This window comes from Dysidea avara, chromosome 6 (genome assembly GCF_963678975.1).
Source record: "Dysidea avara chromosome 6, odDysAvar1.4, whole genome shotgun sequence".
Classification (NCBI taxonomy): domain Eukaryota; kingdom Metazoa; phylum Porifera; class Demospongiae; order Dictyoceratida; family Dysideidae; genus Dysidea; species Dysidea avara.
The window spans coordinates 37,399,122-37,471,210 of record NC_089277.1 but is presented as its reverse complement, the minus strand read 5'-3'; the positions used below and the strand labels follow the sequence as shown (position 1 = coordinate 37,471,210).

Here is a 72,089-nt window from a genome sequence, read left to right as displayed (position 1 = left end):
TGAAGGTCTACAACAACATGTGCTGCAGCCTTAGGATTACCTAACCTAGTTTCAAGGACTTAGACTTAATGACTTATACAGTAGCTGGAAAGGTGTAACAGAAAAGGGGCCAAAGTAAGGAAAAAAATCCCTCCAACCCCAGGAATCGAACTGCAGGTCACCCAATGTCTAGTCGGGGCCACACTCAGTCTTCCTCCAGGAGGGATGGATTTTCTTCCTTAATCCTAAGGTATTTATTATTAACACTTTACAGTGACCAGCACTGAAGGTCTACAACAACATGTGCTGCAGCCTTAGGATTACCTAACCTAGTTTCAACTTTCAAGGACTTAGACTTAATGACTTTCATTACTATATAAACTTCTTGTTGTTTATAGCTGAGGTTGTAGTGTTTTGCATGCACAGAGGACCTTCATTGTTCTTACCATTGTAATTAAAAGATGACTGTTCAATGAGACTATTTCCAGTGTAGTGTAAGATATAGTGAGATAAAGTAGTTAAACAAGTGATTTACTCTATAGCAGATACTTAGTTGGTATTATCTTTAAGTCTCAACTTTCAAGTATACCTGAATAAGCAGCATTTGTCATTTACAAAAAAAATTAATATTAGTTAAAGTGACAAAAAGTTTTGGTTATCTCCAGCGGTATGTTAGTTGTAGAGTTCATACTCTGTCATTTTCATCTCTTTATTCGTCACAACATTTGGTAGTGCTCAAAATGAAACTTTACTGTATTGCCTATTTGGAGTGAGATATACCTTGTGATATGACCTGAGGAATGTGATATACATGGCTTAAAATGCACACCCCATGCAGTTAATATTTTAGGGTGAATTTGGCAGGATTGTGTAGCCGACATGCAAAATGAGCATGTGGTTGTTCAAAACACATGCTTACTTTTATATATATGATATTACAGAATTTCATAGTAATAGTAGCTTGTTGGACATCTAAACACTCTAATAGAACATACAGTAAAACACCACTCTGTTGGCAGCTTCTTATGCATGTAACAGAATACTGTTCAAACACCATGGACAAGTGCCCTAATTAGTATTGACAAGGTATCATTGGCTAAATACACTCAAAATACTCCTGGTGACATGCTTGATGATTTAACAGTCAAACTAGCTATCGTATGTGAGACTAAAAATTAATCACTTAATTGTTTCATAGTTGAATTAGGACTTTGCAGAAGATACAAAGCTTCAAAAAAATAGAAGAAGGCTTGGGTGAGGACTTCTATCAGGATCCAGCACTAAATTTAAATGATTATCAACATGGATAGAGTATCTCAATATTCATGCAGATGTACGTGATAAATTGCTCTGGCTCAACTTTCAAATGCAATCCTGTAATGCTAGAACATGTTGTATTACAAGTTTTGCTAGCATTTTTATGATAATGTAATGGGATAATGACAATTATTGGCATAAGTGGGACCTACGCCGATTGATACTAAATACATAATTATGGCTACAAAATCAGCTCTGATTCAATGAATACACGATATTGTATTGCAGCATTTGTTTGATATTACTCTAATAGAGCATACATTTTTTTGAAGACTTCTAATAGAACACAAATAGAAGAATGTTATGCTAGATCTATGAAATTATGGACTTTTAATATTGAGTTGATTTGAAGTACATCTAGAGTTACATCATTAATCAGCTGGTACTGGCACATGGTTCAGTGGCTAAGAGTTTGGGACTACGTCTGGAGGTCCTAGATTGAACCCTGGACAACCTTTTTGCCAACATTTTTGTGCACTTACACATTGAAAAAATTAATTACCTTGGTGGGAAAATCCCAAATTTACAAGTTGCTACCGTTACTAAATTTGTTACATACGTATCATTCTGTGCATGCAGTGAAGGATGCTTAATAATACTCCAACTATACTAATCGCTAAACAGGTTAGTTTACAGAGAAAACTTGCTGAACCATGTGTTTTATTGTGCATTCTGAACATGTACGATACAACTAGTTCCTTTCTGGCTCTCCCTTAATTGCTACACAAATTATACTTATACATCAATCAAATAACTTTTCGAGGAACCTGATGAACCATACCTCATGTCCATTAACCAAAGTATGCAGAAATTACAATGCCTTGTTTGAAAACAGCAAGGAAGACCATGTTGTTGATATGAAATGGGCAAAATCAAGAACACTTTACAAACGTTTTGATATGGAGAAGCTGCCAATGTTACAATGGAATAGTAGAAATTGTCCACATGCAAAGAAAACAATAACATCACTATAAGGCCAGGCAAAGTTGATTTATAGTTTCTCATCACCCACCCACATCATCATCATCATCCACCCTGCCACCTCTAAATTGATTACCTGCACCAGCATTTCAATGTTTAGACAAACTAGCCATTATTTTTAGCTACAGAATTAGTTTCTTCCTGCTTCAGCGGAAAGGTGCTAAAATATTGAGGAAGTGGCTGATGAAAAACTACCAATCCACTTTGCCTGGCCTAACATGCACTACAGAAAGCTCCATGCATATAAGGCCACTCAATAGAAATTCGGCTTGCTGTCTTACCCCCTGGCATTTTCTGATTTAGCTATTAGTAAAGTTTCCAAAATATCTTCACATAATGAGTGTGTAAAACCATAAAAACTAAACACAACATAAGCTATCAGGTGAACCAGCATAGATATAGTCTAGCTTAGCCACTATTTCTTTGTGCGGTTCCGGTAGAAAAAAATTGCTATGCAACTGAGACTAGCTTAGGCCAAGCAAACCTGATTAATTGTTTTTCATCCCCGCCCACATTCCTTTTTATCCCACCGCCTCTCATTTCACTATTGCTGTTATCAATCACATGCACACGTATTTTGATGCTAAGAAGGCTGGTTATCATTTTACAGTACAGCAAATGTCACTTGCACCTCAGAAATGGTGGTAAAATGTAAGCACTAGTTCTTAAAAGTCTTTAGCTAACCTTATAGTAACAGACAGCTTGATTTGGAGTATTTTCTTTAATAATGAATAAAGAAAAATGACCTCCCACCCGCATGGAAATTTGATTCTTTGTGGATGAGAAACAAGTAATAAAGTTTTCCTGGCCTTAGGCCTCTCCAAGAAAATTCATTGTTTCCCATTTCCCACCCACATGCAAATTCTCTTCTTATTCATTATGCTGTAAACTGAACATTTTATTTATCACATGAAAGTGTAGCAGTTGTACACAGGCACTAAATCTAGCAATAACCTTATTCAGAGTCATAACCCATGGAGCTTTTATACCATACTTCATGCCCTTAGTTTGGCTCTAATAGTAGGCATTCCAGTATCCGAGATTTCTTAATAAAAAATTTCTCCGTATATTCCCCAATAAAACCCTGGCACAAAACAACAACTTGCGTTTAACTTGGGATTGTTCCGTAGTCCGAGTTCCAATGAGGATGGAAATCGCTATGGGGTTTGTCCACATGCTGATCATCATGAAAATCTTAGTTTTGTCATGCGCGTTACATATAAGTAAGTTTTGTGTTGTTTTGTAATCTTTTTAAGCCTTGTAATGTATGTAGAATACTTTAAAACTTTAAAAAACGTAGTGTCGGGTGGAAGGTAGTCACTGGTGCTTACTTTAAAGTGCGTAGTTACTTTGCTTGGGTTAGAGATTTTCAGCTCCAGAGCAATTTTCTGATGGCTGTGTCATCAGCTCAAAAATACAAACCACTTCAAAGCCAGCATAATAATGCCGTAATTGAAAACACAACTCAACCTTAGGTATTGTTGCATCATTGTGGCACCTCCACTTTAGTTGTTTACCTCTATAAGTTGTTAACTTGATGTTTTTACTTACTTGAGATAGCCTCTTGCCTGTGGGTATGCACCATTGTATTGAGAAGTGTGCAGTAGTGTTGTTTCAGTTAACTGTAACTAAAACTAAAAGTACTTTTAGTAAGGTGAATATGTTTAAGTTAACTAAAACTAAAACTATAACTAAAACAAACGTATATAATCACTAAAACTATAACTAAAACTAAAATCAAATCTATATTATTACTAAAACTAAAACTGCTTACAATATAGCAAGTTGATCTTATTACTGAAACTGTAACTGCTTGTTAAATGTATTTGATACTACTTCTAAAACTATATGCAACTAAAATATATCATATAGTTACGTACATACTATTAAATCTATAACTAATAAAAACTGTTTGACCAAAATTCACGAACTCAGTAATGTAGGTACTAGGTAGTAGTGATGGCCTATAGTATGCTAACCATTTTTGTTAATGGTCACTGTAATTTAATGCTTTTAGCTAATGGCTACATTTATGCATACCTGCATGCTTCAACAGCCCCTATTGAAAGAGTATTTGTCTACAAGTGGGGAATCGACATCTGGCAAACGCAACAGACTTACTAATAGTAACTTGGAAAGGGAAGTTCTGCTAAGAAAGAATAAGGAATACCTGTGACAGAGATTGCGTCAAATGCACTGTATTAAGTGTTGTATTAATCTATATTATAAAAAAATTGACAGGTCTTGTAATACAAAGATTTTGTATTACTAAGCTGGAAAAATGGTACTGAAATTATAACAAGAGTTTCATTCACATAAAATATAGCTTACTATTAAAGCTAAACAAGGTTTTCTTATGCACAACTAAAACTATAACTAAAAGGTTTTCAGATACATAACTAAATCTGTGTCTAAAACTAAAAGGTTTTCAAGTTTTTAACTAGAACTAGAACTAGAACTAAAACATTTTCATGTACATAACTAAAACTGTAACTAAAACTAAAAGGTTTTCATGTTTTTAACTATAACTATAACTAAAACTAAAAGGTTTTCATGTTTCTAACTATAACTAGAACTAGAACTAAAAGATTTCGATGTACATAACTAAAACTGTAACTAAAACTAAAAGGTTTTCATGTTTTTAACTGTAACTATAACTAAAACTAAAACATCAAAGAGTGAATAACCATAACTAAATCAATAACTAAAAAGAATTAAGAAAGATTACTATAACTAAAACTAAAACTAAAATTATTGATGAAACTAGCTACAACTATAACTAAAACTAAAACTAAAACTCCATACTAAAACAACACTAGTGTGCAGTAGGTGAAACATATTTGCTCACTACAAAGCATACAAAGATCAAACTTGCAGCTAGAAGCAACTGCAGTTTCAAGACAGTCCAGATTGCTAGATGGCTTCCTGATTCAATTGTGCTATTTTCTCCTTAAAATGTATGGGGAACCCTGGAGAAAAATGTATCTTTTTTCAGCACTGTGCATGCCAAAGTAGTTAATTCCAACCCAACAAACTATATATTTCTGAGATCGGCAATCAATACTCTATCTATTGAGCATAAAAAGTCCATTTTTCCGAAATTTAAAAATCGGGCTGGAATGCCTACTAATAGCTGTTGTGTGGGTCATGGAATTTAAAAATTAGTATCATAGCTATAATGAATAATGAACTGCCCTCCCCACGTAGTTTGAGATGGGAACAATGAATTTTCTTGGAGTGGCCAATTATCATTCCAATGAGTACCATTCAGGCCTACTGGCATGCCAGTTAGTAAATCTAATAAATTCCTCCACGTGCCGTTTAAAAAAAAAAAAAATTTTTTTAATTAATTTATTTTTATTTATTATTAGGCCAATGAAACTTGATTAGCAGTTTCGCGTCATCGCCCGCATGCTTTTGGTACACCCGCATGGAATTTCATTATTGGTATTTCAGATCGAAATACTCTAATAGAACAGTAACTTTTACTCTAATAGAGCAATCAGCTATAGGTCTACTCTAATGAAAAAATCACTTGTTATAGATTAGTAACGTACTTTAGCTATTTAATGCAAGAATAATCAGTGTAGATCTCACTGTTTTTTGACAGAAATCGTCATGTTTGGATGTATGTTGTGCTTTTGGAAAAATAATGAATAATGAATAATAACCGCCCGCTCGCATCAAATTTTCAAAAATCTGAGCGAGAAACTGGTAATCAAGTTTCATTGGCCTTACTGAGCAGGCAGCACTCAGTGCTGATTAGCTCAGGAAAAACTTAGCAATTACAAACATAGTTACAATGATTACATGCGTACAGAAGTTAGAACTTATAAATTTGCTGGATTTCATTAGTAAATTGGTCAATGTTATCATGATCAATTAATCTGGGTGGTGAAGCGTTCCAATCACGAATTGATCTGAAATAAAAACTATGCTGGAATATGTTGGTGGATGAAGTAGGAAGAATGTAACGTCTTTTAAAATGTTTTTTCGTTACACCTGTAGTACCGCGGGTATAGGTATTAGCTATATATGTAATATTGATGTAGGTTGTTTTTAATATAAAGGAATGAAACGAAGGTGGGAAATCAGCGAAGCGTCCAATCCTTTGCAAGTAAAGGAAACACCACACGATATGGTTGGGATAACAGCGACGGCTAAATCCTTGAACATACATACCAGGTGGTATATCCACGACAGGTAAAACCTTTGATAGTAAACGTAAAAGAAGCAGGTATAACCAGGGCCGCCCACAGGGGGGCAACTGGGGCATTTTTCCCCGGGCCCCAGCCTGAAAGGGGCCCCAGGAGGCCCCATGAAGGGGCCCCTGAATACCTGTTTAAAAGATCGATATACTCTAATAGAGCAGTCAGATCTAAATACTCTAATAGAGCAGTCACAGTATTCTTCAGAGGAGCAGTGTAGCAAGCTTATAGATAAGGAGGTATGGTTGGTGATGGGTAGTTATTGTCATTGCCAGCAGGTTGTGACCTTTTTTTTTTTTTTTTTTTTGGTCTTCTCCTTACAACTTGGGTGAAGGGCCCCACTTTAACTCTTTGTCCTGGGCCCCTTAATTTCTCTGGGCGGCCCTGGGTATAACAGCGATAGGCAAATCCTCAGTTTAGTATAAAACGTATAGGTGGTAGCAGTAATGCCAGCAACTGGTAAGACCTTTGACATAAAACGTAGGAACAGGTAGTGGATTTATCAGACACCATTGCTTAAAACCTTTAGTATCAAACATCAAAATGGCAGCAAGAATACCTACGAGTGATAAAAACCATTGATATCACACGTCGAAAAAGAAGGGGGAAATGTTGCTCCCTTAAAACCTTTAACACATTGGCGTACCTTAGATTGCGGTATATCCAACGAAGTTAATATGTTTCTGTACGGAACCATGTTAATGCTGTGAGTAAATCAGCTGCAACTCCGTGATTTTGTTCAAAACGTAATATTTAGCATTCATTTGGGGGTTTTACCTCAGGTTTTATTCTTTCGCACGTGCAGTTTTCGCGCGCATTCCTTTGGACCATGCCACCAAACTGGTAAGTGAAATGTGAAACTTTGTTACTGTACTGTGATAATACCAACATTATAGATTTCATTGTGGGTATCTACTTCAGCATCTGATTTATAGAGAATTCTTACGCTTGTTCTGACGGCCGGCATAAACGGCAATTCGAGGTACGGTATGCTTACAGAGATTGGGTAGTATTGCTGTGGAGCACCACTAGTGATGATCACTTTTCTCCCCTTAGCAATGGAGCCACCAAAGAAGTGACCCAGAAGGATCAATGTGACTCTGCCATCACACACGTCATTTGTGTGGGAAAGCCCATATAATATGGAGGGAAATATAACTGTATCACTAACGAATGAGGTAGGAGATGGTGCAAGCAGTAGAGTGTACGTAGGTACAATGAATTGTAGAGAATTTGTTGTTAAGAAGTTGAAGGGTTATTCTTATAGCCAAGCTAGTTCACTTGTAAAGTCATACGAGCAATATTTGCTCATGCATGATCATCCTAAAGTAGCCAACATATATGGTCTCTGCCCCCAGTCTGGCTATGTAACTATGGAGCTTTGTGAAAAGAAACTAGGAGATTAGGTTGTGCATTCACTTGAAGACTTAATGGTTATTTATGGATATGAGATGCCTCTTGATTTATCAATTATTGCGCTGACTGACATCAGTGAGGGGGTTGGCTTTCTCCACAGTAATGGCATAATACATGGAGATATTAAGCCATCAAATGTTTTGGTAAATGGGTTACATCGTGATGAGTTTTTTTAAAGCTTACTGACTATGCTAATGTTCCAACAGCCCCACAACGTTCTTCTCATTCTACTATGATGAAGCAATTAATGACACCTGGTTACATGTCACCAGAATTGCTTTCAAATGGTGCATTTCCACTGAGACCTACCAAGGCTTCTGACATAATTATATGTGTTTTCCATACTTGCCTATGAGCTAGTATGCTTCAAGCCTGCGTGGTGCAATGTTTCTATGGCATTAATTGACAATGTTCGGCATGGGTTACGGCCTGTGTTTCCCACAAATGTAGACACAACACTTTCTGGCTTAATCAAAGAGTGTTGGTTGCAGGATCCAGAAGCAAGGCCTAATGCACTAGCAGTATTGAAAGTTTTAGAAGACTTCTTTGATGCGAGGCAAGAGAATGGTGGGCATGATTGCCCTGATAGTGATAACTAGCCAGATGCGGATATTACTGATTTTGGTGCTAGTACTTATCAGTCTCAACAGTCACATGAAGCACCAAGCAATTCTATCTCTCCTCACAGCTCACAACCATCATTGGCTCCTTGCGTTATAACAGAATTAGAATCACTAAAATCTAAACTGAAGGTGGCACAATACAAAAATTTTCAAGTAGCTGCTATTGAAGCATTGCAGGGTGGAAAAGATGTCATTGTTGTGCAGCCGACAGGTTCTGGTAATTAAATCTCTCTGTTACGTTGCATCAGCCCTTATGAACCCTGGTAAAATAACATTAGTTATTGAGCCAATGATAGCAGTTATTACAAACCAAATTCAAAATTTGAAATTAAAGGGTATAGATGCATTTGCACTTGGCGGTGCTGCAGGAAAAAACAGCCAAATGAATTTTCGCAAAGTGTTAAGGAACCCATGTGATAGTGAGAGGCCTCTCATTGCATTTTGCACCCCTGAATATTTATTTGGGACACCAGCAAATGGACGCTACCAGGCAACCATCGGTCAGTTTAGTGCATTAAAAGACAAAGTAGATGATTTGCATCTCATAGTGTTGGACGAAGCCCACAAGATTTTAGATAGATTGCCATCATATCGACCAGCATTTGATGGCATTAAAAGGTTGAGACAATTGGAGTGTAAGCTCCTTGCAATGTCTGCTACTCTGACGGAAGATCAAATACAAATTCTTCAAGCAGATTTTTTACACAGCGATAACTGTGTTGTACTAACTGAAGGTGTACATCGGAAAAACCTCATGTTGCATTTAAGACGATACAAAAGACAAAAGCCTCTTGCATTAGATGATGATGCCGAGATAGATTCAGTAGATGATGCTGAAAGGGATAATAGTGATTCACTATCAATCGAGTCATCATCTTGGTCAAGAACTGCACAAGACATCGTAGAAGTTCTAGATTCGAATGTTACTGTAGTGTACCTAGACTTTGTAAGTGATGTTGAACAGATGACTGAATTGCTGAAAAAGAATAAGACTACTGCATTGAAGTACACAGGTAATGTGCGATTTGAAGAAAGAGTTTCAGTAGAGGAAAGACTCTTAAAGGGGGATGCTTCTGTGCTGGTGGCAACTGAGTCTTACGAATTGGGCGTTGATAATCCTAGAAATACTCAAGTTATCAGAATTGGTTGTCCAAGGAATCTAGGTGTTCTTTTACAGGAGTTTGGCCATGCTGGCAGAAAAGATGGCATGGTAGCAAATGCTTTTCTTTACTTCAATGAATGTGTTGATGACAAACGTTTAGGTTTGTGGATCAAGGAAGCACTTGACCGTGCAATAGATGGGGATGACAAGGAGACACATGAAGATAAGAAGCGTGAGATGATTCGTAATTATGTTGAAGCTTGGCGATTTATTTACAGTGTTTATCACGGTAAATGTTTGTCTTGGGCTCTCTCATTTTATTATGGAGGTGCAGGTGATACAGAACCTCCCACCTGCTTTGTATCGAATAGTCCTCTATGCATGATATGTAAGGCATCAGATATGCTTTGTGAAGAGTGCTGTGATATTAAGGACTACCTGTGCACACTACTGTCTGCTGTGCAACAGCTTCACAATGCAGGGTTGAGCACTGTAACTAAAACTTTGTTAGTAGGTGTTTTGATGAAATCAACAAGTCCATATATATGTAAGTGCCTGGAGTCTATAGATAATGAACTCGTACCTTGGGGTTGTGGTATGGTGATAACAGATACTCCAATATCAAGCTTTTCATGGTGCAAAGTATTATACGTTGCTGTTCATCTCTGCCTACTAGATCTTTCTTTCACATTTTGACCTTTTGAAAACCATTATGAAGTACATAGTCGATACATGGTTTCCCCTAAAGGAGAAGACCATTTAGAAAGGCCTACACAAGTGATGTCATTGAATCCATCTTGTACTGTGATCGAAAAGATACTGGCCAGTTCACAGGATATCACAATTAGTCCAACAAAGAGCTCGCAAGCAAGAAGAATGCAGGTGAAGCCTAGGTTGATGAACATTTTTGAAAAGTAGATGTGGCAACCAGGTGACGCAGACCAGTTAAAATTCCTTGGGTTTGGTACAGCATCAACAGAGAGTGAGATTTGTTTGTACTTCCCTGAAGTGTAGAATTCCCCACATGCCACCTCTGATCCTCACTATCTGCTTCATTGCCTTCAGCTGTCTCGAAGCCAGGCAACAGTTAAGGAATTAGAAGTAAATCTGGATGGAATAAGCAAAACTCTTTTGATGAACAGATCCTACTGTTCTGGGGTCAAAATATGTGCAGGAGAAGGATGCAATTATATTGTTTCAACCAAACAAAAGATAAACCGTTGTGAGGAGCATCCTACCATGGCTCTCCAACCAAGTGGTTCATGTTGCTGCCACATTGTATACATTTACCCAAAACAACTGGATGGAGATGGTAGACGGTGGTTTGTTGCTATGAATACAGGAACTAGCAACACCATGCATAACCACGCTGCACCTTCAGTATGGAAAATTTCCCCTAGAGTATTAGCAGATATTTCTAATGCTGTTTCTCACAATCTATCAGTCACACCCAAAGAATTACAAAAAGGGGTTGGAATGCCATATCGTCCAAAGGAAGCATCTTTGCCTGCAATAAATTTAGATAGAATGAGAGCAGCTGTGAAAAAAGTAAGGAAGGAAGTAGAGAAAATAAATAATGATAAAGTCAACCCATTTAAGATTATTGCATCATTCCCTGCCATAAAAGCAGGAATAGATAAACAGTGCACAGTCTTGGAAAGCAGAAGCAAAGAAATTGATGAACTGATTGGAGCATACCAACTTGATGGAAACAATGCATATCAATTTACAAGAGACAAGAGATATGCTTTCTTTCAGTCACCCTTTCAATTGTATCATTGGTACAAGGCAGATGCCTTGTTCGTTGATGTTGATTATACTGGGAATCATCATTTCCCTTACCTTTTTAATGTTGTATGTTTTAACAAAAATACAAAGGATTATATGGCATGTGGCAGGGTGCTGATGAATCACCAAGATGGCGAGTCTATAGAAAAAGCTTTGTCAGTGCTGTCTGCTAATATTAAGCAAGCTTTTTCAAGGTATGAAATGACAAGTGCTCATAAGGAAATCCTTTTAGATTTTGCAGAGGGAGAGGCTAATGCCTTTCGAGAATCCGTTGGTATGGAAATCAACAATATACTGCGTGGTTGTTCAGTACACTTCATAAGATCTGCTATGAGAATAGCAAAAATTGTCAACCCTTCTACACATTCATTGGGGTATCAAATTTTCATGTCAGTTGTAAAACTAATACCTGATAATCCATCAAAGGATAAAGTACAATTAGCCTTCAATGTTCTATCAGGATCTGAACTGTTCACAAAATTGTCAGAACGTTTACCACCACCCTTATGTAATGTTTCTTCAGGAGAAGTAGACACAGTAAGATGGAGTAGGGTACAGACATGGACTGACTGGTGGACACGTCCTGCAGTCTTGCAGAAATTGAGCAAAGTCTTCAGTTCTATAAACGATGATGAATGGGATGACCTACCTGGCACTAACAATCCTGTTGAGTCAATTAACAGGCAAAGTACACCAGACAACTTGAAATCTGTTTCGCTTAAACCGTTAGTTGAACACTTATACCTAGAAGATTGTCGTCAGGCAGTATTGCAAATTGCTTCAGAGGTTGGAATTACTATTTCATATAGAAAAAGAGAAATCGTCGACCTCCCAAAGCCCCAGAAAGCAGAACTGCATTGGGAGTTCTTTCAGGCAAGAAAGCTGTTGGTCTCCGAGTAGCTGTAGAGTACTATAACTCAGATGATCAACAAACAACGAGATGGTACAAGGGAACAGTCATTTCTTATTCATCTAGAGGATATGTAATCACCTTCGATGGTTGTGGGCCAGATGAAAATGAAACAATTCGCTCTTTAAAACAGGGTGTGGATAAGGGCGAAATAAAGCTGCTATGACACTGCAACTTTTACAGCATTAATTTTGATTATTTAGTTTTAGTTGTTTACTTGTAAACTGATAATTCAAACAGCTGCTTTGTAGGCAATAAATTAATAGATATGTAGCCATTTTACTGCTTTATGTTATGTAAAAATTGAATCACTATTATAATCACTACTCTAATGCATGCAGGATTAGATGTTTGTGTCCCTTTTATAGATCATTTATATATATCGTTTGATCTGTTTGTTACTTGTCACTAAATCTCCATCTTTTGCTAATCAACTTCCCTCTTTTGTCTAGTTGCTCTCTGTCAAATGAATTTTGTTTATAATATCATCTCCTGAAACTCAACTTTGGCGTTGCAATGCATGAGAAAATCCATGTGGGTGGCATGACCAACAGTTTGAGGGTCAGGTATATTAATTATGATTAATACAAAAGATATTTGCTAAGTAATTATTTCAATTTTAACCATTAATTATAGTAACTGCTTCATTCACCTATTTTCTTGTGGCACTTGTAACTTTTTTTCTCTATGACAGACACTTTGGAACCCAGAATTATAGGCACCAGGAGGTAACACCCCATGCACATAAGGTATAGTATAACTACCAGTATATGTGTGTAAGGTTATTACTAGGGTATTATAGCCTTACACCCAGACCTAGCGTGGCATTTATATAATACTGTAACAGATTTTAATGTAAGCACAGGGTGTATTAACTAGCAATGTAATTTATTTGTTGCTCGCAACTAACTACTTAATTAACCACTCAGTCAAATAATGATTGACAAGCTGTTGCTAAAACAGTACAAACCAGTGAATCACTGGTATAGTTTCAGTACAAAATCACTGCTAATAATGAATGAAACAAACTGCTTTTTTAAAAATTTATATTTACAGGGATGACAAGGCTGTTCTTCAGCTGTGCCCTGAATTGCTCAATATGTTCCTGGTTTACAGCTGGGTGGCTGGAGCAATAGGGGTAAAGTTTCTTACTGAAGGTAACAGCAGTAGTAACACCCTACTCAAGCATCGAACCTGGGACCTCTTGATCACCAGGTCGATGCCCTACCGCCTGGGCTACTGCTGCTGCTGCTGCTGCTAAAACAGCAAAAAGCATACATAACTCTATACCCATACTGGTTTAGTGTTGGTCACAGTTTCTACAAAATCACATGCCATTCACTTTATTGTCACTAGGTATATGCCAGCACAACTATATATAGTGATGCCATTTATGACAACCTCAACACTGCACCATCTGTCTCCACAGTTTGGCAGTTGGCAAACACAATAAATTTGGTAATTTTCTCTCAAATGTGAAGCCAAAGGTCTAGACAAATCATGGCTCCCAAGACTTTAGATTTTTATGAAGCTTCTGGTTCAAGCTATACTCCATTGCATGATGTATAGGCATATGCCAATGAAAACAATCCACAGTCACATGAACTATCTTGTTGAGTTGCACTAGGGAACCGAATACCAATTGAATGGAGTGGTGTGACATAATATGTAAATGTCACTGTAAAGTGCTAATAACAATAAATACTTAGGTTTAAAGGAAGCCTCCTGGAGGAGACTGAGTGTGGCACTTGACTAGACTTGGGTGGCCTGCAGTTCTAATCCTGGGGTAGGAGGGATTTTTTTCCTTTCTTTGGTCCTTTTCTGTTTCACCTTATTGTTAGCTAGGTTACGTAATCATTTGAAATCTGAACAAACTCGCAGGCTTCTTTTTCAAAACATAGTGTCTTGTTTTCTTACATCTTGTGAGTCTCCAACATTTGGAAAATGTAATCATAATAGTCTCTGATTAATGATGATTAAATTTAAACCATGCATTTCTTCTTGTGTATGTATGACTGTCAGTTTGCAAGTTCATGTTCATCGGAAGGTGGGAGTCCCTTTTAATCATGGCTAACCTTTCAATTTCTCAGAAAGTTTGGGTTTTCACATTTTGGACACTGCATCAACTGTTGGTTGTGAGACTTTGACACCCAAAACTTGACAAAATTCTTTACATGAGATTTCAACTTCAACTTGTCACACAGAACACCCTGCACAGTCAATTGATTGTCCTGGAAACATATTGCAGTACCACATTAGTAGCTACTTCTGACATAGCTAAATTACTACTTAGAGTAGATGTACCCACTTACTAAACCTTTTGAGGAGCCAGAGGAAGGTATTATCAGTACCTATGGCAAATTTTTGTATGGACAGTCCTATATGTAGTTCTTTGCTATGTAAAAATATATACCGTGAAAGTTGTCCTCCAGAAATTTAGGCTATAACTATGTTATGTACATGTTAGCCAATAACACACCGAATGTTGTCACACATGCTTAACAAAATGCAATATACTATAAACCATTGTAATTTGGTAAACCTTGTAAATTTTCAAATTTAATGTACATTATATAAACTGTATGCATATAAAATGGCCCCCTGTCATTCTTAATTCACATTAATGACCTTCCTCTCTATCTTCAAAGTTCTAAATGTTTCTTATTTGTCGACAACACCAAAGTTTTCAAGAGAATTAATCAACAGGAAGATACTATTCACTTACAGTTAGATCTTGACTTTCTTTCACTGTGGAGTCATGATACAGATTTAATCTTTAACACCATAAAAGTAACTACTTGAGTTTAAATGTAAGATTCATGCTCAGTATCACCTAGATGGTTCTGATATTCCTATAAAGCAATTACAAAAGGACCTAGGAGTCTTTATATCTTCAGACCAGACATGGACCTCTCACATTTCTTACATAATTGCTAAAGCATACAAAATTTTGTGTTTACTTCGATGGACCTTTGGTAGTTTGCATAACCCTATGGCTAAGAAAAAGCTCTATTTAACCTTGGTCAGGTCACAGGTATCTTATTGTTCACCAGTTTGGAGGCCTCACCTATCAAAAGACATACTTTTATTAGAACAGGTTCAAAGAAGATCTACAAAATTTATATTAAATGATTATCACTTTTTCTTTCGATCGCCTAGTAAACTCCAAATACTGCCACTGATGTACACCTTAGAGCTTTTAGATGTTATATTTTGCTTGAAATCTTTGAAGTCACCATCTACACATTTTAATACGTATTCACAACTATATATCACATTTGCTACAGGTCCTATTTGGTCATCAACATTCAACAAGTTAGAACACAAACTTGCCTTAAACAATGTTACCCGCCATTCATACCTTTACAGACTAACTCGGCTCTGGAACTCCCTACCCCCAATTGATTGCACCCTTTCTGTTTCAACAAACAAGCAAATAATTTTCTTTTTTCCACTTTTTTCTGTAAGTAAAGCTTTGTTTTCTGTTTTGTAAGTATAGTTAAGTAATTAATTGTTATTAATCTTATGGCTGGTAGCACAGGTTGCTACCAGACCATCAGCATACACCCTTTTCTTTTTGTACCTCCTTCCTTGTGTCACTTCGCCCTTGTATATGCTGTAAAGTCTAATAATAATAATAATGACACAAAATTATTTTTGCATTATTTTTGATCCCCAGCAATGTGTAGGCATGACAAAGGGACCACATTCAACCTGTATGCTCATCCAAACCCCTTGGGACCAGGGGTGGTCCTAAGTCTGAAAGTTTTAAAATTTCAGTATTATCAACTATACCTAGCTATAGTCTCTACTCTAATAGAGCAGTCATTTCTGTAGTTCGGTTGACTGAGAATCCGGATAAGAGGGGTCCGGAGTTCCACACAAGGTAGCATCTCACGTGACTAGGGATCACGGTGACAGGAGTTATCCTTTGAATGCGAAGGATGTAGTAGTCGCCAGCTGATTTGTTGGCTTAGCTTGTAAAGGTTAGAGGAGTATTGTGAATCCATGATCTGTAGCTATATTGTATTGTATTATTGTATTAATGCTTTACAGTGACCAGCACTGAAGGTCTGCAGCAACATGTGCTGCAGCCTTAGGATTACCTAACCTAATTTCAAGGACTATATCTTTTGAATAAAAGCACAGTTGTGTCGCAGTTAATACCGCAACTTTATACGTTTGTATTAAAAGGCAAATAATGCAGCAAGAATGACCAGTGTGGTGTGTCTCACGTGACTAGGGATAAAGGCGACGGACGAAAACCTTTGAGTGGAAAGGAAATTAGGTAGCTGCTATTCCCACAAGTCTTATTATCTTTATGAAGGAAGGTATGGCCTGTTGCAGATTTTACAGCTGGTTTATTATGCTTTTGTTAGAAAGAGATCATGGCGACCTATGGATCCTTTACATGGAAAGCCACAAACGTCGAACGATGTGTCTAGAGCTCCGGCAGCCGGAGGTGGTTTGCCAATGCTACAGCTCCGTCAGTTCATCACGTGCCATAGATATTAAGCGGGGCGCCGTATCAGTAGCCTTAGCACCAATAGTGCTGCGTACTTTCAGTTGAAGACCACCAATATTTCGTACTTGAGGCCAGCTTGATCCACTGAAGTGGAAGAAAGTACCGGAATAAAGCGGAGGACTGAAAAGTGACTGGTTTTCTACAGGGGAGCCGGAAAGTGTCCACTGGATTTTTAAGTCCGTGTTTTAAGTGTTATAGGTACTCCTCATGAACAATGAAGTGTGGTGATCCACTTCAAATTAGCTACTGATCGTCATCATTAGTAACTACTCATGCAGTGCAAGTTGAAAAGTCTGGTTAACAAATCTTTTATTATTTTATTTATTATTAACACTTTACAGTGACCAGCACTGAAGGTCTACAGCAACATGTTCCTCTGAATGTAGAGGGAGCTTGCATGGTTAAATAGCTTCCAGACTAATTATCAAGCTAGGCTGAGTCGTGATCATTGGGTGAAGCCAGATTATAGTATACTACAGTAACTAGAGTTTGATGTATCAGTGTTGCTGCTATAAGACCATTCTCAAAACAAGGAGAATTTTAAGCCTTTCAAGATTAAATTTGAGGGTACTTTTGCTGGTTGAGCATGCTATTTTAAAGGTCAACCTGCCTTAGAGACTTTTAAAGCTTGAAATTGAATTTAAGGACAAGTGAAAGTTAATGTGTTACTCTAAAAACAGGCATAATTTAAGACACTTGGGCTCTTGGATATCAAACTTAATAGTCAGTTCAGCACTACAAGTGTGAAAGTTAATGTGTTCGGTGCATGCAGTTTTAACCTGGGAAATATTTACATATTAGCTAGACTGTCTCCAGATCGAACTGATCTACATACAGTGTAATTGTCACTCACAATTTAAGGGGTGTATCTGAGATTTTGGGAAGGGTATTACATCTACATATTATAACATCAAGTTGCAGCTCTCCAACATGGAACAATTTCAAGTACTGCTCAAGTTCCCCTGTAGTCAAAAGATCAATATTTGAAATAGTGAAACCAACTTTTTAACAAATTCTCCACATCAAGAAAAATGGAGTCAACAGATCCGACTCCAAAGTTTTACATCCCGATTCTGTAAAGTGTCCACAAGTTCCATTGTATACACACATATCTACTGTATGCACACACCATGTCATTCTGTATATTGTCTATATACCAGGAAAGTGATTATTATTTTTAGTTGTCATTTACTGGCTGCACCTTTTATAGTACAGAATTGATCATTTGAACTATAACAGTACAGCAAAGAAGAAATTTCTTAAATTAATTAATGTTTGACTACTTCATGAAATAATCTTGGGCTACCTATTGGTCAGCAGATTCTTCAAAGCATGAGCGGCATATCCATACTCTCCTCTTCGGTGATCTTTTGAGACCAACACAATTAAAGTGGTACCATACTAAGCAGCTTTCACAAACAATTGAATTCTGTTCATCGTCAATTATCTCCCTTGTGCATCTTCCACAATACCATGTGGGATTGGCTTGAATTATAGATACTACACTGTTAATAGCTGCCCATGCTTCCCGGGTGCAATACTTCCTGCACATATCTAAGCAGACATTTTCATCAGTGCATGATGATGAAACCATCTCAGGTCTCATTTCTACATCATCCTCTTCTATAATTCGGCTCCCATCTATGGCGTCCTTTGCAATTTGTAGATCAACAAACCAGGTTAAAATCACTAAAAATGAAAACATCTTCCAAGATCCACACAGGTTATTTAACATACATACCAAGTTCCTTTTGCTTAGCACCTTTGTATAGGAATGACACAGGCCTGCTTCCTCTGGACTTCTTTCTAGGGAGACCAATAACAGTCTTGTCAGCTCCTTTAGGTCTTCCTCTCTTTCGCATTTTACTAGGTAACCTAATACTTTGTAACTCTGTGGATGCAATCAGATTGTGATAAATGTTTTGCAAGTTTGTACCACAGTTCTAATACCACCCCTGGTAATTTACTGATTGCACTATTTCACACACACACACAATACACATACTATATACAAACATGCACACACACAACACATACTGTATTACCATAAAACAGGAAAAGTTTGTCATCAAAAGATTTTCATCGCTGGCTGTATCGATGAAAATTAAAACGACAAATTATTGTTAACTATTATATGGATAATTTGTGTATACAAATATTAACGTATAGCTAGCTATTCCATCAAAAGTGACAAAAATATGTAGCATCAAAATTTTAATAGACGAAAATTTTCTGCATTGAAATTTTCCTGATTTACGGTATATGTACACTTGCACAAAGCAAATGCAAGAATCAAACCCTTCAACTACCATACTACACACATCAAAATTACCTAGTGGACACTGGGAGTTGTAACATCAAATGGCTACCATCAAACCCTTCAACTACCATACTACACACATCAAAATTACCTAGTGGACACTGGGAGTTGTAACATCAAATGGCTACCATCAAACCCTTCAACTACCATACTACACACATCAAAATTACCTAGTGGACACTGGGAGTTGTAACATCAAATGGCTACCATCAAACCCTTCAACTACCATACTACACACATCAAAATTACCTAGTGGACACTGGGAGTTGTAACATCAAATGGCTACCATCAAACCCTTCAACTACCATACTACACACATCAAAATTACCTAGTGGACACTGGGAGTTGTAACATCAAATGGCTACCATCAAACCCTTCAACTACCATACTACACACATCAAAATTACCTAGTGGACACTGGGAGTTGTAACATCAAATGGCTACCATCAAACCCTTCAACTACCATACTACACACATCAAAATTACCTAGTGGACACTGGGAGTTGTAACATCAAATGGCTACCATCAAACCCTTCAACTACCATATTACGTACATCAAAATTACCTAGTGGACACTGGGAGTTGTAACATCAAATGGCTACCAGGTGTTAACTCAGGAAGCAAATGCCAACTATTCCTGCCGGGTGAAGGTTGGCTAACAATACCTTCAAGTGTGAGACATGATACAACCTCTTGTATTTTATTAGTCTTGCCCAAATAGGATTTGACTTTTAGCACCTGAGTAATGCAAAGTCATCAGGTCCCCATGAGCAGCTAAGTAATGTGAAGAAAATTTCTTGCTCAAGGAAACAACAGTAACTGCATAACCAGGTACTGAACCTAGAATGTTTTGACTATCAGACAGGTGTTCTAGCCACTTGGCTCACGCACGCACGCACGCACGCACGCACGCACGCACGCACGCACGCACGCACGCACGCACGCACGCACGCACGCACGCACGCACACACACACACACACACACCATTTACATCATTGCTTCTAGTTTGCACTGTGTCTACCAATGGTACAGGTGGCTGATATCCTATGCAAAATTTGAGTAAGTAGTCATTAAACTACAAAGTACCTTGATCATGATGATCATTCTTTTCAAGTAGGTGATTTTCTGTAGTGTTTACTTCACTATTTCTTGTACCATCACTTTCATTATCACCATGGCTGGTACTTGATCCACTACTATTACTACAAACAGCATTAGATTGTGTCGTACATGTACCTATCAAAAGAGTTCATTGCATAAGTGCTGAAAATGTTTGTCAGTCCACACTCACCAGCATTCTCAACAGCTTGACTGCCTTCATTCCTAGCATTCTGATTAGCACTGTGACCTTCACTGACACAACCAACAAGGGATTGACTTGCAGTAACAGCAACAGTTCCTCTTTGGTCACTGCAGTGCTGATCTTGAGCTGCATAAATGTCATAAAAATATTAACAAATACGGGTGATTACATACCTGCACAAAGAATTGCATCCCTTCCAGATGCCCATATATCTCTCAAGGTCTGTAGCAAAGTGTACCTTCTTGTGAATTCAGTCATGCCAACCTCGGAAGAAAGAGAAGCTAACTCCACAGCAACAATATGGCTTTTATGGTATTTCTGGTGCTGTGTTAAACATGACCGTTGTGGTCCATGCCCAATACTTGAAATCTGTACATACAATTATAGCGAATTTTATAGCTGTATAATCATATACTACTCACACTGCTTGAAGCCTCAACTGTTAATTCTGATTTTTTTATAGTAAGCATCTCTCATATAATCCTTTGTCCAACGTTCCGCAAGAAGTAAGGGAGTAAATAAAGGGTGTTTCTTTCTTTCTCGCACAGCAAAAATATGACGACAAGGGAGGTTGGTGGTGTTCCAAAATGCACAGTGGCATCCGTTGACTGTCACCTTCAAAATCCCTTCCGATGATGTAATATGGCATTCTCGATCATGTTCTGAGACTATGGTGACCTTCCTCCGCAATGAAAGCTGCTTGGATACATAATTTAATGCATAAGGTGTGAGAACTGAGGAGTATTCAATTTCTACAGGATCTTTCATATCAATCCTTTTCTTCACCATAGCCATCAATGTGCAGTGATCCCTCTCATTCCGTAAAGTTGACAGCAGGGCACAAAAGTGTTCAAAAAAATGCATGAGTGTGCTGTACCTGTACAATGATTTATAATTTAAATTAGGATATTACATAAAATATACATATATAATTTTGTATTCATCTATCCATGAGCAGAACACAAGAGGTATATATTAAGGATGTGCTGGTTGAGGCATGCAAACTGAGTAATTAAACAGTATAAGAATAGGTATAAGTGATCATGGTACATACATTGATGAGAAATGTTGAAATCATTGCAATCATACTACCGTGCAACGATTTGCACTAGTACAGTATACAGTACATGGTAATAAGCAAGTACACTTATATAATATTTCTTAGTTATCATTCTTTCCCTAACTTGGATAATAATTACAACAGAGTGAAACCGTCTAGAAAAGTCCCTATAACATGGTGAGCCATGGTAGTTACTCATACAGTAAATGATCCACACGTATAATCACAATAGATATGTTTTAATGTTTATTCCTTGAATATGAATTGTGTATCATACATTATGCGGTATACTGTAAATCCTATAATAACAACACCATGAAGTCACATAACATACCTACATGCATAATACACATGATACAATAGTGTTATGAACCTCTTCGAAATTTGACTGATTTAAAATTAGTCAACCCATTTTGAAATGCGCCACCCAGATTTAATACTACAAATTTAGATAGGCCCATTTTGAAATAAGTTAGCCTAACCCTTTTTAAAACTCGCTTATAGGTGAGTTGTACATGTGTAGTTAACTAGCTCTTTTTATCTAGCTGGAACCCTTTTAAGCCAACTATTAAGCAGATACTTATTGTCTTCTCTTAATTGCCGTAGAAATCAAGAAATGGTAACCACGCCTCTTAATAAGCTATTGTGTAGCTCACTCAGTATAAGTAGCCAGATGATATTTAATAAAGCATTCACAAATCAGTGAAAAATGTCATAAACTGAAATGCGTAATACATCACTAGATTTGCCTTTTCATGGAGAATATCCTTGCTTCATTTTTGTACCACAAAGAAAACGTAAGTTATGTTGTAAAATGTAAGTTTATCGTACCTTGATGAATACCTCAATTCACGGCAATGTTGCAAATTTTGCTTTCTAGTGCTGTAACTCCAAAAGTACATAGTACTGACCAGAAAAGACTGCAACTTTAACACCCCATTGTTTATTCTCTCTAAACAACAAAGTAGTTGTAAAATCAAGCAAGTCGGGTTTTCACTCAGCAGGTCACATATACATGATTGAGCCATGTGTACAGTGAGTATGGTTTTAATACAGATGCATGACTACAATAAGCACATCAGCTATTTACACTGATGAAGTGGTAACAACTTATGCATCACACATTCTTGCTTACTTCATAGTGCTGATTGTAGTCTGACTCAGACCTAGAATATGCAAGTTTTAACAAAATTTCCAAAGCATGATCTCTTTCTCCAGCTCTGATTCCCATTTTGTCACAAGTAATCTCTCGTCTAAAACTTCGTAACACATGAAATAAACAAAGCTGTAAACAAATACCAGGAAACTCTTTTGCAAAAACAGCTCTCTCACTGCAATCTTTGTCTGAGATTAAAACTCTTGAGGAGGCCCAAGCTGGATTGTGAGACTTGAAAACTTGTATCATTTTTCCCATTGACTCCTCAGTTTCCAAAACTGTAACAAAGGCACACACAATTTCACTTTGACCATTTCCGTCAACCACCATCATCAAGTACACGGGCATCCTCAATTCTGTTAATTTATATGTTGCATCCACCAGTAAAACTTCTGGGAAAGCAGAAAAGGTTGATTTCATAATGCCGTCTTGAAAAACAATACCAACAAGATTCTTGTCTTCATCACACAGAAATTCAACTGTTGATCCTGGAAGCTCTAAAGAGCACTTCAAGTATGTACACGGGTACATATGTTCTACATATTAGGGTTGAAACTGATCTTGATGACCCACTGACCCCTATAGTAATTTTGGAACTAACCCTAAAACCAAGGTATGGATCAAGAGCTACATTTTATGATACATAGCAGCAGTTATATCTAATATCAAATATTGAACAAAACATTATACACTTGTACAAATCAGCGTTGAATCAGGGTCGAGTCACCCGGGTCACATTCTGAGCTGGTTTACAGAATATCCACGTCTGACCCAAATTGGTGACATTAATCATTTAGTTTGGTGACATGGGAATTGATGCATCATGGTGTATCATGGTCTGAGCTCTTTATTGAGTCATATTCACTATGTAGCATAGATAATATTTTTCTATTACTGCATGGCTGTAGGCATACGTGGAGCCATGCCCCACTAATCCATTATATATCATACAACTCAATGGGAAACACAGTGATTGTATAATTCTTTGCCAGCTTTTTTTGTGGGGCATGCCCACTTATTGGAAATGTGTGATATTGCCCATAGGTGATGAACCTACTTATTTAGCCAAACCAATACCAATTATTTTACTGACTGATCATTATTATAGCTCACACTATATAGCTAGAAATTTTAATACTTATACTAGTGGGGTGCCCAAAATATAGCTAGAAGTTTTAGATATAAATAGTGAACATGAACACCTTGGGTTACTTCCAGGTCATCTGAATTGGTAGTATAGTGACCTGATTTCAATGTTGCCATAAATAGTACATTATTCCGAACCAGATAAGTTTTTATTGATGAACTACTTCAACAATATAATTGCAATAAGTGGGTGTGGCTCCAAGGCCTACAGAGAGCAGCATGTAAATCTTGCTGTTCGAGATATCATCCAAAACTTATTAGAAACTAATTCCGTGTTTCATCACACAGTCCCATTCTTGAGTTATTGATTACAAATGTTATGTTCCCCCTACATACAAGGCACCTATAATGACTAATCTGTCAGCACTACCCTGTGAAAAGGGGTGGAGCAATAGGCTGCTTGCATACAGTCATTATTTGTGACCTAATTTTAGAAAACCGTCGATATCCGCACAAATTAAATGCATTTTATTTGTTCTTTGTTTTCTACAGGGACAGGGGAATGTACTAGCCAAGTTTCAGCTTCCTAAGTTAAGCAGCGTTGGAAATACAGTACTAGACAGCCGGACGAGCAAATAATATGATATGTACAGAAGCTATCGAGAAAAGAATCTACAGGCACTTACATAAACCATCATAACTTACTAATACAACAACGTACGGAATTTAATCTTGGCTCATTGTGTTCGCCATGAATTTGTGCATCCACCAAGGTATAGTTTTTTTCCCCAGGCATGCTTCTTTGTTCGAGAAGGAAGGCAAATTCACTGAAAAACGATCGTCAGTAAATTCTTTCGTCACCGCAACGTAAACAAACGTCTGTAACTTTGGAATCCTTTCGTGTATGTAGATGAAACAAAGATTTTTGTACTCCCTATGTACAGGCGAACACGATGATTCCCAGGATTTATCCATTGGCGGCTTAATTCACCCACCAGCGAGACGATGAGATGATAAAAACTTGCATAATTTTTTTTCTGGAGCTTGCATTTTTTACCCATAGTTTTTAAATGCGTTTTATTACAAAAGTGCTGTTGTGCGTATATCGACGGTTTTCCAAAATTCGGTCACATTTTTACTAATCATTCATTCTGCATGAAACCCCACCAGTGGCACACTTACATTGCCATCCACCTAAACCAATGCAGTGATAAAACTTGATTGATACGTCATTCATGTTATCCGATATTTTGTAAACATTATGGCTCAGTTGACTTGGAAAATCCAAATAACTCTTGATTTTTAACCCTGCTATATACAGCGCTGTACATATGGCATGCAAAAAGCACTCACACCTGTGGCGTTCAGTGTGTGTGTGTGTGTGTGTGTGTGTGTGTGTGTGTGTGTGTGCGTGTGTGTGTAGGCATGTGCAGGTGTGTGGGACTTGCAAAAGCAATAATTGCAGCAGTTAATTTGAATAAAAATCCAAAAAATACGTACTATAGCATATAATTGATGGTATCTTCCAAGCTTGTTTCTTGGATTACACGTCACTGCAACAGGTTTACAGCCATAACATGATGAGTATACTACTTCTAACCACTGGATTTCAAACTAGTTTCAAGTGCAGGGGTTATTTATTTCTTTTAAGGCTTTACAGCACAAGTGCAACTGAAGGTTTGTAGGACACCTGGTCCTACAGCCTGTTTAAGATGTTATATTAATTAAGTGTATTTGAAAAGTTGCAGAAAGGAGAAAAATCCATGACTGTACCTCGGAAGCCTGGCAGCCTTGAATCTGCATCCTATATCAGTTCAAGCACTCTTCAAGATTGTGTTCAGAGGTTTGCATAAGTCATAACTGCAATTGATATTGTTTTAAGACAACTAAACATGCAGTTAAGTAGTGCATATATACATATTTAAGGCAAGTTTCTAGTCCATTAGTAAGTCAGTTTCCAGTCTGTTAGAGGAGATATAGAAGGGTGCTTACACACCCCTCTATTACTTCTGCATTCAAGTATGCATGTACATAATATATATTATGCAAGTGCATATGAGATAACTATGTTATGTGCTCAAAGAAGTACTGCTGCTATATAAGACCGGATCTGCATTTTTAACTCCATTTTAATTACATATTTATCTACATAGGAATGGTCAACCAAAGTTTCAGCCTATAAACTAAGAACGTTCAAAGAAAACTGGTAAAAACAGAAAGATTGATTTGTACAGTGACAAAATGGAACTTGAAAATAAATTACATGTGCCTAGTTCAACAGTCACAACTTACGAGTACAATCAACATGACTTTCACTGTTACTTTCTCATAAAATTAATAAGTAATTTATGCCTTTCAGCACTACAAGGGTAAAATTTGAAAAAAAGTGAGAGTGAATGGCTTATTGAACATGGAGCATACTAATGCTCATATTTTTCATATCTTTTGGAACATTGATGATAGTAAACAAAGATTTTTAAACTTTGGGAAATATGTTTTTGCACTTAGCATCTTTCTTCATCATGAAAACAAGTGTTCAATAAATTTACACAATTTTTATTGTTCATAAATATTTCACCCATTGTATCGATTTAATACTGTAAAATTAGGTTTGTGCGAAAATGTGGAATAGTTGCAATGCACAATAAATAAAATATTTGGTGATGTACATTGCTCAGTTACACAAAATGTTTTACCTTCTATTGCCTTCAGATAAGAAGACAATTTTTCCAAATCATTTCCATCCATTTTCCGTATTGAGTGCTTTATATTGCTGATATCTTTTAGGGTAACAATCTTCCCAGTTGATTGTGATAGGTGCTGCTGAAGTAGCTTATTGTTCACCCTTAATTTTAACAATTCAGCAGCTTCATTCCGTTCAGATGGTGTCAACTTTCGTTGTCGGGGTAAATGATCATAAATAGCCTGTTAGAAAAAAAAATTACATGTACACGCGTAATAGAAATAGCCCAATGCATGATGTAATTAATTTCTAGCATACTGTACCTTGCTGACTTCATGATTGTGAGTATTGCAGACGTCTGTGACCTCCAGGTACTGGCCATCTTCACTTAAGTTAAGCTTTATACAAGCTTTGCAATTCTGCTTAATCGTGCTGCACATAGTATTATACGTAGCATCATCAGCTAAATAAGTTTCGACCACTTAGTTGCTATACCTGTGACAAGGTCTCTGGCCAGATCCTTTGCTGTGGAACGGCTTTCCACCAAGATTGCACGTAAGGTGCAAAGAATAATAATGTAATTTTTCATTTGCTTTCTGTATTCTCTTCGGTGCTCTTTTCCGAGCAGCATCCAGCGTCCGCGAGTCAGTGTAGGCTAACTGGACATTATTCCCTTGTTGGTACGCAGTAATCTTCTCCTTCAGCTGCTCGTAAGACGAAAACTTCTCACCAAGAACAAAGTTTACGCTGTCACACTCCTCTTCAACAGTCCCTAACACTCCCTCCCGCTCAGAGTCACTTTCTTCCATTTAAACCATACAGCACGATACAGGTACAGGCGACAGGCGGCCCAGTCTATAGTTCAACTGAAATACCGCGTGTTGAAGTATCACATCACGTGATGGAGTGACGGAGCTGTAGCATTGGCAAACCACCTCCGGCTGCCGGAGCTCTAGAAACACCGAACATCGAAGTTTTGCATGTAGTCTAGAATCCGTAGTACCGCTTATTAGCAGCAGCTAAACGCGAGGCTGCAGCACATCAAACCTTCAGTGCTGGTCACTGTAAAGCCGGCACTAATAACAATAACAATAGATGTCCGGCGGAGAAAATGTAGGGGGTGAGACTGAGGGTTGACACACACAACCTTTAGCCTAGGATATTTATCTCAAAGATTTTCGCTTAGGCTCCTAGGCTATGGGTAAACACCTCGAACAGGCCCTGCCTTCTGTGTATACCCTCCAGTGTCTAACTGGTACTGAGTAGATGATATCACAGTATCATCTTGACGCTAGCTACGTAGCTATGCGGATCGCACTAGCTAACATATCCCTAGGAAAATTACGATAATTTTCTTATGACAGTTACTATGCACACTTACATGATTCTGCGGTGCTGCCATACAGCTAAAGTGGCTACCCTAGAGACTGTCTCATACCAATGCACGTGATCAGAAACACAACAAACCCACGTGATTAAATTAAATTGTGCACTTTAGTCGATTCCAATTAATACTCACCGCTTCCAGCTATGATTTGCAATGGAGACTGGAACACCTCACTGTGGACACTTGAGTATTATCCTGTAAACTGTTGATCGCGAAAAGTGAGTGTCTGAAGTGAATTTTGACTCACGTGGAGTTCCTACTGTTTGTTCAGCTCAAGTGACTTCCGTACACAATGCCGGTGGGGAAGCAGTCAATTATCGTAGCGGTCTATCCAGACACAATGGAAGGACTGAAGGGACTGGATGCTCTACAATCAGCTGCCAAAGAGCTGGGTATGACCTGTCAACGTATACTATTTGAGAAGTTAGACTTTGGGGAGACATCAGTGTTGGACCAGTTCTACAGTGCTGATGTAGCTGTGGCTGATATCACAGAGATGTCCTATCAAGCTGTCTTGTCCTATCATCTTGGACTGAGGGAGAACTTTGACATGAAACAAAACATGGTGACTTATATTGATCAAGATACTCCCAAGTCTGGTCTAGGCCGTAGAGGAAGTCTGCTTCCTACAGCTAGCACTATACCCAGTGTGAGTATGTGTGTGTCTGTGTGTGTCTGTGTGTCAAGACATAGCCTTTTAGCCCTTCCCCATGCCTGCACTCACCTGTGTATAGGTTTGCTTTAGTCAGATGACAGCCAATGGGCCCCTGATTTATACATCGAACTACAGGGGTGTATGACTAGTTGTGTGGTACATGTGTATTATGTGTACACACAATATTGTTCTGTGTACTTTACAGCCAAGGGGTGTGAATCACCAACTATCACATATGTGACCTGCTGAGCCAAAACCCGGCTTGTTTGCATAATTCTGTTTTAGAGATAAATGCCATTGAAATACATTGGGTAAAAATGCGTGTGCTACATAAATAATTTTATGCAATGTTTTAATCACTTCAGTATACAGTGAAGGAGACTAAAATCGAATAATCTAATATAGCAGTGGATCTGCCTCTTTATGGAGAGTAGGAATGTCTTTGTGTTGTTTCTGTACCATGGAGCAAACATGAGTCACGTGTGTTTGTTTACATTGCAGTAAAACATAACTTTATCGTTGCCATTTTTAAGCTTGAACAGCCTTCTTGTTTGATAGCATGAGTGTATTTAAGTTGTAAACTATATACCCCAGTTCATGGTGAATAGAATGGCACAAGTCCCAACTCCGTAGCCCATTGCACTTGAGAGTTATGATCAATTCTGTATAAGCACTGTACAAATGGATTATTTTGCTCTTCTTGCTGTGTATCGCTATAACTCCAAAACCACTCACCAGAAATGGCTGAAACTTCAACAGTCCATTGGCTTTTCCCTCTAGACAACAAAAATGTCATAAAATGAAATTCAAGGAAAATGCAAACAAGTTGGGTTTTGCTCAGTGGGTCACATATTACTTTTAAAAAAATATCACAATACGATATATATCACGATATTGTGCCAGAAATGTGTATTTCTCATGAAATTGAATTACAAGTTGAAGTAGTTAGAATGTACACTTTGTTTAAGCTGATGACATATTTACATTAACGCATCTGAAAGACATGTACTGTACACTTAGCTAGCTGCATAGGTGGGTATGTACCTTGAGACATCCAGTGTAGAAGAGGTACTGTTGACAAACTTTGTGCCAGCCAATTTTGCATTAAAATCATGTAGTAATATGTCGTGTATATAGCGATCACAGTATGAACATTTTAATATTGGTGTCACAATGGTAAATTTTATATTGATATATCAGTATATTGCACACATCCATGTATTGAACTTTTTTTGACTGCTCTGAAAAACGTATGATATCTCAATGTTTGTTATCAGTAAGGGCTGGGAGATAATTTAGATAAAAGATTATCTAGATACCTAAATCACTTATCGTAAAAATTTTCTTATCAAGATAATAGTAAATCTTCATAATCTGTTGTAAATCAACCACAGTCAGATGGAAATGTGTCAAACTAGTTGGGGAAGTGATAAAATTTGTGGCTTAACCACCGCTACTTGACTTGATGTCAACAAATATGTAAAATTGTGTTTACAAAACAGTCCTACATTGTCGAGATAATATTGTTTATCAAGATAAAATGGTTGTCATTTATCAAGATATGGGTTTTACCATTATCGCACAGCCCTTGATGTTCATGTTGTCAACCTGGTGAAATCACTGCCCAGCTGTTTCCAGTCTCATGACAGAGAAAACTCAGACATCTGAACAATGTGTTCATGAAATAGAAAAGCATCCTTCACATGGCCACACACGGTCATACCACTTGTTTTCTTTGTTGTAGAAGATATGAGGAAATCTGCTTACAAAAGTCTATAGCTTAATTCACTCCTTGCCACAACCAGAACCAGTAATATAATGTGTGCATCTTATTTTGTTGTTTGCTGTCATTCTCCTTAACTACCTCCGGCTATTACTGTATGTGTGTCCTGTGGCAGCTGCTCTACCACTGGTCAGCCTCAGAAAGATCTTCCCTGGCAGTGAGGGAGGGAAAGCTTCCCCTTTCTGACATAAGAACCTTAATTTTGTGTTGTCTACATGTATTATAATTGTATTACAAAAGGGGAAAGTATATCGTGTAACGTATGTATGTATGTGGTACTTCATAATATTTTACATACAGTACTTAATGTGTACATACATATAAATTCTTAAAATAGCCTGTGTTGTTTCCTAATATAGTTATCTGGTACATCATACACTTACATTCCTTATTGTGTGGATGAGGAGGGAGTGGCTAGAACTGCTGATACTAGTGGCCTGTTACCTAGCAACAGCCAACCAGATAGTCCACAGTGTGGGGTGGTCCTCAGCAAGCGTTTCAAAAAAGTTCTACAAGATATTCAAATTGATGCCAGGTAAGTATATCATTGTGCATGACTGAACTTTGGGAAACTGATATTTACAAGTAACACTAGTCCTACCAATGTTATATATTAAGCCTCCAGTTTTAATGATTAAGTTACTGATGCTATTTGCATTTTATGTTAAGATTTATGGCATACCAGTACAGGAGGTATGGGATAGAACAGATTTTTGAATTAGCTTTATATCTGCTTGGGAGAATCAGTGAGGATTTAATTGTACGAGAGTCTGGTGCTGTTGACTTGAATATATTACACTGGAACAATCATGTCTGTCCATATGTGTGTATTATAATGTTTAGCTTGTTGTTATGTTGCTAGGAAACAGTACAAGGAATTCTTCTTAAAACAGTTACGTAAGTCACGAGAAAAACTGAAAGGTGAAGAGTTAAAATTGGTAAGCACAATATTGTTTATCATTTTAGACTGCATATACATACGGACCTGTCAATGAGCTTTAGCGACATGTACACACACACACGCACGCACGCACGCACGCACGCACGCACGCACGCACGCACGCACACAGACACAGACATACACACACACATACTACACACACACACTACACACACATACTACACACACACACACACACACACACACACACTACACTCACTCACACACACTACACTCACACACACTACACTCACACACACACACACACACACACACACACACACACACACACACACACACACACACACACACACACACACACACACACACACACACACACACACACACACACACACACACACACACACACACACACAGAGTAACATTGGTAACACACTACAACACAACACACATCCTTAGCTCACCAACAACCCTAACTATACTCTGTTCCCTCTAATACACTTCATAAGCGTTAATCGGATGGCTGCAGGTTCGAGGCTGCCCAGGTCCAGTCATGGATTTTTTCTCCTTTCTCCACCTTTTCAAATACACTTTATGTTAACAACTTTGAATAGGCTGTAGGACCAAGTGTCCTACAGACCTTCAGCACTTGTGCTGTGTAAAGTCTTAATAAAAAATAAAATAATATCTCTAGCAGAACATACTGTACACTCCATATTGTCACTACAGGAGCTGAAGCAGTTGAGGGGTATGATTGATGAAGATCCTCGTCTCTTCACTGCTGAGATCATCTTAAACCTATTGTTGTCTTATAGGGACATCCAGGTATGGTGTGTGTGGCTGGGTGGGTTGGTTGGTGTGTTTGTGTGATAACCATTGAGAAGCATGCTATGTCTTAATCTCGTGCCCAGCTGGGCTCGCACTAATGTGCAAACACTGTCTGGTGACAATGCTCGAGTTTCTTGGGCTTGGAAGTGCAATCCAGCCAAAATATTGTCTGGCCAATCAGAATCGATGAGTTGCACAATCACATGTACGTATGTATGGGAAGTAGACAAAAAAGCAGACAATTTAAAGCAAATTTTTGACCTAGTTTGCTCAAGAGGTTTGTTGTCATGTTGTATTTTCTGATCTCACCTTATATGACCGAAGAATCGTGACTAAACGTTTCACCAGAAAGTAATACTAAGATTGCATCTAGTAAACGCTCTTATTCCTAGCCATTTTAGAATGGTTTTCACTGTTTTTACATGATTATGCAATTCCTTGATTCTGATTGGCCAGCCAATATTTTGGCTGGATTGCAATTCCGGGCCCAAAAACTCAAGCATTGTCACCAGATGATGTTTGCGCATTGGCGCGAGTCCAGCTGGGCATGAGACTAGCTGTGCCTAACAGTACACATGAGCTGGTCTCACCCCTCACTTGGTTAATGAAATTCCATAATAATTGTTCCGATGGCGTAATTACACTGTACAGTAGATTTACAATGTTACACTTTCATCTTTATGTAGAGACTGTTTGATCATCATCATATGTACTTGTGTATTATGTATACAGGACTATGAGTCAATGATAGAGTTAGTGGATAAGTTACCAAATCATGAACAGATGCAGAAACCTCCCATACAAATGTGGTATGCCTTCGCCCTCAACAGGTATGTGGATATTGTAGCACAACAGAAATGAGAACCTAAGGGGCTAACTTTGTCATAGGAGAGAGGAAGGAAATTTTGCATTTTTGTCTTTTTTCCTTCCCTCAAAATACAATTATTTTGGGATGTGGCACTTATAAAGCCACTAAACAATTTGGTATTCTTGTGTGCTCTACTGTATATTAGAATGATGTAATACTAGACTCTTATAATACAGTCACAATGTTTTATAATAACATGTTTGTAAAGATGGTTTATCTATAGCCATCAGTTGTGATTGTACCTCACTATGTACCACATCTTACTATCCTTCTCTCTCAACACCAACTGTACATAACTCCATTAATGTAGTTATGTAAAATGTGTACTATAAGTATTATGATACAGAAATACATTACCAAATAAACTTGTGGTTGAAATGATCATTGTCTTCTGTGTACACCATGAAAATCCATTTCCCACATCTACAAGTATATCACACTCTCACTGTTGTAGACGTAACAAGCCGGGAGACAAGGACCATGGCCTATCTGTGATGGAGGAACAGTTAAAACATCAGGAGAATCATGTACCAGACTTCTTGTGTTTGTGTGGTAGAATTTACAAGGACAAGTTTGTAGAGTCTGACTATACTGACAATGAGTGTAGGGACAAGGCTATACACTGGTGAGTATGTGAGTATAGTACTAACCTTGTAGTGTACATGTGTACCTCAATACTGACCTCATATGAACATTAAGGTCAGTTATAGGCTGGGATTTAAAATTTGGGTATAAAATATAAATGTCATTCTTATATTTGACTGGATCTGGGAAAACCGGTCTTATCGCCCATGTCAGCGGATTCAATTTTTCACCAAGAACACAAAGCTACATGAATAAACTATCTAATTTCACAATCAAAATCAGCTAGACTTGAGGGGTCTGCTTTTGCTGGTTGCTTTTCCCAAGTCCGGTGGCGATCCGTACATGCAGTGTGGGGCCGTAATGAAGTTCTGGTCAGCCTGGAGATGACTGCATGTGGCTGTACAGCTCTGTGGTGTTGAATAATGACCTCTGCTGAGAATTTCCTTCACTTTAGCCAGTTTTGAGACCTGAATGGCCCATAACTTGGCCTAATTCATCCCTACGCCTCCCTTCTGGGAGGCGGGGGCCCAGAAGGAGGGGCCCCCTGCCTCCCTCCCCTTTTGGAGCTTGCCTGTTACAACCAATTATGGTTTTAAAACTATCTAAAATGGCAGGAAACGTAGCTGTTGGCTACGCTCTGAAAGGTAAGGAATTGGTGTAAAACATGTAAAATTTTAGTACACACAACTTACATGTAAACTATTGGTGAGCTACAACACACTGAATGTTGAAAACCGGCATTTTTCGATACTTTTAAAGAGGCAATAAGACCGGTTTTCCCATACTGGATCTGAGATAACCTGACACAATCGCGCAAGCCTAAATTTACAGTATAAAGCATATACTGTATAGGTGAGGTTTGTTTTGTAAATTTCTTGAACACTTTTGTCTTAGTGAAGAAAGGCTAGTGATAAAACCTTGAGATATCATCTTTTTTGCCTACTCAAAAGGAGTTCGAAAATTTTTGTTTCGTTGCAAGGATGCAGAAGTTATGGGAAGTTGTTTATGACACGTCAAAGACTCGAAATGATAGTACGCATTCGATCTTTCTTCACTAATTTTGCCTTTGTATGTAGTTAAGAAAGGTGATACAAGCATAACCCTACCCATTAATCGATTCCCCTACTCATGACGAACACAATGGTACAAATTTCAACATGTGTCATTCTGTTAGTAAGTTACAACCATTGTAATAAGCACCTGTAATTTATTTTTCATATACGTACTTGCTGTACAAATCTGTAGTTGCTACTTTGTGAGGCTGTAACTCCCAAAGTCATTGCTATGTCAGGCTGAAACTTTGCCATAGCATACATTTAATAGTTATACCATGGCCAAGAGGGATTTGCCTGATATATATGCCCAAGCCCGAGGGCCACAGGCCCAAGGGCGCGGGCATATATATCAGGCAAATCCAGAGTGGCCATGGTATAAGTAATATATACCACTCTGGCATGCTCACCTAATAGGTGAAGGAAGACAAACCTGCATTCACCACATTACTTTTATACAGAGGTTTGCAAAAATCGATTGTGGGTTTAAATTGTGGGCACAAAAAAGAAATGATTGTGGGTTTCACTGGTTGTAGTGATACCATTTTAAACCAAATAATCACTTTGTGGATGAATAAAGTTACCTAAGGTGCTAAAATAAACACTTAGACATATAGGTTGTGAATGTTTGAGGCATCTTTTCGTACAGTTGAAATGTACTCTGTTGAAAAACAATCCACATTGCAAAAATGATTATTTAGTGATGCTTAGTAACTGAACTATGCAATGCTGACTCATTCATTTCTTTTTACTTCACAACAATGCCCCTGACTAAATCAACATGTTTAATTCAAACCCACAATGCAAAACTTTAAGCAGCTCTAATTCAAACCCACAATGCAAACTTTAAGCATCTCTATATAAATAATCAAAGGGAACTGATGCTTTGTAGCTGCCTCAGCATCAAAGGCAGTTGTGGTCAGGGCTATATCATGATATTGCCCTAACCACAGGGCAATATCTAGATATTGCCCTGTGGTCAGGGAAATATGTGATATATAACCCTGTGATTTCCTTTGATCTGAGGTGTCAAAGTGGTATATTTGGTTATATAAGAAGATTATAAATATTAATAAACAGGAATTTGAAAAATGCGTGATTGTGTCAGGCTTCACAGGTCCAGTCACATATGGAAAGGTCAATGTTTTTTTTGTTTTTTGTCAGTGCTTTATACTGGAACACATACCTGTACATTGTACAATGTGATGAGTGAATACATTTCCTATTCTCCTTGTTAGGTATCGTGAAGGATTTCAAGTCCAACCTAACGAGTATGCCGGCATCAATCTAGCTACCTTACTGGTGATATCTGGGAAGTCATTTGCTGCTTCAGCTGAACTGAGACACATTGGTTAGTTTATGGCTGCTGGTATCGGAGAATTAATTTAATTGAAACCCTATAGACTTTTTAAGTATGGCATAATGTCAGAGTACAGTAAGAATGCAGCTCAGTATGTTGCTTTAAAAACTTCTTTCAAACTATAATTAGCTATGTAAGTAAGACCAGTGGCCTCAGAGGTGGTGTTTGTAATGCCTCTAGATTAAACTATATCGCCTTATCTGATTACATAAAAGGCTTTCCCTTTAGTTCTCTAATACTTCCTGTCATATTATTATACTATAATACATACACTTGTTGTTCACCTCACAGGAATGACCCTGAACACTCTGATTGGTCGTAAAGGAGACCTGGAGTCCCAACAAGACTACTGGATAGTAGCCACATTCTTTGAGATCAGTGTACTAGCTGAGAACTATACTAAGACCAACCAAGCTGCTCTGTGTATGTTCAAGTTGAAACCTCCAGAATGGTCAGTGTAAATAATCTACAGGGAGTGTGTGACTGTCTTGCACAGAATAAATTGTCACTATACACTGTCTGTATACTGCTCTTAAACTGTATATGTTTCAAATGCTGTTCAGCTCCACCTCCCCCTTACACACTTGTTTCTCAGTTATATGGCTATCACTGACAAAGCCAAACAATTATTATTGACAAGAGACTAGGAGCTGCATTGCTACAATACCTCTTTGGTGGCCAGTTTACCTACAAACCTATTACGTAGTTGTTTTCCTTATGGGAAAACAATTGTATTTTGTTGTACTCTGCTGTGGAAGTTTTCCAAGTCACTAAATCTCTGGGAAGTAGGGAGCTAAATTCCAACTCATGTAGTGGTGGTTTGATGTCTAGCTACCATATAAAATGTACCTACAGTATACAGGTTTGTACTGTTCTAAACATGTCCTTTACAGGTACTTGAAGTCAACAGTTAACAACATTCAGTTGATCAGTAAGTTCCGTGTTACTAGTGAAGAAGAAGTGGTTAGTAGGGAGAAGAGGTTGTTTGGCTTCTGGATGGAATTCTTCATTGAAGCCATCAAACAGGAGTCATCTGGAACACAGTTCCCTGTATGTGTGCCTATCCATATGTCTGCTTGTGTTGTGTGTCTGTATGTGTGTTTGTCCACATTGTTTGTGTGCGTTTCCGTGCATGTACATGTGTGGCTGTTACGTATGTCAGTTGCACGTCTGCATTTAATGGCTACTTCTGATTCACCATCAGTGCATCACTTCATAAGTGACAAGTTTGAAGCTTGTACATGTCCTTCTGAAAGGGTCTTCTTCTTATCCTTAAACCATGACCATGTATTGTGTTTTTGCTGTACTGTATACATGTATAATATTCAGTGTTGACTTTATTCACACTACACATTCTTCAGGTGTTGCTATTGGAGCCAGATAAACAATATCAACTATCCTACATCAGTATCCATAGTGCTGACTACTTCACTGATGCTGTAAGTAACCCTAGTATGATACGTACATACATCATTGGTACTAGCTCTCTCTTATCAAAGTGTTTTTTGTGTCTTTGTAACTTCACTTGTGGCACTATGCCAGCTAGTATAACCACAAACAGATTAAAGTATAGTTTAGAATGTGCTGTAGACAAGATGTGTATGTTTAGGGATAACACTACTAGTTATGCTACTGGTTTGTTCACATACATGTCAATTACTCTAATAGTACAATCACATATAACTCAGTTGTTCATTGTACTACTTGTAGAGAATAGATTTGTGGCACTATGCTCCATCTGAAGATAATAAGTCTGGTGTGATCCATGAGTGGAAGTTCCCCTTCAATAACCTGCAGAATATCAGGTCTGTCTGTCCGTCAGTGTGAGTATACCTACTAGAAATGTGCGGATAATCGGGTCAGTTATAGGAGCATGGGTTCCCATAAATGTGTATCTGTAGCTGCTGCTTGTTTTACACAAGTTGCTGATTCAGTACCAAAAAATGAAACAAGTTGCTAATTCAGTACCAAAAAATGAAACAAGTTGCTGATTCAGTACCAAAAAATGAAACAAGTTGCTGATTCAGTACCAATATGCAATAACAAGACTGATATAGCCTTTATTGTAGCAACACTTGTTTGTTGATTAAAGTCCTCTACTGTCTGAATTTAGAGTGCAAATTGTTAGAGAAAACTTTTATGCTACCATATTGCATCATCTTTGTTTATTGGCTTGGTAATATTATTTTATAAGAATATCAGCTAACAGTCATATGTGACCGGATTTGTGAAAACCCGACAATCACACAAGCCTAAATTTACAGTATAAAGCATTGAAAACAATGGATGAAATATTTGTGTATTATTCAAAAAATTCGTAGATTTTTTGAACGCCTCTTTCTTAGTGAAGGAAGGTACTAACAATAAAAACCTGGATGTCGTCTTATTTTCCTACTCAAGAGGAATTGGAAAATCTTTGTTTCGTTGCAGTAGACCCAAGGATACGCAAGTTATGAGCATTTGTTTACGTCACATCAAAACGATCATATGTGATCAATTTTTCTTCATGAATTTCACCTTTGTATGCAGTGAAGAAAGGTGATAAAAGGACAAACTTACCCAGTAATCGATTCCCCTATCCATGGCGAACAAAATGGTGAAAATTTCAGTCCAGGACTTTAATCCGTTCGTAAGTTACAACCGTTTTAGTAAGCGTTTGTAATTTACTTTCCCTATACTTGCTGTACAAATAGATTTTTCTACTTTGTAGGGCTGTAACTCCATAAGTTATTGGCATATGAGGCTGAATCTTTGCCAGAGGAACACTTGGCTAAGTAGATTATAACTATTTAATAAACAGGAATTCGAAAAATGCGCTGCTGTGTCAGGTTTTTGCAGATCTGGTCACATATCTGTGCACCTTTGATACCTACACACGTTTGTGCACTGTGGTGTATCACAAAATTATTTACTAAGAGAAGTGTGCTGGTATGCATTATAATATCATAAGAGTGAACCACCATATATTCAGTGGACATCTAAGAGCTGTTTTGAGAATATGTATCTAAACAGCTTTGTTGTACAATGAAGAGTACTACTATAATGAATGAGCTTACTAAGAAAAGTGTTTTATGTGCGTGCGTGTGTGCGTACGTGCGTACGTGCGTGCGTAAAAGCCACAGTAGTACCTCTCAGTCATCAAAGGGTTGATTAATAACAGGAACTTACACATAAGCACCAAATGCTACAGTACGTATTCAACAATTGAATATTGTGTACACAGTAGTGGTTGCACTGATAGCGAAAATTCAGTTTGAGACTTGCAATATACCCTGTGGTACTGTTAATAGTAAATGTCCCAATTACAAAAAGACTCGTAGTTGCCACTAAAATATAAACTTGATTGTTGCTGTTCACATACGTATGTGTAAGGTGCAGGGGAGTAGGAAGATATTTATTTAACTTATGGGTGCCCAGTGGTAAAGCTGAAGACCAAAAAAAATAAAAAGGTCTCGAGTATGACTGCTTTATTAGTCATTGACTGCTCTATTAGAATATCTCCATCTTTTCAGTAATATATAGTACAGTGTGCTGACATCCATTAGTTACACCACTGGAAATATTTATGGGTGCCCAAGCACCCGTGGCACTCATGCTTCCTACACCCCTGAGGTGGCCTACAGAAACTCTGACAGTTTCATTGAATTGATGTTCAGAAATTGTTTTTACTTTCCCTTCTCTGTTGGTTTTGTACACACATGACTATCATGTAAATACATAACTCATATCATCTCCCCATACAGCATATATCAGAAAGATACTCGTAGTGTGTTCCTCTATGTGTTACATCATTTTGCTGAAGACTTTCAAGTGTTCTTCTCCTCCACCTCTCAAGCCCAGAGGTGAGCTGTAAATCATGTAGTGGATTGTGGAAAGTTGTTAATAAATAAGTACATAATACTGTGTGAGAATTTTGTGTACAAAACAGAACACTCCCTCTTTAAAAGCCCTCAATATGTGGTGAGAAAACTGATCCTAATCACACTTCAGTAAATGGTTTCAAAGTTTTAACCTGAAATCAAAGGCAGCTACGTACAGTGAATGCTCTAACTAATTGATGCATCTTTGATGTACGTAAATCTTCATACATGCTGGAAAAGCATCCCAATTCCCTTCATGTTACATGAAACATGACTAGTACAATAGACTGACAACATGCATGTTTAGGAGGTCATGCAAGTCATTGTAAATTACATGTATCATGACATGGTACAGTACCATATTTCAAGTTGGGTAATTCTGTGTCCCTAATTCTGTCATTACACATTTGATGACATCACAGGTTCTACGATCTGGTGTCCACTATGATGAGTGAAGGAGGGAAAGCCCCTATTGACTCAGTCACTCACCAAGAAGACTTACAAGTGAGACCCTTATGTGGGACTGAGCACATCAACTGCAATAGTTGTATGTTTGTGAGTATTCATCCCATTTTGTTTGGGATGAATACTTGCAAGCAAAATGGGTGTCACGCCCTTTAATTAGTGAGTTTTTTAATCCCTCTCACTAAAATGCTTGCTAAAATGATAGCAGAAAAAAAAGATTTTCCCACAAAATGACATCAGTATATGAACAGATTACTATGGCTGCTGGGACCATTCAGTGGAGGATGTCACAGATGAAAATCACACTCCTTGACATCTCTTCCCTTAATCCCAGACCCACTACAGGTGCTAGTGAGTCAAACACCTCATCTGGGATGTACTAACGTACAATTCTGTAGGCCAATCTCTAGTGTGATGCTTACATGTTTGTGACTGCTCTATTAGAATGTTTATGGTCATACAGGTGGATAGGAGATTGACTGTTTTATTAGAGTATCTCAATCTTTTTGAATACATACATCATGTTAAGGCAGTATACAGACACAATGTGGAGCTTATAAATCCCTGAAGGCCTGAAGCTGTAGCTCACAAGTGCAGGGTGGGCAGTGTGTGCAAACCTGAAAGTGTAAAGCACAAGTCCAGTGAGAGCATTATTGGGCCTGAGGGCTTATAGACTCCACATTATACCTGTATAACTGCTTTAGACTGTATCGTATAATTAGTTGTGACTATTTGTGCAATAGCATCAACAAAAGCAGCTGTATCTTTCACAACTGTACTACCGCCATGACAACCGTGCATGCTTACGTGACACAGTTAATCACCTTCTTTACATCACTGCATATTAAGAATGCAGATACGTACATTTGACAAACCTAGATTTTGTGCATACATATATGTTAAATTGTGCCTAGAGTATTTGAGATTTATTACCCACCCAAAACAGACTACAGTAAATAGACACAGTCAGTCACTACACACTTGTTATCTCTACCACATCACACTGTAGTATGAGTATGAAGTGGACAGTAATGGTGACCGAGTGGTGTTGGGTAAAGGATCATTTGGAGCTGTCTACTCTGCCATTGATCTTGTCACCAAGAGAAAAATGGCCATCAAGGAAATCAGTGATACTGGGTAAGATTAAGTCAGTGATAGAAATACACATGTCAGTAGTTGGACAGTGTATTTACTATAGATTTTTGTTATCGTAGAGATTTTCAGTCACTGGAGGAAGAGATCAGACTCCATTGTCACCTCCAACACAAGAACATTGTGTCCTACTATGGTACACTGGCTGAGAATGGAGTGTTTAAGATCTTCATGGAACAAGTTCCTGGAGGTGAGGTATAAATGTGACGATTATTTGATCAGGAGCACATCAAATAAGGGAAAATGTAACCCTGTACACATGGCTGCCATGTATTGTACTATAAAAGTAACATTTGAAATTTGGACTTTATATGGAAGTTTTCTAACAACCAAATTCACCCATGCATGGGACCTACAGATGTACATACAGGCTTTTACACATACATCCCATCTCAACAGGTAGCCTGTCAGACTTACTGAAGCACAAATGGGGACCACTGTTGGAAGATGAAGGTACCATCAAGTTCTACACTAAACAGATCATCGATGGTATCAAATACCTTCATGAGCAGAAGATAGTTCACCGAGACATCAAGGGGGATAATGTACTAGTCAACATGTACACTGGTCAACTAAAGATATCTGACTTTGGAACATCTAAGAGGCTAGCTGGACTACAACACCAGATGGCTTCTTTTAAGGGTAAGTAGTGAGTATGGACACTTGAGGACACCTGTGTATCCCAGACACTTTATCGTAGTGTAGAGTATCAATTTTACGTGGTTCCGATGTACCTCCATATATAGAATGCAACCCTAACCTTCCAAGTATGTACATGGTTAACCTCATGCAGTGTGTAGTCAAGCCTCCAGTGAAGCAGCTACACCAAGTTCTAAATGTGCAGAATAATGTTTGAATATTTTTGTTCCCGATATACAGTACATACATACTTTACCAGAGCTAGAATGGTTGGCCATTTTCAAATTTCAGCATATAGCCAACCAAATCTGCTAAACACTTTCAAATGATAAAGTACAAAAAAGGAATGGCCCACTTCTATTTCTGTCATATGCAGGCATGATGAGTTATGTAAGTAGTTGTTAATAGCATACCACAAGAGATCACATGATGTTTTATTGGTGATCTCTTGCTTCCTTCCTGTTAACCTTTACCATATCCTACCTGGTACATAGTCACTTCCTGTTTAACTTCCTGACTGTTCTATTAGAATATCCTAATTGCTTCGTCATCGTGTCATGTGCAAATCAGAACGGATTTTGGAAAAGCAATTGTATGTACTATGTTGTATGGTTGGTTCTAAAGTTTCAAATTTCATGAGTAGAACTACTTCCACAGATTTCTACAAATTTGGTTTAACCATGGATAATTTTCATCGCTGCATAGTATACAAAATTACATGTTCCATAGACTTCTTGTTGTGAAGTTTAGTTTACCTAGTATCTTGTGAGGCTATCAAACTCATATAGATCAGATCAATACACTCTTATACATTGTTCATTAGTTATTTTCTTAAACCGACTTTGTCTATCTAACGTTCCATCCCCTGTGAAGGAAAACGTCACACAGATATGATGATAATGAAATTTTCAACACTCTCCCAACACACTAGTTGACAATCTGTTGTCAGTAACAAAATGTTCCATAATTTAGTTTGGAAAAATTTTACTGGTTATGTGGTATGGCTCAAATTAGCTTGTTGGTCTCTTCAAATACAACCAAAAATGTCTGTAACTTGCATACTCAGCGTAAACATGGTAATGGAGTAGTGCTAATACTTTGATTGATTTAAAATAGTATGCCATCACATGTACGTCATATGTGGTTCAGATGGTAGCTGCCTGTTCAACACTAACCACATTATATTTTCTGTGTTGATAGTTTTATTAGGCATGATGTTTAGCAAACATAGTCAGATCATTTTACATGTGATGTGGTCACATGACATGAACTAGTTGTGCTGTATGACCATCCTTCCTCTTTTCTGATTGGAGTGGGTTAGGAGTTGTTTACTAGTAAAGTCATCATCATCAGTAAAAACAGATAACAGTTTTGAAGTGTGACACATCATATGATAGTAGTGTGACACATTGACAGTACACATGCTCTTACTACCAAAATACAGGTCCTGTGGTATTGGTTTTGTAGTGTGTGGATGTACCAGCCATATGCTAAAAGTTTGAAAGTATTGGCTCAACTGTATGCATACAAGGAACTATTGTATGGCTAAAATGGCCCAGATGTTTTCATCAGAGACAAACTTGCCATTTTCATGATTTTTGCTGAATACGAACAGTACAATCAGTGCTTTATCTAATGCGCCTTGGAAACAGTTGCCACAAGATGTAAAAATTAATTTTCAGAAACATGTAGTTTTGTCCAATGCAAATTTGCCAGAATGGCATTGCAGTTAACGTACTGTATTTGTGCTTGTCATATGTATTTCCAGTGAATTAGGTGTCACATCCTTGTGTGTCATACTGTATGCTACGTATTCAGGTAATTCTTATCTTTGTACGTCCTTACAACTATTATGGTTTCTTCATACAATGTGTAACATTTTAATAACACCTTACAAAATTGTAACTGCTATCCCACAAGAAGGCTAATACAGCCCTGATGATGTAACATGTTGGAATCTTGAAACTAAAACTATTTGGAATGTTGTCTAACTTAAAAGTTTTAGCCGATATAATGTGACATTTTTGAAGCATTATTACATGTCATTATTTTTCATTACCAAATAAGTAGTACACTTGGTGATGTCACATCCTTGTAATAATATTCAGGTACAATGCAGTTTATGGCTCCAGAGGTGATCACAGCTGGACAGAGAGGGTATGGTCCTCCTGCTGACATCTGGTCACTGGGGTGTACTGTGGTAGAAATGGCAACTGGTAAACCACCCTTCTATGATGTAAGTACTACTTGTGGCTGGGGAGTAGAAATGTCTGTCTGCATGTAGTGTTAAAATGATACAAATTGCTGTTTGTCTATGACATCTTTTGTATTTCAAATAACTCATAAATCCGTTTTCTTCCGCAACATTAATCCTCTATAACCTGTTATATAATACAGTGTAACTATGATAGCTGTCACACTCTTTGATAGTTAAACAAGTATATTCTTATGTTATTTATGTACACGTTTACTTGTGATGTTACCAACGGTTACATACATGCATTGATCACAATTATATGTACTCATGTTTTAACATTTTAATTTCTTTTTTCATATTGCCAGTGCCAAGCTGAAGTACTTGGCTAGCTACAAATTTTTCATAATTTTTTACCAACCAAATCATGAAACTGATTGCTCAGACCAAAACTTGTCCATCTAAAATAACCTGCTATCTGGTACATAGAGGGATGCTAATTAATCCTCAGCTTCAGCCTTGTCAACTTCACTGTACATCTTTGGTTTATCCTCTGTGTGTAACACTTTCTAATCATCAGAATTTCATTTCCACCTTCCATTAAAATAACATCACCATAGTAACCTACTTCAATACTTTTCACACGTATCATCACCTCCTTAGCCATCCGCAGGTCCTGTAACATGCGTAGTGAAGTCTTGATGACATGCCTTGAATCTGTGCTTCACATTCATCCTCCATGATAAGGTGGTACTTCAAACTAAACTCTCTTTGTGTTTGTTGTCATTCAACAATTCAATGTGTAAACAAATATCTTGTTGTGTAAAATTACTATATGACCATTTCAACAAATCAATGAATCTGTCTACAGGTGTATTACATATACGTAGTACTGAGTTAGCAATTCAGGTAATAGACTATTGAACTCCTCCAGAAGTTGCAACACTTACAAATAGTACCACATAACTACAGTAATGTTATTTCTGAGTACTTACATGTGATGTAATGTGATGTGTCACTAACAAAGGTAATGTTATACTTTATATGAACTAATTGTTATGGACTTTTTTTCATAATGACTTGGATGGGTGCTTATTGTCAAGAATTCATTTTAATATGTATGAACTCTCTTGTCAGTCTTGTGTTATGTTCATCATAAAGTTTCCTATCATCCTCTAAGCTACATACATACACTTATTCATAATGAGTCTTGACTATGAGATACAAACTGTGTACATGAAGCTATGAAACTTTGGGATCATTTGTAACCAGGCTTGCAAAATTAGTGCATGTAGACACATAAAATTTTCCCACTTGTAACTTCCATTGCTCATAATTTTTGTGCCATCATGCTATGGGCTTGAAATTTTCAGCATGTATTATTAATCACCTATAGCAGAATTCGATTATTCTTTTCAAGTACTGACTAATTTGTTGCCTCCCTGCAGAGGTATAGTTGAACAATGATCAATCCTAATGAACCAAGTAAAAAGTCACGATTGTTAAGTACTGCAGGGGGAAATCCCTGATCCCAGGTTGTGTGGCTCCTCAGACACTTGTCTAGACTACAAGCTGTCTGTGGATCAAGTCACCACCTGGTGTGGGATTTTTTCTGTATTCAACATAGTTTGCAGGTTCAGTGCCACAGGCTAATTTGTTGCCTCCCTGCAGGTCCCTAGAGGGATAGTTGAACAATGATACTGAGATGTGTCTTGTTGTGTGACATAGTGTAGTTTGTGTCTACATGACCTATTGCTACACGCCCAGTCACATACTGTAATGCATACGTTTGTCCTTTAAAATTATGTGTAGTTTTGTTTCATCATGCAACAAGTGTTTTATTGACTGGTATGGCTTTTTGTTGATTATTTCAACCCAAATGGCACTCCCATCCACTTCATCCCTCTAATTCAAAGTAAAAACAAAAGAAATATTATTGCCCATAAAGCCATAGTATACTAAAATACAGTCAGCTACCTGTGGGAATATGGCTTCGTTTTATTTGATTTGAAATCTCATTAAGAACATCCCTTCTACCGTTACTGAATGTACTTATATAGTCATAATACACACATACCAGACATTTTTGGTGTTTTGTTAATCAAAATGTTATACCACTGTGCTATGAATAACCCTCTAAATTAAAAGGAAAATCTCTGCAATAAGGACAAATGTTTCAATCCCAACATGTCTAACTCTAAAGAGCCCTCCATGGTGCAGCAAATGTCATCCCAAAATTCTGGGTCCCAAAGTGCCATTTTAGATAGAGAGCTAGAGGCTCCCCCCATAGTTGTGTTTGTGGCCATTAATTGAGTACATACATTTTAACTTTTGAATGAATTACATTAACGATATGATGAAACCTCTTGAGCCAGGTAGAGTCTGTGAGACCACCACATGCATGTGTGTGCAGTGCTACAACATAATATTATTAGGAGATATTTGTTAAAAAATTTTTTTTAAAAAGGCTTCTACATGTACAAGTCGGATACCAACAGTCCTTTATAAAGAGATTTCAGTATACAAAATACTTTTTTTATATTCTTATGTAATGTCCTATTATAGCTGTGTAATAGCAGCTGGCAAGATGTAGTGTAGGAACTATTAAGAGTTCTAGTAATACATTTTGAAACTAACCTTATATGGCTGTATATTATAATCTTGTCCCCAGTGGTATTGATGATGTAATAATATTTTTTTTACTAATGGCTTTTAAAAAGGTCTTTGTAAATCGATTAAAGATGAAACAACACACTTGTAGCTGCGAATATGTATGTCTCGTAGGCTTGTACTGAGTTACAGTGTAATCACCGAGCAATCATTCTTCACTTGAGACGTGCTGTTTTTATGCGTAAATATAAGACTTGGACTTGCTATTTAACACTTTGCAAAATTCTGTTGACAAAATGATACTAGTTCCCCTGTCAGTATAGCCAACTGGTTCCTAATATTTCTAGTGTATAATTCCAAACGTACTGATATAAGAAAGAATTCAAAAATAGTTTGGTTTTTGCTACAGCATTTACAAATAATATTTGATATACTGAAACCTACGTTGACTGTGTAAAGAGATCACCTGACCCTGAAATGTGTCATTTGTGTGCAAAGTGACCTTCTTGTTCATAAGTAATGATCACATAGAAACACATTTCTCTGTATCCACAATTAAAGAATGTGGTCAGGTTTTGCTTTTCTGCTTGTTGTAGTTGGGTTGTCCAGAGGCAGCCATTTTCATGGTTGGCAAGTACCAGACACATCCCGATATTCCAGAGAGCATGAGCAGTGAAGCACAATCATTTATGTTAAAGTGAGTAATATATCTGCCACTAAATGTGTGTGAATGTATACTAGTATGTCTTGTTAAGGTACTCTGTTGGTTTGAGTGTAGTCTGAAGTAAAGTGTTTTCTTTCCTTTGTTGATAAGCATTATTCATAGTAGTTCCATTTGAGTTTCATTTACTGTATTTTTGGAACTAGACATTTTTTGTAAGGAGTCTCATTAACTGGTAGAGTTTCTGCTGGACCTAACCATAATTTGGTTGGATACCAACCTGTAATACACAGTGGAACTTCTCCATACAAGGGACACTATGCATTTAACGTCTCTTTAAGGGACAGCTTCTGAGGTCCTAATAGATCTCTACCAATACAACTGATATATGACAACTACGAGACCTCCTTATACCAATAAAAATTAGTTGGTCCCAAAATTTCCATTATGCAGAGGCCCCACACTGTGTGTGACATATGCTATATTATTGTGGGACAGCATAATGTATGCATGTACATATGTCATTTTAACAATGATCATGATTCACCTACACTTTCTATCACTGCAGGTGTTTTGAGCCAGATCCTTCAGTGAGACCTGCAGCAGTCATACTCAGAAATCATCCCTTCTTAGTGTAAGATTGTCTGTTGACAATTGTAATCAGCTATAGTGCAGCGGCATACCAAAAGTATTGTGCACTTTTTGATAAAAGCACCAAAATTGGTACACATGTAGATTATTACCTAACAATCATTTTTGGATATGGAGGCACTCACACTTGTACTCATAGTAGTCATAGCAACAGTTTACAAAATGGCTGCCACGCAAATGATTTCAAACCACTATTAGGAATTTTAGTACTACCAATGAAAAGTTCATGGCAGCAATTTTGCACAAAAAGGACTGCATTTCTTCTAGTAGAATCATGCTAAATCTTTATTGACATGAATAATGCAAATATTGATCATTTTATCTTATTCATAATAGACAATTACTGCACAATCGATTGTTTTAGTTATAAATGCTGGAATAATATATTATAAACTCTCTGTGTGATACAAAATTGAACTTTGTTCAGTTTATTGGAGATTCTCCTTCGAGCAGTGCATTGAAGACCAGCCTTTTTGCACTTGCAGTTGGTACGACACCCCTTCTTGCAGCCACAATAAATCAGCTCATAACAGGTCTTCGATGCTTCTTGAAGTGTGGTCCAGTGTGGTTCATATAGGCCACCATCTGTCTTGATCCAACCTCACCTACTTGGAGAACAAAGTACAGGATCTGGAGTAAGTGCTTGACCCCAGACATGACCACCTTCGAAAGCAGCTTGCTTGACATGCTGCTCCAGAGTAGCGTGTGTGGGTGGAATTCTCTTTACAGATGCTGTCTTTGCAAAGAGTTCTTCCTAGCCTGGTTAACATCAGTGCAGGTGCTTGTTCAGTCATAGATAAGAATGACAGACATCTTAATGACATGCATAGCTTGTTTTGAAATCTCAGTTGGTGCATGTGCTAGCTCCAGCAGTGCATTAGTAAGTTCTGGGAATGAATTCCATACAGCCCATGCAGTTTTCTTGTCATGTCTAACAAATGCTGTCATGGTGTCACATCCAGTAAGTGCATGGAACAGAGGAAGGGTATGCGACTTCTGTGATCCCAGATGAGCTGCAATTTGATGGGCTGCCAAGTATCGGAACTTTTTCCTGCTCCAAATGTTACCAAACTTCATGTTTAGCTGGTAGAGTTTCAGCTACCATCACTGCCAACACTACAACATCTGTATCAACAGTGCGTACTAGTATTTGATGATGGCCATGTTGTGTAGCATGTGCAACATGCAGCATCATGTGACTGTCAGCCTCTTCTATGCTGCATGGACCAATTAAGTGAGTGTCTTGTTGTTGTTGCACACAAAGAACCTGAACCCTATCTGTGACAACCAGTTCTTTGTTATTCTCTTTGAATGAATCACCACGTGCCTTTGAGAGGAAACTAAAGAATTCTTTCTTGTTGAGGTCTACACACAAAAAGTCTTGCCAGTTTCCTAGTATGGGTGCAGATTCAGCAACACGTTGACGTACCCCTTTTCTTCATTTTACCCTGGTTGTTGCTTTGAGAGAGTCAGCTACATAACTGTCCCAGACCAGATCTGGCCATGATGTATGTTGAAGTTAACAGCTTCACTCTCACAGTCTTGGACATAGGCTTTGTCTTTGTCATGGAAGTACAGCACCAATATCTTTATCAAATACAACCATAACATCTCTCCCCTTACTCTGAGCTCGCATATCTGGAAAATTTGCAAGCAGTCTTTGCTTCAATCGGGTTGTATGCTTTCTTTTGTCACTCATGGCTCCAAACTGTTGCATTCTAGACAAGTACAGTTGTGCCATATCAGTGAGTTTGAAAGCTGGTGAAATGCTTGCTTCCAAACAAACTTCTTCAATATACATTACAAGCTCAGCAAACATGATTCCTGATACTACATCATCTTTACAACTTATTTGTTGCTGAGCAGCCTGCACCTTAATTCCTTGCACGGTTCTACAGAGCTAATAAACACTTGGTGTGGTACTTAGCTTCCAAAGCTATTATATCACCTAAACTCAGTTTGGCCAAGAGAAAACTGTCTCCAGTGAGTTTAGCACAATTGCGTACATGTTGGTACACTTGAAAAGTTGTCACCTCATGTAGGCCATCATTACCACCTTCTTCACCACAGAAAAAGTACAATTCCCCACCAGATTTAAGTAAAGACTTCAATCTACTACACTTGTGTGAGCATCATCTACTTCTGGGCTTTGGTGCTCCCTTTCTCTGCTCTTTTTAGCATTTGGTTGTTGTAACGGAGCCTACATGTCTTATGCCACTTAGCCTTATTGGTAATCATAGCTGCTTCAATACCCTGTCCTTAGTGTCCTTCGTTCATTGGTAACTATTCATCAAATTTAACCAGGTTTTCAGCAAGTGATTGATATCCCTTTCCAATATCATTCCTTTTTGAATTCAAAGGGAAGTCAGTGGTTCTGTTGTCACTTCCTGACATATAACGCAAAACTCCCAGTTTGTACCAGCTGGCTGTTGAGATGAAGATGTTTCCCAAGTGTCAAAAAGTTTAAACTTCTTGGAGGATGACATGGTTGTGTTGACAAGCTAGTCCAATGAACTAATAATAACTAGATACATAGCTTGCTACACTGCTCCTCAAAAGACTACTGTAACTGCTCTATTGGAGTATCTCGATTTGACTGCTCTATTAGAGTATCTCAAATAAGGAGGCTCTTTCAAAAGGGAAAACCTCCCTGGATCTGCCCCTATATATATATATATATATACAAACATGCACACAAACCTTTCTGTAACTGCTAACTTTAGAACTTTCAATAAGAAACCAAGCTAAAAACTGCTGAGTTGCACAGTGCTTCAATTACAAAACTTACCATGTGCTTTGACAGTGCTCTATTCAGAATAAATGCCATGTGTTCTCTATGCATATGATAATTTGTTTGTATGTTATTGTGTAGTTGTTTACTTGTTTATATGTCTATTGTGTACTGTTGTGGCAAAGTTTTCAGGTGTTGCAACAAGAAATAGTGTTTTTGTAGCGGCCATTTTGTAAACAGTTGCTATGGCTACCATGAGTACATTTGTGAGTGCCTCCATATCCAAAAATGATTATTAGGTATTAACCTACATGTGTACCAAATTTGGTGCTTTTATCAAAAAATGCACAATAGGCTTGATATCATGGACTATGCCGCTGCACTACTAGAGATATTGTGGTCTGTAGTTTCTCATATTGTCACGCCCACTTAGCAATTCAGCTGACCATGATCAATGCTTACAGTGTACATACCCCTGTAGATGGACAGAAATACATGCAGCCTCACGCACGCGCATACACGCACGCACGCACACACAAACACTACAACACACAAATATTACATGCACAACACAACACATGCATGGACATACACACGTGCAAATACTTATGAGTGAACTTACCTTTCTGTATTTTGTTTTGTTTTTTACGTTGCATTATCTCATACATGTTGTATACAACAGGTCAAGATCATCACGCAGATCTTTTGATCGTAGCCAGTCAACAATGCCACCTTCCCACATCAAACCACCAACAGAAAACAGTACACAACCCAACACTGTTGGAATGAGACCAACCATCAAGTGAGTTAATTAGCTAGCTAGCTAGCGGTACCTTTTCCAATACCAGGTATCCTGTGTGCGTGTATGTGTGCGTGCGTGCGTGCTGCGTGTGTGTGTGTAAGTGCGTGCGTGCATGTGTCAATCTGTGTGTGCATGTGTGTATATAGTGTGCGTGTGTGTGTGTGCATTTGTGTGTGTGTCGATCTGTGTGTGTTGCTTTGGTCTATTCAGCTGTAATGACCCCGGGGTCAACTTGCAAAACAAATACCTGACTGTCCTAGTCTCAGTTGCAGTGTAGTTTTCAAATCCCAAGCCAAAGTATCTCTCATTTTGTATCTCCACCTATGGAATACTAGTACTGACCTTGAAGATTTGCCTGCGTCAATTCCTATAATCTAAATAATGCACACTGGTGCTCATGATTTTGCTTTTCTTTGTTAGGTCATGTGTGTTACTGTGTGTAGTGTAGTGTATGTATATAATATCATAATGTATAGTATGGTCTGTGTTCTAATATACATTCCAGCAGTAGTACAAATGACAAGGTAACACGCAATCTTGTACACTAGGGAGTCAACTGATAATGTGGACGCAGGCGCACACAACACAGACAGTGTAGGTTCCAATAAGAGTGATGGGGGAACCCCCCACCATGTGGCCGGCCGAAAATCTCCTGTGCATTTTCTGTTGCCTATAAGTACACCGAAGACCCCAGGGAAGGGAGACTTCAATCAGCTGATGAACTATACACAGAATCAAATAGTACTGAATAATGTGTTGTCAAAAGAGAAATTTAAAGTGAGTCATTCTAATTGTGCACTGGAATCTGTTAATGTGGACACTTGAGGACTAATAATCCAAACACTTAGTTAAGGTCCCTAATTATCCCTTAGTACATAAAACTGACCTGAAAATCAGGACACCTTGATAATCAGGACACCTTGATATAATCAGGACGCCTTGACATAATCAGGACCCCTTGATAATCAGAACACTATTGGGTGTCCACATTACACGTGCAGCAGTCTATTTGTTGTGCTGTTCACATGACAACCACCTTACCCATCCACACAGATTATCGATGACCTGCTGAACAGACTGGAGGAGTACGGGCAGTTCAGTCATGACAGGGATATTCTGAAGGTAATCACATGTATAAAGTGCTGCATCTTAGCCAGTGGGACATTGGAAAATTTATTGGGAGTGTTTTATGTCATATCGTGACTCGGCCTGCACAAACTGGGCATGTTGCCAAACTACACCCACCACATACAGAGTTATCAAATACCATTGTGACAATAGTACAGTACTGCTCAAATGCAATGTCATCTCACGAGAGTGCAATCGATTAAAAAACTTGCTAATTAAAGAGCATGACACCTGTTTCAATCATGAGCATTTATCCTGTTTCATTTGGGATGAATACTCATGAGCTAAATGGGTGCTGCGCCCTTTAATTGGCAAATTTTTTAATCGGTTGTACTCTCACAAGACGACATTGCATTTGAACGGAACCATACATGATGGTAGGAACCAGAAAGGTTTGTGTTTTCCTGCAAAAAGATACGTACGTATCAACAAAAAAACCTGCCTCATAGTAAACATTTAATCTCCAATTCAGTCATGGCTATACTATTGATAGGTTGTGTATGACTAAAGTAGGAATTAATATCCCTTAGTGTAGCTGTAAGTGTACACTGTAGTCTACTGCACTGAAAACTGTTCAACCGTAGACCATAGAATGATTGCATAGGAGTCCTTGAAGTTTGAAAAAATAAGGAATTGTTTTAGTTGTTTTGCAGGCTCAACTGACCAACTTTTTGGGTTGAAAAGTTTAAATAAATTTTTCATAAGTAACAAATCACCACTATAAACTCTGAGCACAATCTTCATATTCTTCTAATGCTGTTTACCTTCTGATCAAGATTACACCCCATCCTTGTATTTAGTTAGTTTTGTAGTTCTTTTGGTCTGATTTCTGTTAATGTTTTTATTTACATGCTGACCTACATACCGACCCTATACTCTTGAGTCAAGTTGAAGTGGAAATCAATTTACAAAGTAGAGACAGACATTTCTAATTATAAAAAATGATCTCACTCTAAACTCATCATGTGGGTATTTAGCACTAAAACTTTTATCATAATAATTCCAGTGAATGCAATGTGTAGCTATGTTATTAATAAATGTCACAGTTGTTTGTGAACATTAAGTAAACATGTACTATTTAACCCTTAAACCCGCAGAGAACTTTTCAGAAGTGCATGTTTACACAATATGGGCATGTATGGCGACACTAGGTGGGGTAACATAATTCTTACGGCCTACAAATACACATAGATTAAAACTGTGTTTACTGGGCTACTTGGAGAAGGTTAAATGAACACTGTAACTACAGTGGCTTACTTGTTATGAAGCAGTGAACAAACAGCGACGAGTCACGTCTCCGTGTTTCTAAGTTCATGCCACATGTTCAATTTCGATTGTGGGTGTACTCACGTGAGTCATATATGGCCTGATACAAAATTTCATGACAAATTGAATGGAAGTTGTTGCAAGGCGATAGGATCAACTACCATCGAGTTATCAACCATTTTATAAAGGTATGTAAAGGGTTTGTGTGTTTCCTTACTGAAAAGTTATTTTCACGGCTAGTTTTGGCCTCACCATTTAGCGTTAGGGTAAAACCCTAGGTATCATTTTAATCCTTGCTACATCACAAGTAGAATGACGTAAATTGCATAGCCATAGGATAGATGCTTCAAAAGTAACAGCGCTTTGTGCAAAGCATGCGTATATGTGAAGTTTAAATCCAGTTTTCTGGATTATGCGGGTTTAAGGGTTAAGTAGACAGGTTAAGTGTGTGATACTTAGAAGCCTGTTTATATATTTTGCTAACTTTCAATCATAAAATTATTTACGTTTAACAGGATATAGATACATGCAACATGCACAGGTGATTACAACACTGAATGAATTTTATTTTAGTGGCTGTCATCATGTTAATGATAAAGTTTCCCTTCTATTCCCATCATGTTTGTGACTGTCTCAAACGAAACCTTATTGAAAACATCACATGTGTACACTTTTACCATGTAGCGGGTTTTTACCAAGAAGACTTTATTTTCATGAGCAGTAGTTTTCCACAGTAATTAAATTTGTGCTTATTTTATTTTACATGTTTTTGTGTCTTCCCACTCCATTAACTCTACATATAATTGTGCAAGAACAAACTACATATTCTTGAGAGGGTGCACGTTAAGTGCCCCACTACTGCAGTACGGTTGAGCCACTGTGCAGTACAGCCACAGCACATGCTCCCCACTTCTCTAATGCACATACACTCCTCACCATTAACAGGAACCCAGATGTCTTTATGGACATGGTAACCATGTACGTATGTATACAAGAGGTTAGCAATGTTCTTAAGATCCACAATATATTATAGACACAGTATAAACCCACTATATGGTATAGTACAAGTTGCCGTGGCTTAAGCAGCAAGCTTAACAATTCATCACTGGAACCTTCAGTCTCCAAATAACATGTAACAGTTAGGATAGTAAACACTGAATAGCAGGATGCTTTTGTACATGGTTTATGGCAAACCATTCCAACAAACATTTGAAAATATAAAAAACCACATACCATTAACACTGGACACTACTATGTAAGCACTGCCAATTGGCAAAGTAAGTTTAATGGACGTCTAAAACTACAGAATGTTTACCACTAAAAGGCCTGTGCTGTACAGTAGTAGTTTTCAGTCATGTAGAAGGCGAGTATTTCACAGACATTGCTACTGAGAATAAGTTAACACAGTTAAGATATATACTAAGTACACAACATTTCATTATAAACTAAAGGGTGTGTCATTTATGTTCACTTCTCATAACAATGTACCACATATGTCATTACTATTGATTCAGGACCACTTGACGACAGTCACAGAGGCAATGATCACATTTGTGAAGAAGGAGAACATACAAGAAATGGTGACGGATCTCAGTAAGTGTGACAGTAAGGCATCTGATAATCTTAAAACAGACATGCAAATTAATAACCCTTACAGTATCAAGTGTGAGATTCTAAGGAGTGTATACAGTAGGTTTCTTACCATAATTGAAATTTTAGTGAGAATGGTATGTCACAAGATTTAATATACCATTTTAGATTTCCTTACAAGATAAACAATGAAAATATTTTTTAAACCAGGCGCGTGGCCACAGCCGGCCAAAGGCTGGCTGTGGGCGCATGCCTGGTTTACTGAAGGGCGTCACTATTCAGTGGACTGGACTACTGGACTGGAACACTGGACTGGACTACTGGACTGACATATTTTTGGTTTTTGCACATTCTATGGTTGGATTTACGGAGTCTTGCTAGTAAAAACTCTTTGGGCACCTGCAGCCCACTTCTAAACGCTTCTAAACACTGAAGACAAACAGTGGAATATGCGAAAACTGTCTCTTAATAATTTCGCTACTGTTCATTATGCCACTATACAACACTTATTCCTTACCTGGTGTGTAGTAATGCTGCAGGCAGTGCAGGGAATTCCGGCAGTGAATGTGACAGCAATAGTTAACCAGCAATCAACTAGCCAGTAGACAATATCCTTCAAGATATATCCTTAGAGCAAGCTTGAGGAGCAAGCTTGAGGAGCAAGCTTGAGGAGCAAGCTTGAGGAGCAAGCTAGTCTCATTAGTCTTGCTCTCACTAGTCTCGCTGTTTCAGTGTAGGGGCTTATCAAATAAAGATTATAAGCGCCCATGCTGAAAAATCTCTAATTGGTAAGCCCCTGCACTGACTAGAGAGGTCTGGTCATGCTGGCGAGACTAGCTTGCTCCTCAAGGATATCTCGAAAGATTGTCTACTGGCTAGCTGATCGCTGGTTAACTATTGCTGTCATATTCAGTTCCCTGCACTGCCTGCAGCATTACTACACACCAGGTAAGGAATAAGTGTTGTATAGTGGCATAATGAACAGTAGCAAAATTATTAAGAGACAGTTTTCGCATATTCCACTGTTTGTCTTCAGTATTTAGAAGTGGGCTGCAGGTACCCAAAGGGTTCTTACTAGCAAGACTCAATAAAACCAACCTCAGAATGTGTAAAAACCAAAAATATGTCAGTCCAGCTCTGAGGTGGTTTCTTTTCGGTGGTCTGAAATACAGGTGTGGCGACTCTCCTCCGACTTCGTGAATTACCTTCCCTTTGGGTTTTACAGGAGTTTAACAACTGAAAAACAACTGTGCAGGCCTCGTAGACTACCAGGAATAGCCTATCCCTTCGAGTTGGAAAGGGGGCGTATTTCCTACGTACGTGAACGAAAATGAAGAGCAGCTTTGAGGCTTTGTCGAGAGAATTTGTGGAAAAAAAACGATAGTCAAACTATAAAACAGTTTAGAAGATACGTCTGTGTGTAATGTGTTGATAAACGTGGTTTGTTTAACAAGCTCTTCCTTAGCAGTGCATAGCAACGTAATTGAACGAATTACAAAAATTTCATGAATTACAAAATACGAGAATTAGCCTATAATATTATTGTGCTAGCTGCATGGTGCCTGGTTTTTAGAGGTAGCACAACATCAACTTGTTCGGTTTGCCTTGTTAGTGTTTTGGTGTAGGATTTCATACCAGTTCAGGATGAGTGAATTATTACAATAGCAGACATGTGTAGTAGTAGTAGTACCAAACTGTTTTCAGTTTATTATGATCATGTGATCCACAGACGATATTAATATGGCTTGTATGGAGGATAAGCAGTTGAGGAGAACCATTGAAGAGGCTCTGTTCATCTTTCCTGGTGTGGTGAGTTGTCTGTATGTGTGTTAGTTCTGGAAGATAGAACTTATTGAAGTCAGTATTAGCATGATGCTTATGCTTCCTGCAATAAGATCTGGTGCAGAAAAGGGTCAGGCTTGTGAGACTAAACAGCTCTAGAAGTCTTTGCACATCAAACTTACCGTACTGTAGACTGGTATATTTAAAAGTTGTTGAGAGTCGAACTACACTAAACACTGTTGATCTACTCTATACTGAACAACAAACATCTACTTCGTTGGGTATCTTTTACATACACTGATGCTTAGTACACTAACAGTGAGATCTCTTATGCTTGATTTTAATACATTATGACAGTTGTCAGCAGTACATATATATATATATATATATATATGGTCCATAAAAGATTGCACAAGTGTCCACATTCTCACAGTGATGTATGCAGTTACAATAGTGAACTAATTGTACTAGTTTTGTAAACCATAAAATGTTATGACCAGTCTCATTGTCATGTGAACTAGTTGTACATGTACCATCATTATACGACTACTTCACTTCCTGACATTATCCATGTACAACAATTATGTTATGTGAAATGTGTAATGTGAACATTTAGCAGCTCATGTGATGTCTGAGTATGAGACACTTTATTGTATTCACATCAAAGACTGGTTGAGTTTGGTCATGTATGACCATTACAAGACACACCAATGTTCGATAGATATATGTCTATAGTTAGTGACCTTATATCCTTTAATCAGTTGAAGGATTACATGCTTTTCAAAAGCACTGCAGCCACTGCATGTAGTTAAACAACACATGTGTATTTATACACCATATGTCTACAGTAGTTGTATTACAGTGTGTGTGACTGGCTGAGTAAAAACCCAACTTGATTGCAACACGACTCAAACTAAGATGATAGTGACACAGTCTGCCAGCTACACCATATTTTGTTATCCCATTCTTCCTCTGGCTACTGTTTGTATGAGTCTCCAACAACCTGCAGTGATCACTTGGCTTGATCGTTGACTGGTCTGGTGGGATGGTACTGGTATAAAACTGTTGGTGATCTAATGTCATTGCATTTTACACAGCTCCACACTTGTAGGTCTTGTGAGGCTGTATTTGACCTTCAACTCTCACTGTCTTCCCCATCCATATTTGTGCGTTATTAATTGCCCACCCACCACTTATATAAAAATGCTCGCCCACTGAAAGAACTATAGAAACTTTGCATGTACGTACTGAATGTTATATAGTATCTCTATACCATATGTGGAGTAATCTTGTGTGTATTGTATAAGCTAGTGGTGAGCTACAGCCACTCAAAACGTTCACATTGTGATTTCTACACAAATTACAAAATTGCAAAAGGTCGTGTTTTTACTCAGTTGGTCACATAATTTTGTTTCTTGTAATTATAATACGTATCATTCAATCTTGTAATTACTACACGTATTTAGGTGACAGAGGCACACAAGAGACATCAGACACCACCACACTGTATATTTGCTGTAGACAGGCTGGTCCATAGAGCAGTCAGTGAAGTCTTATCAATAGTATCACCAGGTAAGGAGGGGAACACTGATTATGGCCAACGTTGCATACATACATACATACGTAAGTACATACATACATACATACATACATACATACATACATACATACATACATACATACATACATACATACATACATACATACATACATACATACGTTACGTACCTACATACATACTGTAGCAATTATAAGGAAACAAATGAGGTTATCTTTTGTTAAATGTCTGTGTCTTATCACATTTTGTTACAAAAGCTTAGAGAAAACAGAAGTCTAAAGTAACACACTTAAGTAGTAGAGCATTATACTTTAAAACTCTAATAGAGCTCAATTCACAGCTAGCTCAGCATCATGCTGTACAAGCAACTGTACAAGGTTCAATATCACCTGTCGTTACTGCTGCTACGATTCTTGTTGCAGACACAGCCACTGATATCGGAGGTCAGTCGACCTTTACTGACTTGTCAGGATGGGATCTGGTTCAGGATGAACAAATAAATGATAAAGGTTATCATGAGTTAAAAAAACAGCTTAAATCAGCACATGATGAAACTTTAAGGTGCTCACCTTTCTCATGTGTGTCATCTTTGGTGGTTTTATCCTTAGATGAACCACAGAGTACTTAACCATGTTTGTCAAACAATGTTTCTAATCAAGTTTCTTTTATCACCCAACATGCAAACTCCTGGTTGAGTTGTCTGCTATTAGATGTTGCTCCTGCTCTAAGCATTACATGAGTGGTGTATGACAGAACCAGGGATGTGCCCAGGTTTAGAAGAGTGGTGGCTACAAGATATGGGGTCAAGTCCAGAAGACATAGTACAAAATGTGTGGGGCCTTAACGTGTATGAATATGAGGTAAATCTGTGATTGGTAGTGGTGGCTATTTTTGTTGAGTGGTGGCTGGTCCCGACCACTGTGGGCACATCCCTGCAGAACATATTACCATTAGTACATTCAGGAGCTTATAAGTGCCAAATTTGTGCTTTGCAGCAACTACAAGATCATGTTACATGTGTGTGTATGTGTGTGTGTATGTGTGTGTGTGTGTATGTGTGTGTGTGTGTATGTGTGTGTGTATGTGTGTGTGTATGTGTGTGTGGCTATTGTTACATTGTTGCTTTTTATGCGTAACTTTTACTGAAAGGCTTGCAGCGATGTTATCAGTGACAGCGTTACAATAACTTCATTGGCTTGGTGACGCAAATATTGAGTATGATATTCAACATACTTTTAGTGATTGTATAACTAGGGTACAGTTTAACAATTGATCTATGATTGTTGTGCACAGTGGTGGAAGAGCTTTTTTCATAGTAGCCATTGGAAAGTAATCACCTATTTCCCTAGAATGATACGTGCTTTAACAAGAGTAACATAGGTACAGGCTGTATATGTATACTTAAACATCTTTAAAGTCATGACAGCTTATACAACACAGAACTATACCATCATATGTACTTGTGTAGTCAGTTGTGGTGGTGGGTGGAGATATCATAAAATGTGTTGTGGCATCATGTGTAGTCAGTTGTGGTGGTGGGTGGAGATATCATAAAATGTGTTGTGGCATCATGTGTTGTCAGTTGTGGTGGTGGGTGGAGATATCATAAAATGTGTTGTGGCATCATGTGTTGTCAGTTGTGGTGGTGGGTGGAGATATCATAAAATGTGTTGTGGCATCATGTGTTGCTAGACAGTGAGACATGAGGAATATACAGTTATGTTGTGCAATTTCCTGCAAGGAGGGATGTCCATTCCATCTGTTACATGCTGTTGTGTGTTATCTGTTTGAACTTTTCAATCCCGTGCTTGCCAAGGAGAGTTATAGGAAACCACAAGTGCAGTCGAGTGTTTCTCGGAATGTGGAATCAGCATCTAATTGTTATGAAGTGTTTAAAAGTTTGCAGCATGACTTGCTTAGTTGGGTTGCTTTCCTGAATATTTTATAAAGAAGCACACAATTGCCAGAATGTCATCAAAGGAACTTCCATTAAAAATTTTAATTTATTTGTGGAGTAAGGGAAAATGAGGAATTTCACAAGCTAGCAGGCAGCATTACAATAAAGCAACATGTTGTATGACTTTGCTAGCTATAGGCCTGGCTTGCACATACTTACATACGTAGGTACTAGGTTTAATTTTAAAATATGTAAGATTCAATTGCTATAATATAAGTACATGATTTAAAGACATAAAATTCTTTGTCTAAGAATATAAGTTATGATGAACCCCTCGTTTGAGCATACATGATTGGCTAGCATGTTGTATTACATTAAATAACATGTCCTCTAGGTGGTTTGTTTTTTTTCTTAAGAGGTTTATGAGTAAGAAGGTATGTTGCCTGTATCAAGAGTTAATAATATAAAGTAACAAGCTAACTACTTTATGTTATGAACTCTTGCCTGTAAATAGGACTGGTTGGTGATGATGCAATTAATGTCTGTGCTTGTTCCTTTGGCAACATTTTATTTCTGTGCTTTGTGCGTAATTAAATCATGATAACACTAACCCATTTAATGCTTAATGGCCCATCATTATCATCCATTATGATGAGATTCACAGGATGTAGTACTATATGGTTTCCATGTGTACATAGCAACACATGAGTAGCTCAGTGTCTCTCCACTGAGATGTCTCATCCTGTTTTTATAAAAGATTAATTGCATAGGTTTCTTCTCTTTTCACAAGTTGTCTATGGTTTTAAATAAACTACAGTTGGCCATAGTTTCATACATGGCAAGGCATTGTCTTTACCACAGGTTGGTGAAATCACAATTTTATTGGTATACGTATCAGTCTTAAGCCAGTAGGACTTATTCTAATGTAATCTCATGATTTTAATGAGCTGAACCCTGAGAAAACAGCTATAAATATATTTCTCAAAAGAATTTACATTTCATATGATTAGTGATGACGGTAAAAGCGTACACATACATGTATGGTTTGATTCCAGTACAAGTTCTGAAAAAGTACAAATCAGATGGTACACTTGATGGCTTCCCCATAGGAGATGTATGGTAAACATTTTGATTGGTCATAAATATCGTGTTGGAGATTTGATTGAAAAGACTTTGAAATTTTTTAGTGGGTTAAGCAGTACTACAAATGAGCCAAATTTCAAGAACATGTGTAATTCCTTCCTTGAGTCATTAAATGTTCCATCCTTGTTGAAGTTGAGTTATTAAATGTTTTTGAAGGTTCAGCTCAACACATACATACAATAGTACTATGGTTATAAGGGTAGTTGTTACCAGAGATAAATTGTTGCACTTTAGTTTGATGACTGAACTACTGCAAGTGAGACAGGAGCTCAACGATCGCATGAGAAGTGATATTCATGAACAACGTATCAAATTGAAATCTATCAAGTTAGTAAATTACTTGTTCTAGCAGTGCTCTAACTTAACCTGTTTAAGGAACACGAAACCACCACCTGCCGTGAGGTTTAACCTAGAAGATGACGAAGGTTTGTGTAAGGGTGTTTCATAGAAGTATACAGGTGTATTATAGGAATAGTCAATTTCCCGTAGTTTGATTATGGAGTGGGCTAATAATTGGTGATATCAAGTTTGTACTGCTTAATTCCTCCTGCATAAGTCCATTAATATTTATAAGAAGGAAGGAAGAACATAATCAATCAAGTGTTCAAATCATTTTAATAATTACACATCTTTATTACTGTTTAACAGTTGACAGATGTAAAGCAATAGAAAATATATACATACAACTTAGCCAGTCTATTGTTGTTATTACAATATTCTTTAGCTCAAGATGATGATGAAGGTGGACATCTCCATAATGGTGTTGATGATGAATTGTTACAATGGTTGAGATTATGTGATGCAGCACAAGACAGTATCACTCACAAGGTAAAAGATATTGAAGGGTGGATACCATCAAAAGTTCTCTTAATGTAAAGTAGGTTCTAACTGTAGAGTAACTAACTATTGAGGGTCATCAGTGTGTCTCTGTGAGATTATATGTCGCAGTCGAGTCAAATTACAGAATGGATATACGCATAGTTGTACTATACACAGATGTGCCTAATATAGTATGGTCTTTCCCTGAAAATGTTATGTCTTCCAATAGAACATGTCTATTACATTATGTTGTATCTATTTTGAGCAACTAGACATGTAGAGTTTAAATGTGTACAACAATGAAGCTTTTTATTACTGTAACAGAGTACAAATAATCATATAAACACCTTGTAGTGATCGTAGTACTGTAGTTTAAAATTAATAAGTAATTCTTTTTATTGCAGCTCACATTTGTTCAACGGTGCAAGTATATATCTAAATATTAATGTGTTTTATCACACTATTAATTTCTTGCTTTTGAGAAAGCTACGTATAATCATCTATTGTGAAAATAAATTTTAGTGGCTGTGTACAGCTACAATTTATCTTCAGACAGTTTATATCGTAATATGTATACATGTAGCTGTACTAATGATTATAATCGTGGCCCTAAAGTATGTAAAAGTGAACTTGTATCAGTAATTTATTTGTTTCAGCATATGTGTGAATACATAGCTACTTATTATAAATGTACTTGCACACTATACTACGATGATCTTATTATTACAGCTAATCAGTGAGCAAGTGACATTGTCCGATCTACTGGAACACTTCACTAAAGATGACCTCAATGGACTGGGAATAAAGTATGTCTGCTAGCAGTAGTAACCAGGGTGTGTCTAATGGTCTGTGTGTTACCATGGTGATCATAGTAATGTAATTACCAGTTGAGTAATGAGCTGATAATTGTTCAGTAATGAATACCACTATTATCCTGGTGATGTGATGGTGTGGTTGTGTGTTACAGACTATTACCTCACTAGGTACCATATTAGTTATCAGACTAATAATAAAGTCATTGATACAATAGAAATTATCATCTTGTGTTGATTTACAAGCACAATGCTATGTGGCAATATTTTCCATAAGCAATGTTGGTTCCTACAGAATAAGTTGATGCAGCTATTTTATAAACCAGAGTTTTACTTCATATTGAATGAGCCACACTGGTACATGCATGGCTCTAAGCACTGACATATTCTTCTAGATGATTAGTCTACTATTTAACAAATGACATGTGTTTATTGCTTACTGAGGAGGGCCAATTCATTCATGTGAGCCATAAAGTTTGTACGCAGAACTCAGAAAAGGTTGGAAGTGTGCATGTGAGCCCAATGGTTTTGTACTGAAAAGTGTACTGGGCCTCCTTGGGTGCTGAAATACCTCCCGATTGATGAAATATGACAAGTATATGGCATTGACACAATAAGCCCCACTGAATAGATTAGTTTTTTAAACTTGGGCTATGTATAAATCATGCGAGATCCACCGATACAGTAAATGTCTTTGTTGATGAGCTAGAAGGATAGAGAGAGGAGTCCCACTCTAGAAAACAGTATGAATAAACACACAAGAAGTCATCCTATCCAGCATACTTCACTAATATGCTAGTGGTGTGCGCCCTAGTCAGGGATCACATGAGACTAAGATGAAGAAAGCCTCCAGGCGAATGATAGCATCAACTGGCCACCAAGAAGGTTAAAAATGGCTACCATTCAATGTTGCTGGCCCCCTTCATGCTATACCCACCTTACAATCTCAAAAATGTGATTAACACGAAAAAAATATTACGCTTCCAACCTCATCTGCCCAGAACTTATTATTGCTAAAAGTACATCCCAATAGAAAACTCTCCTTACACTAAATCTAGTAGCGTACGTAATACACCCCATTCAGTCCCAATGGTTTGATTTCAATATGCATTAGAGATTCACAATCCATTTGAGTCTTAATAAGAGTTCATTATACGAAATAGAGATCAAACATCCACCAGGGAAGAGAACACAGCCAAATCATTTTAAATGTCCCTCGGGAGCTTTACAATCTATAACACTGATTTCAGTAGACAGTGATTTTAGTAAAGTTCTGCGTTTACGTGAAATCTTTTTGATAGCATTTACTTCATGTCATCCCTCCCCTAAGTGCTTGAGAGCTCTGGTCCTTTTTGTGTGGGCATTTTATATAGTTAAGCAGGCAAGCGTTAATCAAACACCCACGTTATTTTGATGTAAACTGATTTCTGGTATGTGTCATGCTGAAGTAGTAAATAATAAAATATCCTGTGTTGATAATGCCTCATTACTAGGAACCACTCAACTACAAGTATTAGTATAATATTAAGTGTTGGTTAGCATGTAGTATGATGTAAACTCGTATTATATTATTATCAGTGACATTGTTTGATATCACTGCTAAGTGCTGACATATACATAATTCTGCTATAAATGTACCTTTGTGTGGGCGCATTGCTTTGTGTTGTTGTGTCGTTAAAAAAAACCTTCCAAGATTAATAATAATGATGTACGATACATATCGATATATCAGAATACTCGGGCTGTATCATGATACTGATATTATGCTTGCGTATCAATATTTTGATTGTGCAATCACATAAATGTGTGAATATCTGGTTTTGTGCAGTTTAACAGTGTACAGTAGCTTAGTTGTTTACCAGTTTTCTAGACTATTGATGGCCAAATTCTTAGGACCACTGGCCGAATTGCCGAATCACGTCATGCTAACGATCCAGTACACAGAACTACTTAGTAACCATATATCTAAATACTATAAACTAAGGAGGTCGGCTGTGTTGTTTTTGTTTGCATAACAGTAACCGCAACGAAGTTGTCAAACAACTAAGTCAAAGCTTCAGTAATCTGAGTAAAAACCATAATCCCTGACTTTTAAGCTTGTTATATAACAGTACAGTGGAGTAATAGCTGTTTTAAAAATTATTGGCCACCCACGCATTTAATTATAAAGGTTTTTAAATCCCAGTGCGTGGGAGTGTCAAAGTGCCGCGCTGGGTTACAACTACCTTACAGCTAGACTGGGTGGCTCCGCTACTGTACGATATATTAGTTATCACCTGGCGATAACTAACTTATCACCCTGTTGTGGAGCCACTCAGTCTTGTTTGTGACATCATAATAACCGCGAATGGTATTGGAACAAAGAGCCAAATAAGGAAATATTGATACAAAACACACCAGTACAGCATTTAAACCTGCTAAATCTTACAAGAAAACTGTTAATCCTTTATACAGTAACACTACAAGTTACCAATACGATAGTTTAACAAATGTCAAGAACAGTTTGTGCCGATTTTCGCTCTAACAATCAGTCCCAACGGTCAGTATGGTGAAGAATTAACTTCTTTCGATAACTTCTAGCTTCATCGTTCTATCTCGTAGCTACTTGTTGGTCTTTTTTCCTCTTTTCACACCATGCGACACCACCATAGCTACCAACTTCTGATGAAGGAGAATCATACCTGGAACTGCAGCTTCGTAACACCGCCCTTCGCTACAGTTTGTTGGCAGTATGCAGGGTCTCCCTTGTAGCTACACTTTGGACACTTTTAGAACAAGTTGATGTTGTGCTACTTCTAAAAACCAGGCGCCGTGCAGCTAGCTAACTCATCTGGAATAACTATAGACAGTATATACTACTATGAATTAACCAACTATGTATTACAACTTTACAATAGGGTAGTTTGGGTTGTGCAATAATATAATTAGCTATTTCTCGTATTTCGTAATTCATGAAATATTCATAATTCGTTCAATTACGTTGCTATGCACTGCTAAGGAAGCGTTTGTTAAATAAACCGCTTTTACCAACATATTACGCACAAAACTATCTTCTAAACTGTTTTATAGTGTGACTAACGTGTTTTTTCCCACAAATTCTCTCGACAAAGCCTCAAAGCTGCTCTTCATTTTCGTTCGCGTAAGTAAGGGATACGCCCCCTTTCAACTCGAAGCGATAGGCTATTCCTGGTAGTGTACGAGGCCTGCACCGTTGTTTTTCAGTTGCTAAATGCCTGAAAACCTCAAGGGGAAGGTAGTCTGAGGAAAGTCACCACACCCGTATTTCAGTCCGCCGAAAAGAAACCACCTCAGAGCAAAGTTCACCTGTGCAGAAGTTTAATACAGACTTCATTTCACTTTTACTTCTTACACAAAAGCTGCTTTTACCGTTATTAAACGATTTTGCTCACGTGGGTGCGTACGGACAAACATAGGTAGATAGGTACATAGGTAGATAGGTAGATAGATAGGTACACACACACACTTTTACGAAAACAATTTCAGTAAACCAGGCGCACGCCCACAGCCGGCCTTCGGCCGGCTGTGGGCGTGCGCCTGGTTTAAAAATGTATCAATATTGTATCATATCGGTGACTATACAGCTGTTAGATACAGAAACCTCTTTCAGATGCATCACACGTCACAAATTAATAAATATAGTTTTTAGAATATTTACAGAGCTTGCAGTTAGATAGCTTAGTCCCTCTAATTTTAGTTGCTTGATTGATACAATGCTTTACAGCAGTGTGTGTGTGTGTGTGCATGCGTGTGTGTGCATGCGTGTGTGTGTGTGTGTGTGTGCGTGTGTGTGTGTGTGTGTGTGTGTGTGCATGTGTGTGCGTGCGTGCGTGCGTGTGTGTGTGTGTGTGAAATAGTGGATTTTGTTATGTTGACTTGTTTGCCAAGTTTGTAATTGGACAACACTGGTATGTAATGGACACTTGGTATCGTTTCTTTCTCAACAGGTTTGGTCCAAGGAGTAGGATCTGGTCAGCCATTACTAAACACAGGGAATCTACTACTAAATAATTATCCATACAATGATGTATATAGAGGAAGCAATCTTTATATTGTTTATGCTTTTTGTATGATAGCCCAAAGCAACACTTGTAGTTTTTGTACTTGTTATGAGTTGTTGTATATTTTTGCTGCGAGTTCGTTATACAATAGTCGACATGAATACTTTCTTATCATTCTATTAGAACAATACCTGTTATGTAACACTACTAAACTTTGAATAAACTGTAGCTGCTATTATTAAGCAGTTAGTCCTGATTTAAACTCTTTGAACTCAACATCAAAGAGATTAAGCATGTTTGACATAAATAATGAGTTGGTTACAGATATAAAGTAGTTTCCCCTGCAGCACAAGTTGTTTTGCTGTAGATCTTCAGTGCTGGTCACTGTATAAAGCAAGAATGCAACACTGTTAAAATAGGGAGTATCCCAGACACTTTTAGGGGTATTCTAACTGCTGTTAATTAATAGATATGGTTGAAGTAAACATCACCTTCATTTTTTCTATTTGTACTCGGTGTTTACCAACAATCAAGCATATATCAGCAGTCAAACCCTATCAATAACTTTCTGACATTTTGCTCACCACACTGTTATTCTAATAGAAGTTACCAAAATGTACTTATCAAATTTTCAATAGAAGCATCCGATTGTGGGTTCCAATATACAAAGGTGTTCACAAATACCCTGAGTGTTATAGTACTCCCTTAGGGCTGTGTAGATACCAGGGGTGTTTATGAACACCTTTGCATTGGGGGTACTGTAACACCTTGTTTTTGTAGTGAACAAGTATCAGCTGGTCGGGCAGCATGAAGGGGTAAATGAGCAATAGCACTATATGTATAAATTATATACCTGTATGATGGGGAGGTTTACTTGGTCAAGATGATGAACAGTACTATATAGTTCTGAAGGGTTTTGTTGTTAGTGACTACTTTCTACAGTTTGGCAGGTAAGGTGCAATGTGACATTCATCACATCATCATTGTTTTGTATAGTGTATGATCAAGAGCTACCATTGTGAATAGGTTCTTTTGCACTTGGCCGTACCAAACCTGAGAGTCTAGATATACCACTGAGTATCCATACGAATGCTGTATTAGAGTTACTATGTATAGGATAATTGTGTGGTTGTTCTATTAGAACTTCTGACTGCTTTATTAGTCTAAGAGCATGTTGCTCTCTTTTAAATGAAATTGTATAATATTATTTTAAACTGCTCCATTATATTATACAACAATATACAATAGCATGGCATGGAAGAATGGTCTAAATTTCATCTCTATAACTTCCCTTGTCATTGCAAAGGCACTGGAACAGCCACATTTCCATAAAAGCTGTGGAAATGTGCAGGAATAATTATGGTGATTTCAGTACCTTTCCAATGACAAAGAGAACTGCCATATGTTTGGTTGTATGTGCCAGTCGCATACTGTAGCTATGTGACTGAATTTGCAAAAAAATACCATTTATGTGACAAAAAACATTACGTCACAAACAGCTAGGCTATGAATTACCCTATTGATTTCCACTGTTATCTTACTGCCACTTTGCTTGGTCTACTTTCTTTGGCTATGTCTCTGGAGCTTTGTAAATCCATGGTAGACAGTCTGAAACCCTGAGCTATGGACTATCTTGGACATGCGCAGCATCAATGATTATGCTGGATCACTTTTGGGCATAAATGCTCTCAGTGGATAGACAGCCTCCTTTGGGCCTGGCAACTTCACTGGTCCCTTCCCTCCATTTAATTTCTTGCTCCTAAGCTACCCAGTACTCACCAATCTCCTACCCATATTTAACTACCATCAATGATTGTACTAAGTCTAATTTTCAGCTGGTATTATTGTACTCAATAAATGTCTGTAAATAGTTCCATTTGTAGTGAAAATTTAGTGGCTACAACTCTAGCCATTGACAAGCTATGTTCAATTAGTCTTGAATTATATATCTGTGTATTGTAGAATGTGTGATGAAAAGTACCTTTCACAAATTGGATCACACATACCATAAAACAGCACATGGGAGTACTATAGTAGTAGGCCTGAGTCAAATATGCTCAAATTTTTGTCTTAAATGCTTTCAGGAATTTCCCAAAATTTTCATCTATTGTGCTCTTCAGTGTTCCCATTATGCTAGCAACACTTTTTGGGAACATTTTGATCAGTGAATGTTCTTCACTACAAAAGTGAATGTTCTATTAGAGAATATTGATCTATAAAGCTGGATTTTTGAGTGCTCTATTGCAGTTAGCACTGACTGCTCTATTAGGGAGTATCAATCTCTCATATAGTTTGAATTATATGCTATAGCATTATGCTAGCTAGTATAGCCATTTATTATGCTGGCATATTTGATGCAGGCCTAAATAGCTAGTAGGATGATCAATTGACCGAACCTTTGGTTGGCCCAATGCTGGAAGTGTTGATAGTTCTATTACTAGCAATGTTTGTTGTATAAGAATTAATTGTATGCTCTATTGGAGTTAAATTGACTTCTAAGAAATACTGTACTACACCCCTGGTTGAGATTATATTTTATTATGAAACAGTGTTTCCATGTACATCATCATGATCACCAGACACAAAAGTATTCAGATAAGAGAATAGGGAAGAGTTTCCAAATGATTCAATTGGCTTTGTAACTAATTTACTGTATCATTATTCTAAAGTTTCAGCAGGAATCTAACACAGTAAGTTTGGCAGCACCAAAGTGAGTTAGCAACAGCAGCACAACAATTAATAGTATTGCATTCATGATCACCTGTCAGAGAAGGATTCGCAGATGAGCTTCTTTTAAATTGAGATACTCTAATAGAGTGCAGTCACCTATGTACTCTAATGGAGTTATGATTATTATGTGAAAAGGGAGATCAGAAGGAGCTTTATATTGTTGGAATGATGTAGACTATTCAATTTGAATCTCAGGGTTTTCACTGAGGAAACTTGAGGGACTAGACATGATGGCATTACATGGGTGATGCAAAACTGAGTGTAATTATACTGTTCAGCTGCTATATAGTCTGTAGCTTTTACTCATGCATACATGGAGAGATTTCCTGTATACATATTATACACTTGGGTGTACAAGACACATCCTTGATTCCCTTCATTGTAATTAGAAATCATTATGCCGTTATTGTCTACAAATTATTCCATTTTTACTTTATGCACTGGTAAAACTGAAGAGTAATCATAATAACATTTACCATAACACTTTCCACCTGTATGTATGTTTAAATTCAGCACCCTAGATGTGCTGCTGTGATGATACTTGACAGAGAGGACCGCTAAAGTGTTATAAGGTGTTGAAGTATCCTTGGTGTTATATAGCTATAATGGGTGTTATAATGACACACTAGGCATTCACTCTAATTTTCCAAACCTTTGATGGGTGAAGCCACTTTAATCCCTTCACATACAGTTATTAAGAAACACAATATTGACCTGTGAAATACAGTAATTCAATACAATTACGACTAGTCTTTCCACACTTTAAGTAAGTTGCAAAATGTATACGTACTTATAATCTAATTACCAAAGAAAAGTTTAAGAGTTACTACCATACTGTATGATATTCACATACAGTATGTATGTACGAAGGTGTTATCAGTACTTCATAACTTAGGGTAATGTAATAGCATTCCATTCAGTGACTACAGGTTGTGTGTGAAACTTGTTCTAGGTTACCTCTGAAAGAATTTTTGTTAAACTTTATTACAATTATCATATTAGTGGAGAAATCAAATTTGTCAAACTAATACACTGTATCCAAAATACTTTACAAATATATTATTGATTATTCAAGCCATATTGTACAATTTCTCCTACTAAAATTTTCTGTGGCACTGATAAAAAATTATTCACATACAAACTAAAGTTGTTTAACTTGTTAGATATTTAGTTGATGGTTTAGTCATACCAGAAATCATACACTACACAAAATATTATGATGTTGGTAGTTAGTTACCAGGCTACTAGCATTCCTTGATGTGTGGGGTGTGTACCACTTATAATGTAATGCTAATACAACTATACTATGTACTGAAGTATCCATAACGAAGAGTTTCCAATAAGGCTGTATACATAATACCATATTATACATTAATTTTGATATTCTTACAGGCTTAGCCTTCTCACAGGTCCCTAGTGTTATAGTATGTCATCAAGATTTCTGATACAAATTTTCTGGTAAACCGATATTACAGAAACAGCTGATACTTCTTAAGTATAACTGATAATATTATATCATTATTTTGAGACACAAGTAGAACACATGATCACTATATGGGTGCCTAAAATTCAATGCGCTTGCTCATTGGTGGTTATTGTAGCTACCAGTGGACTTTGCACTATTTGAAAATAGTTTGATAACAAACTTGCTTGATTTTATAGTGCAAATTAACAGAAAAAACTCCAAAAAATGGTACCAAAAG

General features: G+C 37.6%; 4 protein-coding genes across 9 annotated transcripts; 2 read left to right on the top strand and 2 right to left on the bottom strand.

Moving 5' to 3' along the window:
• Positions 1 to 8,711: 8,711 nt before the first annotated feature.
• On the top strand, positions 8,712 to 10,544 carry LOC136259459 (uncharacterized). The gene is made up of 2 exons (XM_066052944.1): positions 8,712 to 9,870; positions 10,375 to 10,544. Exons 1-2 carry the CDS (start codon positions 8,712 to 8,714, stop codon positions 10,542 to 10,544), a joined length of 1,329 nt encoding a protein of 442 aa, XP_065909016.1.
• A 7,492-nt stretch (positions 10,545 to 18,036) lies between these two features.
• Positions 18,037 to 21,257, bottom strand: LOC136258497 (uncharacterized). 2 transcript variants are annotated; one of them, XM_066051811.1, is made up of 7 exons: positions 20,896 to 21,257; positions 20,647 to 20,842; positions 20,462 to 20,599; positions 20,257 to 20,406; positions 20,155 to 20,214; positions 18,591 to 18,740; positions 18,037 to 18,538 (listed from the first exon to the last, which is right to left on the bottom strand). In XM_066051811.1, exons 1-7 carry the CDS (start codon positions 20,941 to 20,943, stop codon positions 18,156 to 18,158), a joined length of 1,125 nt encoding a protein of 374 aa, XP_065907883.1. In that variant the 5' UTR covers positions 20,944 to 21,257; the 3' UTR covers positions 18,037 to 18,155. The 2 variants fall into 2 exon arrangements, with proteins under 2 accessions (XP_065907883.1, XP_065907884.1); XM_066051812.1 differs by lacking the exon at positions 20,155 to 20,214 and having other exon boundaries at positions 20,896 to 21,252.
• Positions 21,235 to 27,392, bottom strand: LOC136258495 (uncharacterized). Of its 2 annotated transcripts, none has more exons than XM_066051809.1 (5): positions 26,954 to 27,392; positions 26,782 to 26,890; positions 26,472 to 26,700; positions 22,669 to 23,177; positions 21,235 to 21,350 (listed from the first exon to the last, which is right to left on the bottom strand). In XM_066051809.1, exons 1-5 carry the CDS (start codon positions 27,265 to 27,267, stop codon positions 21,324 to 21,326), a joined length of 1,188 nt encoding a protein of 395 aa, XP_065907881.1. In that variant the 5' UTR covers positions 27,268 to 27,392; the 3' UTR covers positions 21,235 to 21,323. The 2 variants fall into 2 exon arrangements, with proteins under 2 accessions (XP_065907881.1, XP_065907882.1); XM_066051810.1 differs by lacking the exon at positions 21,235 to 21,350 and adding an exon at positions 21,962 to 22,485.
• Positions 27,393 to 27,919: 527 nt separating this feature from the next.
• LOC136257407 (mitogen-activated protein kinase kinase kinase 15-like) lies at positions 27,920 to 67,858 on the top strand. Of its 4 annotated transcripts, XM_066050597.1 has the most exons (32): positions 27,920 to 28,063; positions 28,117 to 28,494; positions 30,643 to 30,818; positions 31,146 to 31,221; positions 31,914 to 32,009; positions 32,745 to 32,842; positions 33,335 to 33,505; positions 35,756 to 35,868; positions 36,169 to 36,328; positions 36,771 to 36,927; positions 37,239 to 37,316; positions 37,588 to 37,682; positions 39,621 to 39,719; positions 40,160 to 40,241; positions 41,212 to 41,339; positions 41,417 to 41,544; positions 41,754 to 41,996; positions 44,102 to 44,229; positions 47,394 to 47,494; positions 48,027 to 48,092; positions 51,523 to 51,642; positions 52,191 to 52,419; positions 52,696 to 52,764; positions 55,551 to 55,629; positions 57,356 to 57,435; positions 58,875 to 58,980; positions 59,389 to 59,527; positions 62,241 to 62,333; positions 62,382 to 62,431; positions 62,731 to 62,834; positions 63,555 to 63,631; positions 67,603 to 67,858. In XM_066050597.1, exons 2-32 carry the CDS (start codon positions 28,138 to 28,140, stop codon positions 67,664 to 67,666), a joined length of 3,762 nt encoding a protein of 1,253 aa, XP_065906669.1. In that variant the 5' UTR covers positions 27,920 to 28,063; positions 28,117 to 28,137; the 3' UTR covers positions 67,667 to 67,858. The 4 variants fall into 4 exon arrangements, with proteins under 4 accessions (XP_065906669.1, XP_065906670.1, XP_065906672.1 ...); XM_066050600.1 differs by lacking the exons at positions 27,920 to 28,063; positions 28,117 to 28,494 and adding an exon at positions 29,763 to 30,440; XM_066050598.1 differs by lacking the exons at positions 36,771 to 36,927; positions 37,588 to 37,682.
• Positions 67,859 to 72,089: the final 4,231 nt, after the last annotated feature.

Bases quoted from the DNA above. Each gene is read 5' to 3' on its own strand.
- LOC136258495 (XM_066051809.1), bottom strand. From the start codon at position 27,267: ATGGAAGAAAGTGACTCTGAGCGGGAGGGAGTGTTAGGGACTGTTGAA. The intron at 26,891-26,953 runs GTATAGCAACTA...TACTATGTGCAG, and splicing joins GGCCAGAGACCTTGTCACAG to CACGATTAAGCAGAATTGCA. The intron at 26,701-26,781 runs GTACAGTATGCT...TTTTTCTAACAG, and splicing joins ACAATCATGAAGTCAGCAAG to GCTATTTATGATCATTTACC.
- LOC136257407 (XM_066050597.1), top strand. From the start codon at position 28,138: ATGCCGGTGGGGAAGCAGTCAATTATCGTAGCGGTCTATCCAGACACA. The intron at 33,506-35,755 runs GTGAGTATGTGA...TCTCCTTGTTAG, and splicing joins AGGGACAAGGCTATACACTG to GTATCGTGAAGGATTTCAAG. The intron at 58,981-59,388 runs GTAAGGAGGGGA...TTCTTGTTGCAG, and splicing joins CTTATCAATAGTATCACCAG to ACACAGCCACTGATATCGGA.
- LOC136258497 (XM_066051811.1), bottom strand. From the start codon at position 20,943: ATGCTTACTATAAAAAAATCAGAATTAACAGTTGAGGCTTCAAGCAGT. The intron at 20,600-20,646 runs GTATGTAATCAC...ACATTTATGCAG, and splicing joins GGATGCAATTCTTTGTGCAG to CTCAAGATCAGCACTGCAGT. The intron at 18,741-20,154 runs GTGTGTGTGTGT...TTGCATCCACAG, and splicing joins TAGAAGCAATGATGTAAATG to AGTTACAAAGTATTAGGTTA.
- LOC136259459 (XM_066052944.1), top strand. From the start codon at position 8,712: ATGTCATTGTTGTGCAGCCGACAGGTTCTGGTAATTAAATCTCTCTGT. The intron at 9,871-10,374 runs GTAATTATGTTG...TTTCCCCTAAAG, and splicing joins TAAGAAGCGTGAGATGATTC to GAGAAGACCATTTAGAAAGG.